The sequence below is a fragment of the Xenopus laevis genome, chromosome 6L, assembly GCF_017654675.1.
Source record: "Xenopus laevis strain J_2021 chromosome 6L, Xenopus_laevis_v10.1, whole genome shotgun sequence".
Classification (NCBI taxonomy): Eukaryota; Metazoa; Chordata; class Amphibia; order Anura; family Pipidae; genus Xenopus; species Xenopus laevis.
In genome coordinates, this window is record NC_054381.1 from 39438419 (window position 1) to 39510507 (window position 72089).

Sequence of the window (72089 nt, forward strand, 5' to 3'; positions counted from 1 at the left end):
TGAAGTTTGATGCTTTACATAAGGGGAACGTGAGTGCCTACATGGATTCTCTCCTCCGGCCCCAGGAAGTTCTAATCATTCTCTTGATTGTCATATCATGTTGGGGAAGATACAAAGAAATAACACTCATTTAAGTATTAGCTTTAATCACTGCAATGTCTCAAGAGATTAAATGAATTCTGAAAAAGGCAAATTGTTTCAAAGCATAAAGCAAGACAAAATACTTTGTAATTTCTTTTACTACATCTGCATTTGATTTCTAGGTTTTTGAACTTTTAAACTCAATATGATTCTCACTAAGAATCAAATACCCTTCTTTTAATGACCAACTATCACAATATAATTTGTAATAATAATGGCATTCATAAATTTGCCAAAGGCACAAAGTGATCTCATGCTAAGCAATTATATAATTTGCAAAATTTTTTGTAATTTTCTAAAAATGTTGTTTTCTGAGAAGAATGTCACTATGAGTCAAGCCAGAAATAGGTTTGTTGAGATTCCATATAGATATTAGTGTAGCAGAATCTCATATATGGACTCGATTTCTCTATTTCCTGGTTTTGATCTTAATGGGTACCTTTCATCTAAAATTTGTTCCCACACCAGAGGTTCAGGCTTATAGAGCCTGCATTAGAGTCCTGCAGTGTGTCAGGTACCTGCAGGTTGCAGATAAGATTTTTGGATGCATGTTGATGAGTTTGTGGGTTGGCAGGTCTGTGGGCCATGGATCGGGTTGCGGATATTAACTTTAACATGCTTTACTCCTTTACACTTTTTTGAAGATTTTTTTTCTGGCCACTTGAAATCACTTCCAGTTTGCAGTGACATCAATTCCTGTTTAAAGGTGGTTAGTGGGTCGTGGATCAGGTTGCAGAAAAGAAAGTTGCAGGTCAGGTAGCAGGGTCCAAGCAGGTGAAATGTGGGTTGTGGGGTCTGGGTTGGGTCCAGGTTTCAAAAATTGCAACCAAACAGGATTCTAGCCTGCACTCCTGATGGTGGAAACAATAGTACTTATTGAGTTAATATCGAGCATTCTGGCCCGGCACCCCCAGGGATCTTCCAGTGTGGGTGACCATTTTGGAGCACACCCATGCAAATTCCCAGTTTCCCAACTCACTCATTATGCATATGTGTGTGATGTAGAATCTGGGGAAGCACTGACCAATCTACGTCACATACATGTTCATAATTAATAAGTTGAGTATGCCCCAACATGGCCATTGGGAATTCACTCTAAGTGAAGGATCCAGGGCACTAGACAGGGGGCTTTTCTTAAAAAAAATACTATAGTTGTCCTCTATTGAGCTTATTTCTGGTAGGGGAACAGTTTTTAGGTGACACATGCCCTTTAAGTATTAACTATTAACTTGAGCAAGTGGAATATATATTTCCATATATATATAATATATATTTCCATAGTAAATGGGCAGAATTGCCAACAACATAATGAGATACTTTTACATATAAAGAGTATTAGTAAGAGTTTAGTGTATTAAAATGTTTTCCTTTTGATTTGAACATGAGAGTGAACACATTTCGTTCGAAGATTGAAAGGATTCTAGCTGTTTACCATATACTCCATGTTTATGACATAGAATGTGTGGCCAAGGCGACAATTATACACATCATTCCTATTTATAATTAATATGTCATGCTTGTTTTTTATTATGTTGAATATACCAAATTCCATATATGATGGAATCACAAAATGCTTAATATTAATTATCAAGTGAGTGCAAGGGGACTTCAAATAGAGGAACCAACAGTGGATCCAGCAAAAGCCTCATCGGTGTTAATGATCTACTTGAATTACTTTTAGGGCAGAAACACACGCTCAGATTCGGAGAGATTAGTCACCCAGCGACTAATCTCTCCAAACTGCCTTCAGAATGTAAATCGCCGGTGGGATGCTCTTCGTTTTCCAAAGTCGCCCGAAGTTGCCTCACGAGGAAACTTTGGGCAACTTCAGAAAATGAAGCGCTCCTACTGCCATGCTGCTGCCAATTTCGATTGTAGTCATTGGTAGGCAGTTCGGGGAGATTATTTGCCGCGAAGAATCACCGGGCAACTAAATCACCCAGAATATGAGCGTGTGTCTCTGCCCTTAATGGTATGCAAGTGTGTGATGAGGCACATTCTTGGTTTTTGGGTCACACCTCTGGAAGTTGAGAATCCATTGTTCTAAAAGAAGACATATACCTTGTAGAGTGAGAGGTGGACTATTCAGATGCATTTGGTGTGGAGGTCATACAATTATTTTTACAGATATGGAAATTGGTATTATGTCACCCACTAAGCAATGTTTTAGGCCTCATACACATCATTCAGTTGTGTTCTACAGGAATGGTGGCTCAGTGGTTTGCACTCTGCACTTTGCCTTGTGTCCCTGGAGTTTTGAGTTTTATTCTGACCCAAGCAATTTTTGCGAGGATTTCTCCCTGTGTCTGTTCTGGTTTTGTCTTGATGCACCAATTTCCTCCCACGTGTCAGACATATGGCTTTTTTGGTAAGGTATTAGCTGCATAAATTTGTGATGGAATCCATACAATAAAAACCTATCTTGCTTTTGGCCTTTTGGACTGTCAGCAATTCAGACTTACACAGGTGTGTCTGCTGTCTCCTCATTCATAACATCATGTTTCTGGATTTCTCATGGCCCGTTTTTCTTATTGGAATGTTGTACTTTTCATCTGGGGACCCTTCAGCACTGTTATCATAGTGGAATTAGATGGTCAGTTGGTAGTCATTTGGAGATATTTCACTCAGTAGATGAGGATTAAAAAGAGAGATGAAAGAGAAGAAGATGATTGTCAATTAAGTCAGTCCATTGCTTTGACATATATTTGTCAAAGTGATTTGAGCTTGAAGGCATTGAAAGCCTAACATTTCTTTTAAACAAGCTATTATAAAAGCAGAAACATCTGCTTTAAATTTTATCCAATTATGCTGATATTCTGTACATGAATTGAAAATCCTCGTATAGGAAAACAGAATGTATGTTAAAAGTGCTCTCCTTAAAGGGATACTGTCATGGGAAAAAAAAATTTTTCCAAAATGAATCAGTTAATAGTGCTGCTCCAGCAGAATTCTGCACTGAAATCCATTTCTCAAAAGAGCAAACAGATTTTTTTATATTCAATTTTGAAATCTGACATGGGGCTAGACATTTTGTCAATTTCCCAGCTGCCCCATGTCATGTGACTTGTGCTCTGATAAACTTCAATCACTCTTTACTGCTGTACTGCAAGTTGGAGTAATATCACCCCCTCCCTTTCCCCCCCCGCAGCCAAACAAAAGAACAATGGGAAGGTAACCAGATAACAGCTCACTAACACAAGATAACAGCTGCCTGGTAGATCTAAGAACAACACTCAATAGTAAAAACCCATGTCCCACTGGGACACATTCAGTTACATTGAGAAGGAAAAACAGCAGCCTGCCAGAAAGCATTTCTCTCCTGAAGTGCAGGCACAAGTCACATGACATCGGGCAGCTGGGAAATGGACAAAATGTCTAGCCCCATGTCAGATTTCAAAATTGAATATAAAAAAATCTGTTTGCTCTTTTGAGAAATGGATTTCAATGCAGAATTCTGCTGGAGCAGCACTATTAACTGATTCATTTTGAAAAAAAATTTTTTTCCCATGACAGTATCCCTTTAAGTCACTTCTATAAAAAATATTAAAGACTAATGGGGCAATGTAATATGTTTTGCTAATACGTTTGCATCCTTTTTTGGCTGACCTTTTTTGACCAAATGGATTTTGCGAACATTCGCAAAGCGTTTTTTTGTGACAATATATTTAACGAAACTCCAGAGCAGGTGTTAACGCTAAACCTTTTCTTAGCGATAGTACGCAGTGTGATATTCACCAGCGAATTATTTTACATTGTGAGCAGTGCTGAACATTCGCAAATACATCATTTTAAATAACGCTTGCAACTTTTAATTACATTCCTCCTTAAATATTACATTATATAATTTTGGTGCAAAGCTATCTTTTTCAACTATGCTACAAGAATGGGCATTTGATGCTGTTCAACTTCCAAAATCATTTGTCTTCACAGGTGAAAGAGAATAAAATTCAGTGTATGCAGATTCCCCTAGGACCCCAGTGACTTCTGTTCGCAATCTAGCCTTGGTTAGTCGTACCCTAGCTTTGAGACAGAGCCACCTTCTCAACTCTAAGAGCTGTTCTTTGTTTTTCTGTGCTGTAAAGCGATATCTCTATGGTCTTCCATCAGTAACTCCCTTTTACTCCAATATGTTCTGATGTCATACATTCCCAACTCTGTGATTCCTTTATTTTGGGTTCTGACTCTTTTTGAGTTCAGAATCCATGGAGCTCATGTCAAATAAATTCTTTCTTTTACCTCAAGTGATCTCTGGTAACTGAATTTCCACAACACAGGAAGCAACAACATTTTTATATTTGATCTAGGGATGTAGCGAACTGTTCGCCGGCGAACTTGTTCGCGCGAACTTCGACTGTTCGCGTCCGCCGAATGTTCGCGAACGTCGCGCGACGTTCGCATTTTGAGTTCGCGTTCGATTCGAATACAAATCGTTCGACCATTCGAATTCCTTCGACCGCTAAAAATCGAACGATTTCCATTCGTTCGAACGATTGTAAGCATTCGATCGAATGAAAAGCATAAAACGATTTTAGCGGGTGTTCGAAGTTCGCGAACTGTTCGCGAACGTTCGCATTTTTTGCCGGTGTTCGCGAACGGCGTTCGCGAACACCAAATCGGCAGTTCGCTACATCCCTAATTTGATCTACTATTCTGAACATTCAGCATTTGAGTCACAAGTCATGTGTTTAATAGCTAACAGGATATATATCTGTTACTTGTAGAAACATTGAAAATATGTTTCTGACTATGGTCACAAAAGGAACTTTTCAGCCCGACTTTTTTCATCAGTCTAAAAAAAAACCCTTTAATATCCTCCCATGACTCCCATTCTCTTGAATGTGATAGCACCGGAAGTGCAGGTGTGAATGCTTTTGTCCCAAAAAATACTAATCATGTGACATTAGCCTTAGTCTTCTGTAATAAGAAGGCTGTCTTACTATAATTAAATCAATTTCTCTCCGACACCTACAAAACCAGAGGGACAGTAGTTAGCAAAGCTTCGTTTTACTTTTATAGGTTTAAAATTTTGTAATTCAATTACAATTTTTTTTTTAACATTTTGCAAAGCCCATTAAAACTTGATTTTCTTGACAGTTATACCTGTATAATAGCAGCATCAGCACATCTGATGTAAAGAGCTGAAACCTGGAGATGGCAATGCTGGTGTATTACTGCTGACAGCTCTTTGTAAGAATATTGTCTGATTTTCAGTTCTACCTAATAAGGTCAGTATTTTGAAATACTTGCTGAGGTAGGAATTTTATGGGAGAATTAGAATTTAATTTCATGAAGTCTCTGTCTCAGCAAACCTAAGCAAACTCAGGGTGAGCGACCAAGTAAAGCTGCCACAGGAAATTTAGATATTTTTTAATTTAATCTAAAGTCTTTGGATTTGATGAATGGAGGGTCTCCCCATCCGTGACACTGGACTGCATATTGAAGTACAATGACTTTTTACAAAAGATCACATTGATTGGAAGAAAAGGGGGCATATCCATTCATTAATTTAATTACATCCCACTGCATAAGGGTGGGAAATGGGGGCACGATATGACAGCCCCTTAAATCATATTACCATGAATTCTCTGATACACAGCAGGAATGTATTTACCATAGAGGTCACAGAGACCAAGGGTATGACTGTTTCAGTACAATTTGTATTATTGTTTATTTTACATCTAATGTTAAATAAACATTCGGAGCAGGGCTGGAATTGGAGATTTATTTGCAAATGTTATTTAAAATATAACTGTATGTTTTGTACATATCCAAGAAAGAATTTGCAAATATTCAGCATTTCTTTAACACAAATGCAGTCTGAAGGTTTTTGCGGGGAAGAAAGAAAAGCATCAAGATACACTGAAATCAAGATATCAGAATATATCACATCTGCGATGTTAAAACTAAGGACACCACTGTGAGCCGTATGCTGCTTTGTTATTGCTGACAAACACTTGGATTAAATAACATAGCCTGCTGGCACAGCAATGCTCCTATGGCAAGGGTCAGCATTCCTTTATATACAAATGGTAGAATTTTTTATCAGTTTTTGATGCAATCAACACTTTTATATTTAGCACTGCATTATGTATGAACATTTCTGAGCACCAGCCTACCATACATGTAGGGGAATGCCAGATTTTGGGGGAGATTGTTAACCCTATTAGGTAAAGAAGAATGTTTCCATAGTTGCAAGGGAATCAAATGCATGGATGGGAATGAGATTTTTCCAAGGCATCCTGCTAAGAAGCTTGATAGTCGTGTCTAGTGGGCAGCCAAGAGTGGTGAGCAAGAAACCAAGCAATTAGAATGATATAGAAGGACTGACTATAACAATGAGGTAGGCAAAACCCCTTGCTATAAACTGCAATTCCTTAAAGGAACAGTTCAGTGCAAAAATAAAAACTGGATAAATAGATAGGCTGTGCATAAAAAAAATGTTTGTAATATAGTTAGTTAGCCAAAAATGTAATGTATAAAGGCTGGAGTGATTTGGTGTCTAACATAATAGCCAGAACACTACTTCCTGCTTTGCAGCTCTCTAACTCAGTTCTCTAACTTAGTCAGCGACTTGAAGGGGGGCCACATGGGACATAACTGTTCGGTGAGTTTGCAATTGATCCTCGGCATTCAGTTCAGATTCAAAAGCAACAGTTATGCCCCATGTGACCCCCTCTCAAGTCACTGATTGGTTACCAGGCAATAACAAATCAGTGGAAACCAAGAGAGCTGCAAAGCAGGAAGCAGTGTTCTGGCTATTATGTTAGACCTCCAGTCACACCAGCCTTTATACATTACATTTTTGGCTAACTAACTATATTGAAATCGTTTTTTATTTTACACAGCCTGTCTATTTACCCAGTTTTTATTTATTACTGAACAATTCCTTTTAAACTGTGATGCTTTGACACTGAAAGGGTTAACATAAACGGGACTTATCGCTTGTTTTTTTCAAAAAGATATTTAAAGTTGTTTGCATTTTTAACCCAACCTATAACTAATATATTAAATAATATCATATTAAGTAAAGTATGCTGTGTTATGCCAATATAAAGAGGCCCATTTATCAACATTCTCATTCTAGTGGCTTTAGAGGTTTTTGAAACACAAATATTTTTTCTAAAACCATGAACGCCATGTCATTTAACAAAAAATCCACATATGAAAAGCATGAAGAAAAAAAAACAACTGAACAATGCACTAAGAAATATGAATAAACAGGTATTTAGTTACTTATCTCCCTTTCCTTGGGTACATTAAAATTGGTGTCTTGGTTTGTCGTTCTATCAAAAATGTATGTCTAGCCATGGGGACCAGATAGAGCATTTTGTGCCTTCCATTTCATAGTAATGGATTTCGGGGCGTATGCAAACATAATGGAGATTAATGCTCTCTGCTACTGTTGGTACTAAGTTGATAACTTGATTCGGTAGCATTCAGTAGAACCTAGGGGTTCAAACTTAATTGGAATGTCCATCATATCAGAGATATATTTTGCTATTGCCCCTCAAAACCTTTGGATCTTAGTGCATGACCAGACCATATGAATGAAGTTTGCTGGGAAGCAGTGACGTCGGATACATTCATCTACCTGGGTTGGGGACTGTTTGGCTAGCACACTTGGGGTGAGGTATGCTCTGTGCAAAAACTTATATTGTACCATTCTATCTCTGAATGTCACTATATGGTCAAAGACTGAGTCAAGGACTTCCTTCTGTGCCTCTCCAAGTCAGGTATATAATTTTGCCATTTCTCAAAGAGTTTACCCAATGGAGTGTTCCCCGCTATTATCAGAAGGGCATAGAAACCTGAAAGGCTTTTGATATGTGTGCCAGCATGGTGTGCTTGGTTACCACTGTTGTCCCTTTAAATTGGGATTGTGCAGCATGTCTGAGCTGGATATATCGAAAAAACATTTTGTTGGGTAAGTTGTGTGTATTTTTTAGAGTTTGAAAATCCAGCAGCCTACCCTCAACCATTATACCTTGGACATACTTTATTCTGTAGTTGGCCCATACTTGTGGGTTTGGTATATTTTGCATGTGTGATAGTTTGGGGTTGCACCATATTGGAGTGAGACCGAGCAGTAGTTTACTGGTTTTGGAAAGAGACTATGAGCCGTGTTCCATGCCACACCACTTCCCTCATCAATGACGTTGCACATGCTGTGTATTTAAAAACCCGATAGAGGAGATTTTTAAGTTCCTCATACAACCCAATAGCTTGAGCTTCTAGGAGCGTGGCAGGATTGTCTAGTGTTGGGGTTGCTTGCGATCTTTAATTACATTCCCCCTTAAAAGCAAGAAACATAATATTTTTAACGAAGAGTACAAATATCTAATATGACCTGGCTGAGATACTGACATGAGTGGCAGAATAAATATTTCAAAGAACTTGATATTCTGCAGTTTGTTTGAAAAATAGAACAGTCTCTATTTTGCTATGTAGTTTGTGAAATTTGTACTGTACAATAAGAATGTTGTAATATCTTGTGCACATTGCCTTGAGTTTACACATTTTGCTGTACCTCTTACAAACTGGCAGCCACTGTGTGTTTAGTGAGAGACGGCCTTTCTGTTTGGAATCTACAAGTTATTCTCTTGCTATTTCACTCCATGTGCTTGTTTTCTGCTTTCTTGCCTGGTTTTCAGCGGCATCTTATTGCTCAGTATAAACCCTGATAAATGTCAGGGTTTGTTAATGGATATATTCAGTTATTTGAAACTTTATTATATATGTTAGTAGGCGCAAACCAAATTTTGGTCAGACATTTCACATTTCTTTTCTTCTTGTATTTAATGTTTAATGTGTATTCATGTGTACACAGTAGTATATAAAGGGCCATTGCCTTAACTTTGGGATTTGGACAAATCCTGAATCTTTCATGATGGATTTGGAAAAATACAGAACCGAATCCGAACCTTATTTTCCATATGCAAATGAGGCAGGGAAGGCTTAAAATAAACCACGCATGGAAAAAAAATCACAATTTTCTTTGTTGTATGATGAAAAGTCGCTTAATTTTAAGAATTTGGATTAAATTCCACTAGCCGAATCCTGACCAAATCCTAAACCAAATCCTGAATTTGGTGCATTCCTACTCTGCACTGCTGGTTCTGATTACATGTATCATTAAATGTTCATATACCTTTTCTCAGTATTAAAGACAAACTTTCTGCTCACAGTGGGTATTAATTTCTTTCTTTAAGCTGACTCACAATATTCCTATACATAATATAGTGAATAAAGTACACCCTCTTGTAAAATATAAGGATATTATAAGTTACCGAGGAGTTTCATGACCATATATAAACACGAGGCCGAAGGACGAGTGTTTTTATACAGGTCATGGAACTCCGAGGTAACTTATAATATCCTCATATTTTACAACTGGGGGTACTTTATTAATTATAATACACAAATTTTAGTGAGTCATGTGACAGAAATTACATCACTACTCACCGTTTATAACTGATGACATCACTAGTCACCGTTTATAAGGATATAATTTACAGGATATTCATGGCTTTTGTGTATTATATACAGTACATATATACAGAAATGTCATTCAGAACAGTTTCTCTCCCCCAGAACCAAATGTGCCTTTCTCTATCTTACAGGTACAATACCTTTTCCCAAATCAGTGGTTGCCCTAGAATCCCCCTCTCAGCCCTCTGTGACATTTTCCTAACCAATTGAGTAGTCCTATGCCATCATAACCCCTTGTACTAATTAGGTTTGTGCAATTGTGAAATAGCCTTAAATGATACGATGCATTTGGATAATGATACTCCTGACAAAGGCCACAGAGGGCAATAGGTATGGAGGTCAGCATCCCGCTCTGCGTTCCCCCAATGCATTGATTGTACATGATATGCAAGGATTTCAAGACGTTAAGGAAAAAACTCGCACCGCAGTGCGACAACAAGTAAAAAACCCGCGTTTAGCACATTTAGAGGGGTGGGCCTGGGTGCACATCCTGCTCCCGGGACCGGAGGCTGTTAGTTACATTACTGGTCCCAGTAGGGGGTCCGGAGGGGGGCCCTTGACAGCCTTGTCTGACCCTGATTGTAGATTTTAACAGCCTTGGATATTATGCTTCTTCAAGAAATCATCCAAAGCCTTCTTAAAGGCATTAATAGAATCAGCCATCACAACATCATCCGGTAGGGCATTCCACAACCTCACTGTAGAAACACCTACACTGCTTCAAGTGAAAGGATGCTAATGCCAGCGTAGGAGCTGATTCTCTGCCTTTATACTTCAGCAGGCTGATTTTCATCTCCATCTGGCATTTGCCTAAGTCTGTTAAGAATCATTTATGCATTAAATAAACCCAATAGGACTGCTTTGCCTCCAATATGGATTCATGCAGTTTAGTTACCATCAAGTACAAACTACTGTTTTATTATTACAGAGAAAAAGGAAATCTTTATTAAAAATGTGAATTGTATAAATAAAATAGAGTGTATGGGAGATGGACTTCCTGTAATTCAGAGCTTTCTTGATAACTGATTTCCAGATAAGGGAGCCAATCCCTGTTTTTTTTAACTTATTTTTTGTACCTGGATTGGAAATTGGAAATTCTGATCTTGGGCACATTATAATTACTTGGATTGTAAGCTCTTAGGTGGCAGGGATCACCTTTCTGCTGTCTCTTACTCTGTGGCGCTAAATCCTTGTATATTTATGCTTTATTTTATATTTATATTTGTAAGAGATGGTCTTTCTTTTAAATGTGTAGAATGCTTTTTCTTTCAAGAGATAGTGGACATCTAATGACATATTGCAGTGGTCATAATGTAGTGACTTTGAAAGCAGACATTTTACACAATTTAATAATCACATATTATTATACAGTATGTGTTTTTCGTTCTTTTATATGAGGCATGAGGTGCATGGCTTGAGGAGCACAGCCAGGCCTGGATTTGTGGAAAGGCCACCAAGGCCCGGGCCAAGGGTGGCAGGATTTTGCCCAACCACACCCACATTGGTTTAGAAACACTGGGGATTCGCAGGAGATACGATTGTTTTTTTAAATTTCCTGTGCGCCAATCTCCATTGCTCTGGTCCCGATGAAAATTTGAGTAAATAAAAGGGAGGGGGCAGGGGCAAATCCGGCCCTGAGCACAGCTGTCTACTGAGTTATTCAAGGTGCCCCTGTGAGTAACTATTTTAGAGGAAAGTGATTATATTTAAGTATTCCAAAGAAATCATAGTTGTATGGGCGAAATAGACCCTTTTAAATTTTAATATAATAATTCCATATCCTTCTACACACTTTGATTTTAGGTTGAATGGCTATTATTTTAATTCAGCATTATGTTAAAAGAATTATTTTCCCCGTTTTGCAAGCTTTTTTTCTGTTCAGTTCATTGCATTTGCCTATATCTGTTTAAATTGTTAAGATGCCTTTAAGATTTGCTAGGATCTATTTGTTTTGTGGGAAAGTTTCAAATGAGCGTGAACATTTGGATCGCAACCATTAAACTGGACTCAAGTTATAAGTAAATACAAGAGGTGGGACGATATCCAGCGTGTGAGCTCATAGCACCCGCCCTCTAGAGAATGTAATTTATGTGCCTACTGCCACTTTAAAGTTCCTCTTTTCCAGAAGCGTAGTCACACTTTCCCATGAAAATCCCCCGCTTGAGAAATATTTATTCAGTAGTAGGCAATCTGATATTTCTTGCAGGCCTGATGAAATGCAGTAAGCGTGTTATCCTCATGAAAACAAGGATATTGTGCGGTTATTTTACAAATATTATTCTACGAGAAGGAAAATATCTTCAAAGAATGTTGGAAATCATTTTTCCCAACCACAAAGGTCTCATGTGATTACTATGCATGCATAATTACACATCGATACGCACAGTAACAGCGAGCTTATTATAGATGCTGCTCTTCACATGCAGTGACCTGACATTTATCTTTTTTTCAATAAAAGAATAAAGTGATCCACTTCCCCTTTATTTAATAATGGTAGCTGCTAAATCCTATACACATGTATATTTTCTATACATTACACCTGGATTCTATTTCTCAGAGACTCCTAAAGCAGGATGATTTTTAATGTATATAATTCAGCCAGTGTTCAATGAAGCAATGCTGTCATTGTGTATAACCCAGTTTTCAATTGCACTTCATAATAGGTCCAAAAGAAATGAAAAATATTGTTCATAGTAGGGCGTCAGTGGCCAAATGTGTGCTGTAATTCCTATTCACCAAACTAGGCTCAAAAGAATAATACAATAAAAGTAGGCTGGCTGCTATGCAATTGCTCTTGTTTCCCATCCATTAAACAATGTTTAAAGGGGAACTATCGTGAAAATGTAATATTGGCTTCAGCCAGGGGCGCTCCATCAATGAGGCGAGTTGAGACACTGAACGCCGCTCCTGGTAACTAAGAGACAATTTTCCGTTTTTCAACCCGGACATTCGGCTCTTCTAGTGCAGAGAGCGCAACTAGCAACTGGACCGCCCATGACCCCCTCTGGCACGACGTGGACGCCCACGACCCCCTCCGGCACTAAAAAGTTAGTGGGCAAAATGTACAAATGGCTTCAGCATACTGAAGTAAGAAACTTTCTAAACACAATCAATTAAAAATTTTGTACCGTTTCTTTAATAATTAAGTTTATATTCACAATTCCTCACTCGGCATCTGTTTCTCCTCATTCTGTCTTCATTCAGGAGTTGGGAGTCAGATGAATGATCCAATATATCTTATGCGGAGGCTGCTTTTGCCTAAAAAGATCTACGAGAGCTCACTATACTATATCAGAAATCTGGTCTCTCTACATGCAGAATTTGTGCAAAAGGCAGTAATTTTGTTAGATTTTGTTTGTACTGAAATCAGTTATTTGAGTGAACTCTAATTCATCTGCTAGGAAAGGAAGCCCCCCTATAAGATATATTGGATCATTCATCTGACACCCAACTGCTGCATGAAGACAGAATGAAGAGAAACAGATGCTGAGAGAGGAATAGTGAACATAAACTTGATCATTTCAGAAACAATGCATAATTTTTTATTGATTTTGTATTTAGAAAGTTTCCTACTTCAGTATGAGGAAGCTTATATTAAATTTTCATTTTCATAATAGCAAACAGTCATTTAAAAAATTAAAAATGACAAAAATTCACCACTTCTGTTTTTTTAGGCAAATTATAATACGATTAATCCATTTTCGAAAAACAATTTTATTTTTTACACAAAATGCATCTGTTCTTTTTATATTGCATAAATAACAAAAAATATTTATCCGGCAGATCGAGAAATACAATGTGATCTGTATCAGTATTGCAACAATCCTTATCTTGTTTTACAAAATATACAGTACTTCATTCCCAACCTGAAGATATATATACAGTATTCTGACATTTATACAGTGTTTGGTTTCCTACAGCATTCTTAGCATATGATGTCTTTAGAATGAATGATATAACCTTTATAATCTCATTGCTTTGCTTACTGCAATAAAGGCTATACAGGTCTTTGTTATGTTAGCCTAACATGCTTTCTTTAAAAAATTATTTTGTGCATAATTTTAAAGTCCTTAAATGTTATCGGAATACGGAATAATGGCGTTTTTTTTTTATTAAGCAACACTTCCTGGAAGTTGTTAAGCTTAAAATGCTAAGAAGTTAAGTGGTATCTGTTGTTTGGTGATTCTAATGCTAGTGATCTATATTAAACATTGCTGTTGATATGGATGAAGATCTTTCTTTAAACTCTCCCGTTAAATGCAAGCTGTCCTCCACCATTGGTAATATTTTCCGTGTCCTGATGAAACAAACAGAAAAAGATTTCATATTAGAATTGTTAGAAGTACAGTACATAATAGTAAAGAAATTAAATTCTGGCAATAAATCATTATAGGGGACTGAAAAATAGTCTCCCCATTTATTGTTCAATCCCCTAAAGTTTGACCACTGAAGGGCCCTTAGTTTATGGGGGAAGTAATGCTCAGGGTTGCCACCTGTCTGGTTTTTACCCGGACAGCCCACTTTAGGAAGAGCTGTCTGGGTAAAAACTGCCTGCCCAGATTTCCAAATTAGGAAATCTGGACAGGACATTGAAGTTAATGGTATGGTGTTCAGCCAATTGCTGATCTCCATGTCACCAGTTCTACCTCTGATGTCATCGGCCCTGCCCCTACGTCACCCACCCGCGGTGTCACCCACCCCGTCCCCTGCCCAGAGTTGGGCAACCAAAAAGGTGGCAACCCTAGTAATGCTCCTCTTCCTGGGTCATAGCATGAACCCTAGAGTTAAGTCCCAAACGTACACCAATCTGGACGCGCTCAAACCCTATTAGCTAAAAGCCTGTTAACAATATGCAAGCTACACTGCTCGCTACCCTACCTACCCTGTGGCCGGGTGGGTCTGGGTACACTTGCCCCGAACCTGTCGCTTATACCGATACATTCAAATGCACTCACCGCTTCAGGTCTATGGTCCGGGTGCAGCGCCTGGAACCCGCACCTTGAGGAGACCTCAGAAATGATGCACTTCCAAATTGCACTCCAATGAACCCCAGACAGCAGTTATTTAGGGTTGTTCGGACAATAAAGATTTTTAATAATCACCGCTGTCTGAGGTTCCGCGGAGTGCGTGCCAATTTGGAAGTGCATCGGTTATGACCCCTAGAATTCCCTATTTAGCCACTAGGTGACAGTATGTGATAAGTCATAAGCTCTAAGTTTCTAGGGCTTCTTGCCAGAGACTGCAACAGACGGAAGGGAGTCAAAGGTGGAAATTCAGGTAAGTGCAGGATTTAGCTAGTGGTCCGCTATCTCTTGTCATAAGTCTCTCTAGGAGAGTTAGTTAGCTCAGGACTATTTAGCCGAGCAGTTTTGGGCTCCACTAAGAAGTATTAGAGGGACTTGGTTCCCAGTGGCATTTTCGCCCAGAGAGGGAGCCAGTGTTTAGGCCTTGGGAGCTAAATAGTTCTACCTGGGTTCCACTTTACATGTTCTATAGAGGGGATACTCTGCCCACAGTGCTGAGTATATACTGTCTGAGTAAAGATGCCACTTCAATTTACTATATAGCCTTACATCATAAATATATTGTGTTTCTTCATGATAACAATGAGCAGCATAAATGTACTTTTTTTTAATACAAGCACCTGTAAATGCTTTGTGATGAATGAAACATGAGAGTTTTTTCAATTTTTTACCCTTTGGCACTGATTATGAAAAGGGGTGAAGCATGGGAGGAAGAGGGTAGTGGAAGCGGAGTAAGAAAGAAAAGAGTCTTCACACCAAAGGATGTGTTTGTTTAAACAATACGTACAAAATGACTTAGTGGACTATGGGGAAAATTCACTATGCGCCGAAGCACCTAACGCTAGCGTCAATTCGCTAGCGTTGGGCATTTTCGTTACTTCGCAAATTCACTAACGAATGCTGGCGTAAATTCGCTAGTGTTACTTCGCACCCTTATGCCTGGCGAATTTGCGCAACAGATGTAACGACGCAAATTCACTAACGCTCACATTGTTCTGAACGCTACCTTTTACGCTAGACTTCCTTCGCCACCTCAGGCCAGGCAAAGTGCAATAGAGTAGATAGGGATTGCTTCAAAAAAAGTTAAAATTTTTTCTAAGTCCCAAAAAACGCTGGCATTTTTTCTATATTATGGGTGATAGGCTGAAAAAGATCGAAAATTTTTTGGGGGCTCCCCTCCTTCCCCCTACATTTCCTAACTCATGGCAACTCAACTATACAGTGGGCACATGTGTAGGGCAAATTAAAATTTTATTTGATGTTTTGAAGGTTTCCCAGGCATTTGTAGTGCTGCTACATATTCCTCCATTGAAATTTGAATCTGGCGCCGTATGCAAATTAACCATCGGTAGCGTAACTTCGTTTCACTTAGCGAATCAACGCTAGCGCAACTTCGCAACCTTACGCTACCCCTGAGCGCAACTTCGGATTTTAGTGAACTTGCGGAGCACTGACAAAACTACACCTGGCGAAGTGCGGCGAAGTTACGCCTGGCGCAACTACGAATCTTAGTGAATGTCCCACTTTATGTTTGCCATTTTTTATTCATCAAGTAATATCCCCATGAGACGGAATTCTTGTAGTGAGTAATCAGACGAATGAACATGATGGATTTACTCTTGTTAGCATACATGCTCCACCATGTCATAGACTATATGGGGAAGGTATCCAGTTACCACCTGTTCAACATACCCAAAGTGTATTATTAGGTCATTTCCTTCCTGCACAAAAAGCCCTTGAAAAAAAAGTTCTTCCTTTCTGGTTATCAGCTGGTTTATAAATCAGTTGCTTTTCATTTTTTATTATATGTGGTTTTCTTTTTATTCAGTTTACAATTTCAGCAATCTGGTTGCAAGATTCCAAATTATCCTAGCAACCATGGGGGAATATTTATCAAAGTGTGAAGTTAGAGATCGCCAGAGTCCACTAGAGTGAAATTCCTCCTCTCTCCATTCATTTCTATGGGATTTGGAAAGGCAATTAATCAATTAATTTAAGGGTGAGATCGAATGCATTGTTATTGTGTACAAACATTGTTTAACATTTAAACAAAGTTTAGTTTTGGTGGAGGAGGGGTTCTTTTTCTTTCTTTACAAATTAATTTAAACTTATCTGAAATTTTCAGACCTCTAATTCATTAAAAAGATAATTTTTAATAAGGTTTAATCTCGAGTATCTTATTTTCCTAAATATGAAGTTAGAGATTGCCACAGTCCTCTAGAGTGAAATTCCTCCACTCTCCATTCATTTCTATGGGATTTTGAAAGGCGTATTTATCAAAGGATGAACATTCACTTTCACCCACTGTGGCAATCTTTAACTTCACTCTTTCATAAATATAACCCCATGAATTTATTTGAATGAGGGACTGGACTCCTGAATAGAAAGATGCGTAATAAAAAGTAGCACTAACGATAAATTCATAGCCTTACGGAGCATTTTATTTTAGATTGGGTCAGTGGCCCCCCATTTTAAAGCTGGAAATAGTCAGAAGAAGAAGGAAAATAATTAAAAAATGTAAAAAGAAATAATAAAGACAAATTGAAGTTGCTTAGAATGGGCCATTCTGTAACATATTAAAAGTTGACTTAAAGGTGAACCAACCCTTCAAGAAGTTCTGTATAGTCTAATAATCCAAGTAATTAAAATGCAAACTTTACAAATTACATATTTGATTATCAATTCAGTATCATGCCATCTCTCAAACACCAAATTGGTTCTCTTTATCTCTATCTCTCTAGGTCTGTCCAGGTTTCTGGATTATGAATAATTTTTCACTATCCCAGTACATAAGTACTTTCAGTTGTGTGTTTCCCTTACCTATTAGCGATTTCTCTCTCTATCCCCTGGCACCCTCCCTCTGGTGACTGAGATTTGTTTGTGTATTAAGCAGTTGCTTGTGTAGTTGTCTGAAATCCCTCTGAGTTTTCTATTTGTTCTGCCTTTAACTTTCCCTCTGCTTGTCCCAGGGCCCTTTCTGTCTCTCTCCCCTAGCTACTGTATGTTTGTATTGCCGTCATACTTTGTCCTCATGTCTTTTTCCACTGAGTGAAGTGTGTTATTTTTCTGTCTGCCATGATTTAGTTTCATTTGGTTTGTCCCTTTCTGAATACGTCTGGTGGTGCTGTAACTGATGGTGGGGGAGTTGCCGACAGTTCTTTACTGATGCCTCCCGCAGTCCTTTGACAATAGCTCGATTGGTTCTTATTTAAAAGACTTGCAATTACACGATTCAAAATTGTTAGCATTTAAAAACCTAATGAAAACATTTAAAAGTGACATAAGTAGCAGTTGTTTGTTTTGGAATTGCTCAGTCTTTGGCAGCTTTCATTTGACCCCAAGCCTTACCTTTTCTGTCATTTCATGAGAGTGATGAAGTGAATGTTCCCTTTCCAAAAACATTCTCCTTTGTTCATAGCTGGCCAAGCGGCATGTTAGCCATGTGGAAATGGTACAGCCACTGATTCCTATGCACGCGAGCGACATGGATGCAAGGTACAGGGAATAAAGGGATGATGATCTCTTGTTTAGGGCACGTAGAAACTGAATATTTAATATCCCTCCAATCAGGCCACAGATACAGCAGGCTGAAAACAGAATCATCTGAAAAATCAAAACAAAAAGAGGCGTCATATTCTCTTATTCCCTTCTCATAATGGGGTAAATTTATCAAAGAGTGAAGTTCCGCCACTAGAGTGAAATTCCGCAGCTCTCAATTCATTTCTATGGGATTTTGAAAGGCGGATTTATCAATGGGTGAAAGTGAAAGTTCACCCTTTGATAAATACGCCTATAAAAATCCCATAGAAATGAATGGAGAGTGGCGGAATTTCACTCTAGAGGCGGAACTTCACTATTAACTTCACTCTTTGATAAATAACCCCTAAGAGTCACCTAAAACCCATTTTCTGTTCTATGCAGAATATATTCTAGTTTTGTTGCTGACTTATGCAGCAGAGTAAAATAGCACTAGCCCTTTTTAAAACTTGGTGACCACCTATGACTTTTTGTAAAAAGAAACAAGGCTCCTGATACAAAAATTCATTTAAAAATACAGCTATACAAGGAATCTTAAAGGCTAAAACTGTGTCTGTACAGTAAACTATATCAAAGATAGAGAGCTTATACCCCCCAAACAAAAACCTTTTGCGGTATCAGGTGCTATACTGTAGGACCCACGCCTGCTTTAAAGGTCAAACTCTCGATGAAGAAAAGGTCAAATTTGGAACGTTTCCTTGTTTACACTGCACACAATGCAATTCTGCCATAAAGGGTTCTTCTTTCTTCAAATTTCCCAGGGGCAGATGCATGCGCAGTAGAATGAAATAGGCAACTTTTTGTAAAAGGTTGGGTTTCTTACGCTACTGCGCATGCGCAGCCGTGAGAAAAAAGAAGACAATCACTCAGTGGTGCTCGCTGGAAGCAGTGCAGTTTTCCCCTAATCAGTGCACCCCAAAAGTAAAAAGACCTTTTCGTCTCCTTTAACTAAAAACATAGGTTAGAAATGTTGTACCAGCCCAAGGCAACTACAACCCTTTAACAGTGTGCTTGCAAAGATTCTCTAGTAGCTTCCCTTTTCTTTTCTGCTGATTCACTGCACATGCTCTGTGCTGCTGTCACTTACTGAGCTTAGGGACTGACTCAATATACAGTACACATAGAATAGAAATGTTACAATATAAGGCTGATTAAAAATTAATACAGATAATTACTACATGGCAGCACAGAAACAAGTACAAATAGCATCAGAATTTAATAAACAGCCCAGTAAAATACGCTTATATTACAGACAAACTTCATTTTCTGCTTGATCATTTGCGACGACCCCTAAGCTTAGCTTCTCAACAGCTGCATGTGGGTGTCGCTGACACTTTCCAAGAGGGTGACCCCCTGTGACAAGATTGAAGTCCTGGATCATTGCTGCTATTGAGAAGCTAAAACTTTAGGCTGGTGCAATACGTTCTGTATATAAAATATGGCATTTTAGCCACATTAATTTTTAGGGTTTAGTTCTCCTTTAAGCCTCTTTTTAATCAAACTGCAGATTCTTTGAACACTTACAATGAGTCCAGATTTCTTCTTGGCGCAAAAGATTCCACACACTCCACAAATAAGAAACTGCAAAAAAGCATAAAAAGGAAGCAGTTAGCCAGAATAATACACAACCAACACATCAATAATATTATGTCACTTATTCGTAAATAAATATAGTGAATAATATACCCCCTATTGTAAAATTCAAGGATAATATAGTCACTGAGGAGTTTCATGACCATATGATGGTAGTAGAAGGTCACAGGCTCACTGCTTTTCTACAGGTCATGGAACTCGGAGGGAACATGTGATATCCTTATTCTACAACAGGTGGTACATGTATTTATTTTATAATACACACATTTCAAGTCATGTGACAGAAATATACTAGTGAAATATAAATATATGATCATGACATCACTAAGCACTATTTATAAGGATATAATTTACCGGGTTTTCATGGCTTTTTGTGCTAAAGGCTGAGTGCTTTTTTACAGGTCATGGAACGGCAAGTTTCTTTTTACATCACAATACTTTACAACAAGGTTTACGCAAGTTTCAGTTAGTCATGTGATATGAAATCACTGAGTACTGATTTTAACTAATGATATCACTATGCACTGTATGATCTGTTATATAGTGAATAAAGTACCCCCTCTTGTAAAATATAAGGATATTATAAGTTGCCAATGACTTCCATGAGTTCCATGTGACAGAAATGACATCACTAAGCTCCGAGCACCGATTATAAGCATATAATTTACAGGATATTCATGGCCCTTGTGTATTATAATGAATTATGTACCACCTACTGTAATTTGTAAAGATATATGAAGCCACCTAGGAGTTACATGACCTGTATAAAAACATTCGGCCTGTGATCTTGTGCTTTAATATGGTCAGATAACACCCCTGTGACTTATATCTTTATATTTTACAGTAGGGGTACATTAGCCACTATATACCATAAATATCCTTATACCCTTATAAATGGAGCTGATCAGTTATAATCGATGCATAGTCATTTAGGTCACGTGACTCACTGAAACTTGTGTATTATAATAAAGTACCCCCTGTTGTAAAATATGAGGAGTTCCTCAGTGACTTAAATGGGGGCATAGATATAAAGTGAACATGCTCATAAAATTCTTACCCCAGATGCATTACTTTCAGCAAATAAGAACACTAGTTTTTTGATGACGATAGCAAAGTCTGTCTGTGACAAATATAAATTCTATTTAGCTTAACTCTACAAACAGTAGCTATGCAAATAGTATGAGTAAATAAAATAAAGATACATTTACCCATGAAGTGTTTATTTAAAATGTATTATTATGGGGCAGATTTATCAAGGGTTAAATAGTTTCAAAATTCACACATTCCAATTTTAATTCCCTATTCGAATGTAAATTCTAATGTGAGATTTATCACACCTTGACCATGGAAACAGTCCTAATTCGAATATTCGCCACCTAAAACCTGCTGAGTTCATATACAATGAGAATACAGATGAGACAGCGCACACTCTTACAGAATCCTAGACAGATAACGTCCGGTGCACAGTGTCAGGAGTACGGCTTCTCCCCTCAATCAGTGAAAATAGAAACACATTGGCACACGAGGCGATTTAATGCAGGGTTCTCCCCTTGCGCAAGGGGAGAACCCTGCATTAAATCGCCTCGTGTGCCAATGTGTTTCTATTTTCACGAGTTCATATACAAGGCAGAGGTCCGTTGAGCCATTTGGAAATGTTAATAGCCTTCCTGACATTCAGGGTTTTTTTTCGGGAGAAAAACTACATACGCACAAAATTGAATACGAATACATCCATATTTTTTTCTTAAATAACCTCCCAGTTGAATTGTGAGTATATTCAAATTAAAAAAAAAATTCACATGAATTTGAAATTCGACTTTTGATAAATGGGCTTCAGCATGTCACTCAAAACACTTTTAGAGGCACATTTATCAAGGGTCGAATTTGAAACTCATGTGAGTTTTTTAAAACGCTCATAAACTCCCATAAATTCAAAATTTGAGCAATCGAAATTTATTAATAAAATATAATTTTCTCAGCTCGGACAAATTAAATCGATCCAAAAACTCGCATCGAATTTGAATAGAATTAGAAAAAACTTGAATGTCAGGAAGGCTGCAAACATTACCAAATTGATCCCTGGACCTCTCCCACTGACTTATACAGCAATTTGGCAGGTTTAAGGTGGCGAAAAGTCAAATTTTAGTTCTTAAAGGGCCAGAGTATGATAAATCTTGAAATTCAAATTAAAACTCAAATCGAGTTTGGATAAGTCACAATTGAAATTTGAGAGTTTTGACCAAAAAAAAAAAATTTGAAAATTTGAATTAGAATTGTACGTCAACCCCTAATAAATCTGCCCCTTATTGTCCACAAAGCAAATAAACAATTGAACCCAAATCTCACCCACACCTTAGAGTTGTGATTTGTAAAGCTGCAAGCTTTTCCCAGGCAAGAATATTCATTTTTGTATGGAAGGCAAACTCATTGTTTTATTCTTCTCTTATTAGACTGATATTTGAATATCCAGCAGAATTTTTTCAGTTACTCTGCATTTATTTTTGGCTCTTGATATACATTAGCAGTGACTCAGGCAGCTTCCTTTAGTGTATATGTCCTTTCAGCAATAAATTCTATTGCAAATCTCTGTAATTGTGGATCGTTTCTGCATTATTTAAATTGGCTCTTTTATTAACACCTGTGATATTATTAATTTATTCGTTTCTGCTATTAAACAAAAGATGAATATTATAATGCTGTAGGTGAAAAATGGTCTCACTCTGTTAAAGCATGGGTCTTGCAATGATTTTGCCCATGTTTTAGGATGCTGCTTTGGCCCATGTTTCACGATGCAGTGTAATTTATCTTTTTTTGAGCTACCTTTACTCTATATTCACTGGCTATTACTGTGCTGCTTTCCTTTATTTTTCCTTTATTTTCTTAAGGAACATGGGGGGAGGGGCAATGGTTGTCACAGTTATGGAAGCTGTGCATCTTTGTAACTGTTTTGTTGAAATGTACAGTACACCTGTCAGACAGTACCGAATAATTTTCCTCCACTTTAGAACAGGTATGGGACCTGTTATGGAGAATGCTCGGGACCTGGGGTTTTCCGCATAATGGATATTTCTGTAATTCCTTCATACCTTAAAGTGGACCTGTCACCCAGACACAAAAATCTGTATAATAAAAGTCCTTTTCAAATTAAACATAAAATCCAATTTCAATTTTTTATTAAAGCATTCATAGCTGTTGTAAGCTCATTTAAAAATCTCAGCTGTCAATCAAATATTGCCTGCCACTCCTCTATGCCCTGGGCATAGAGGCGGGGCAGACAATTACTTTCACTTTCCATTCAGCACTTCCTAGATTTCACTGCTCTCCACATATTCCCCCGTTCTCTTAACCATTTAATTGTGTAGCCAGGACATGGGGATGGACATCAGTCACCCCATTCTGGTGCACAAACAAGATTCTGAGATGATACAAGACTTGCCTTAATAACAGTGTCCACAAAATGGCTCCTGCCTGCTTGCTATAATTTTGAAATCCCAGACTGAAGGAAGCAAGATTCAAATAATTTATATAGTGTAATTAAAGTTCATTTTGCTTGACCAATGTGATAAAATAGGATTCTGAATAATTTTTTTGGGTGACGGGTCCCCTTTAAGTCTACTAGAAAATCATGTAAACATTAAATAAACCCAATAGGCTGGTTTTGCTTGGATCAAGTACAAGGTACTGTTTTATTACACAGAAAAAGAGGATTATTTATATAAAAAGGAATCTATGGGGGATGGTCTTTCCATAATTCTGAGCTTTCAGGATAACTGGTTTCCAGATAACGGGTCCTATGCCTTTAGCAAAAGTCACAGCAGAGTTCTGTACTGGTATCTCTTTGGCTGCCTCTGCTGAGCATGACAATGTATAGAATATGTCAAATTTAAGGCCATTGGTATATGATAATCAGATATTATTATTTGGGTCAGAGCCTTCACTTTGGTTTTTTTTTTGGGATGTGATGATGATTTCAATTAACTGAATAGGTTCTTGGCCTTCCTCATGAAATATTTATCACTTTCTCCTGAGCATCTGACCAGTGTATATTTTATAAAACAATCTGCAGTGTATAGTTGGATAGCTAAAGTACAGAGAGCTAATTACCAGTGACTTTATAAACTAAGCACCAGGGTATCGTCATGACGCAGGATGGAGGTGATAAAGTAGCTGAGCACAGGATTTTTGCATAATTAGAGCACCCCCCATGAAGGTATGGGATCTGTTATCCAAAAATCCATTATCCAGATTACTCCAAATTATGGCAAGGCCATCTCCAATAGACTTCATTTTAATCAAATAATCCATGTTTTTTAAAGTTATTTACTTTTAATCTTTAGTAATGAAACAGTAGCTTGATTCCCACTAAGATATAATTCATATGTATTGGAGGTACACAAATCCTATTGGGTTTTATAATGTTTCAATTATTTTTTAATAAACTCGAGATATGGAAATCAAAATCGCAGAAAGACCGCTTATCTTGAAAACCCCAGACTCAGCGCAGTCTGGATAACAAGTCCCATTATTGTGTGCTATAGTGATTTAATTCTGAACCACAGAGAGTAACTCCTGTATCAACAATGTGTGCCGCTCACTGTCATTCTTAGATGACAATCACAACACAGAAGCCACACACTCCTTTAGCTAAAGACAGGAATTAGCTCCTCTAAACTGAAGTCTCATGATGTTGGCACCTAAAAAAAATCTTTCCAGAACTGTTTCTACAGTTCTAAATAAAAAAAAAGCAGGAATAATGCTGATAATTTCCATCGGTCTTAAGTACAGGTATGAGATCTGTTATCCAGACTGCTTGGGACCTGGCGTTTTTCAGATAACAGATCTCTTTGTAGTTTGGATCTTCATACCTTAAGTCTACTAGAAAGTCATGTAAACATTAAAAAAACCCAATAGGCTGGTTTTGTTTCCAATAAGGATTGATTATACAGAATCTCTGGATCAAGTACAAGGTACTGTTTAATTATTACAGAGAAAAAGGAAATCATTTCTAATAATTTGGATTATCTGGATAAAGTGGAGTCTGTGAGACATGTCCTTCCGTAATTTGGAGCTTTCTGTATAATGTTTTAAGATTAAGGAATGCAAGTCAGAGTCACATTAAAGTTTTAATAAATGTGCTACTATGTCTCATGAGCATGCATGCTTCTGTCCTTTTTGTACTAGTACAGGTATAGGATCAGTTATCCAAAAAACCCATTATCCAGAAAGTTCTGAATTACGGAAAGGCCATCTTTCATAAACTCCATTTTATCCATTTAAACAATACCATGTACTTGATCCAGATTTAATTAGTCCTTATTGGCAGCAAAACCAGCCTAATATGTTTATTTAATGTTTGATTTTCTAGTAGACTTAAAGTATGAAGATCCAAATTATGGAAAGATCTGTTATCTGAAAAAAAACCCAGGTCCCACTCCCCATTCTGTATAACAGATCCCATTCCTGTAGAAAATTCCTATGTTCTATACAATACTATTCATTTACTGTGGATCATATAGCATAGATAGATATCATGGAACCTCAGGCTGGAATCCAAAACAGTTCAAGGCACACAAAACTGGGATACATTTTTTTTAATTATTTCCTATTTCTTTTAATTATTTCTATTAATTATTTCCTATTTATTATTTTCAATTGGGCTCCTATAATGCCCTGTCTGCCCTATTTTAAAATCACCCTGTCATATTGTAATTACAACATCTTGGAGTAAACATTGTTATTACAAAAACAATCTTTCTTTCTTTCTCTTTCTTTTTCTTTCTTCCTTCAGAAAGTCGCGAAGAAGAGTTTCAGTAAATGCAATTACCCTTTAAAAAAAAAAGATGTTTTCTCCATCCTTTGACTATCTGCTGAGTGCACATCAGCAGGAATCAATGAATTGTTTACATATTGATGAATCACTGGCAAATGTGCTTCAGCATTGATTTGTTTGGAGTGCATGCTTACAAATGTTTTAAGTGCTTTCAGTAAACAGAAACCTACCTGTAACTAATAAGATCAGAAAATCCATTTTAAGTACAATGCCATCACATCATGTGTGTACAGTACTTCTTTAGGGAGAGTGTGGAGTAGTTTATTCTAACAGGTCTTCTCGGTCACAAGGATACACTGTAATATAGAGGTGGATTTGATTGCCCCATTAAAATACTAATGGCCTCATTCTAATAGAGCACTTGCTTTATGGAGCAGTGAATAAAAATGTCGCATTCCTATAATTATGTGTGATATTAGTCTTGATAGTGGGGACTCAGCAGAATTTTATATGATTAGGGAATCCATGAAAGACGACTGCATTAAGTAAAACATATCTAGAGGATATTCCTGTAGGTGCATAAAGGAGGCAACATATGATCTAAAAATGGTGCACCTTTTTTATGCTGTAGAAAGTAAGTACATTCCATTCTTTAAAATAAATATTAACTGTGTAAATAAATAATTGATTATTGTTAAAGAGTGGAGCCATAGGGTATTTTTATTCATAAGACATGTGCTGACAAATGCAACAGGTATTGAACTCATTATGAAAATGCTCGGATAAGGGGTCTTTCTATAATATGGATCTCCATACCATAAGTCTACTAAAACATCATTTAATATCAATTAAACACAATAGCTTGTTTCACCCCTAATAAGGATTAATTATATGTTAGGATCAAGTACAAGGTACTCTTTTATCATTACAGAGAAAAAGGTAATCATTTAAAAAAAATTAAATTTATTTGATTAAAATGGAGTCAATGGGAGATGGCACTTCGGAGTTTTCTGGATAATGGCTTTCCCGATAAAAGATCCCATACCAGTGCTACAGTTGCAAGGCTGCAGTGAATAGTCCCTAACTAAAACATGACATATAGTGGCAGATTCATTATGCATCTGTATTTTAATGAGCTGTAACAGCTCAGTGAAAACAATAACGGTGATGTCCCAGTTACCAAGCTCTAAATCGTTAATTTTCAGGGATTAATGATTTAACAGGTGTTAGAGCTCAGCGACCCTGTAGAACAGAATAGTGTTCGGCACAAGCAGTCAGACGCATTCAGAATTGACACTTTGTTAAATACTTTCTTAGTTTAGTAACAGGGAACAAGGGAATCCTTTAGGTTTCCACAGTTAAAAGCTTTGTAAATCTGACCCTTAAAGTTTTTTCTCCAACAGAATTCCAGCATTACCCACTACTTAAAATTGGCAGTTGTTAGTAAGGCACAATGTCACCTGTGTCAAAATAGGTGTCCGTGTTTATGTACAAGGTTGTAATGTACCTTTGCTTTATGTCGCTTTATTTTCTGAATTCTACCCAGAACATAACATCTTATTCACTGTAATTAGGGATGCACCTAATCCAAGATTCGGTTTGGTATTTGGCCATTTTCCGCAGGATTTGGATTTGGCCAAATCTTTGTGCCTGGTCGAGCCGAATCCAATTCCTTTAAATCATGTGACTTTTTGTCACAAAACAAGGAAATAAAACATGTTTTTTCTTTTTCCTTCCCCCTCACTGATTTGCATATGCAAATAAGGGTTCAGATTCGATTCAGTATTCGGTCCAATCTTTCACAAAGGATTCGGGGGTTCGCTGAATCCAAAATAGTGTATTTGGTACATCCGTAAACCCCTGTAAGTCAATGGAATATGGTATCAATGTGGCCCTCTTACCTCATCCTGCCCCTTGTCCTGTGCCCAGTGAATTTGAGGGAATTATACAGAATGGGGAACAGGGTAAATGAAGTGTTATTCCTCCTGAACCCTAGTCCATGGTGTGGGGGCTTGAATGTTATTATTGCCTCTAATGCACCAAACCCCTACTAGCCAGTAGGTCAGGCACTGAACCCCTTGCCGTTCTTTCCTGGCATACATTTAAACAGAGCTAAACGAACAAAATTAGAAATAGCTAATAATTTACAAGTTGTGGAATGTTTAGACAATCATTTGACCCCAGAATCATCATTTTACAGCAATGATGTATAAAGAGTTCTCTATAAGCACAACTTCCTCTCTGTGCTGCATTTGTTTTTTAAGTGTATTCAGTGAAGAAGTGAATGAGGTGGATATTGAGAATAAAATAAACATTTCTATCCTCCTGCACAGATTTTGAAATCCAGAAGGAGGAATTCAGTTATTGAGCTGATATTGAGCCTAACTCTCTATTGCCCATGTTGTTAACCCTTGATGTACCACTGCCTTATGTGTGGGAGAACCCTTGAGTGAAGCACACCAGACAGAGAGCTGCAGTTCAATCATGTTATCTTTATTTGTTGCGGCCCTCGGTAGAACAGCAGCACATTCACAGGGCTCAATCTCCCAGCCTTTTACATAACATTGCCCATAACTGCACACTGCCAGGGGATACATGCTCACAGGGAACCCTCCTCGGCCCTGGTCGGCTCTATCCAGATCTAGCCTTTCCTCTTATGCCCTGGCTGGTGGGATTCCCACTGGGAACACTTTTCCCACTCTCTTCTAGTTGGGGGCCATAGCTGCTAATGCTAGTTACCATGCTCTCTTACACTCCTTAGAGCATATTATTACACCACTAGGCCTCATACTACCTAGGCTCAGTACCTCTTCCAGGAGATGACTCTACTGCTGCAGTGCCCTCTGCTCATCTTGCTTCCCATGAGCATCTCTAAAATCACTTCCAGAAACCTTCCCCCTTATAACTTCCTATTCTCCACCCACTAGGGACTTTCCCTTACATTTGTTACCCTCTAGCTCCTCCTAGTGGTCAACCTAAATATATGTATTAAAGGAAAACTATACCCCCAAAATGAATACTTAAGCAACAGATAGTTTATATCAAATTGAATGACATATTAAAGAATCTTACCAAACTGGAATATACATTTACATAAATATTGCCCTTTTACATCTCTTGCCTTGAACCACCATTTCGTGACTCTATCTGTGCTGCCTCAGAGATCACCTGACCAGAAATACTACAACACTAACTGTAACAGGAAGATGTGTTGAAGCAAAAGGCAGAACGCTGTCTGTTAATTGGCTCATGTGACCTTACATGTGGTTTGTATGTGTACACAGTGAATCTTACGATCTCAGGGGGCGGCCCTTATTTTTTAAAATGGCAATTTTCTATTTATGATTACCCAATGGCACATACTACTAAAAAAGTATATTATTATGATAATGGTTAATTTACATGAAGCAGGGTTTTACACATGAGCTGTTTTACTCAGTATCTTTTAATAGAGACCTACATTGTTTGGGGGGTATAGTTTTCCTTTAACCATTACTTACATATTTATATTAAACCTTCACCATTTTACCCTATTACATTTCACTTGAAAACCAGACACGTCCTTGGGTCTGCCAAGTAAACTATTACTCTACATCTTCACATATTTACATGTCCCTTTCTTTCGGTTGTTTCAAAATAGCCCTGGAATGTATTTAAAGTTAATTGGAGTTTTTAGTGAGTTTTATGTTTTTACTATTATTTATAGAGCACTAACATATTGTAGAGAGCTTTCCAGAGAATGAATGCTTTATCTTTCCCATCTGTCAATGTCAGGCTCCTTTCCATACAGACACACACAAGCATACAGCAATTTCATTAAAAGTCGTTGAACCTACCAGCATGTTTGTGATCTGTGGTCAGAACTGAAACACCCCTAGGAAGCCCATACAAACACAGGAAGAATATACAAACTGTCCATGTTGTATATTGTGCTGAGAAGCCACGCAGCCTCCTTGTGCTTCCACTAATGACATCATGCACGCGACTATATTTTAATGATTGTTTTTTTCCCTTATAATTGGTGTATTTGTTGCTTCATTAAGCTTTACACCAGAGTTTGTCACTGGGGATCTGAATTGGATCCATGCACAGCATTATAGGAGAACCTATACAGAATGTTTACGTGCACAACAGCTTAAACATCTCTTCCCAGGATGCAACTGGATCTACATGTGACATTGTTGTACCTTGATTTAATGGGCATACATATTTTAAGCAATCTTGCTTCAATAATTTATCATCAGTGACTAGGTCACCTGCTGCCAGAAAATATATTGAGCTATGCATGCTATTTCTGGTACATGGTATAGATTCCAGAGGCATGCTACTACGATATATAAGAAGTAAACACACAGGAAGAAATAAAGGAAAATAGAGAGCATGAATACCTTTCTAATGGTTAGAGATGCTAAAAGTAGATCTGTGTGCATTAGCTGAGGTTCAGTGAGATAACCAAGCAATCAGCTTACAGTGCTCTTCAAAATATAGATTGAATGGGCATTTAACAGTTTAAATGGCATATGGTTTGTTTTTACTCCATTACAATCTGAGTTCACAAACTCTGTATAATGAGCTCCTCTCTTAAAGGAACAGTAACACCAAAAAAATGAAATTTAAAGTAATGAAAATATCATGTACTGTTGCCCTGCACTGGTAAAACTGATCTGTTTGCTTCAGAACACTACTACAGTTCATATAAACAAGCTGCTGTGTAGCAATGGCGGAAATTGAAAAAAGGCTAAATGGCACAGGTTAAATAGTGGATAACAGATAACACCGTTATGTACTACAGATCTTATCTGCTATCTGCTGTGTAACTTGAGCCTTTTCTTCCTTGAATGGCTGCCCCATTGTTACACAGCAGCGTATTTACTGTATATAAACAATAGTAGTGTTTCTGAAGCAAACATAGTATTGATGGTTCAATTTATTCTCCAGGCGCAAATTTGTGGCTAATTTCCACGTTTCACAGCCACTGAATAAATTCGCGAAATTGCAGCTAAAATTCGCGGGAAATTTCGTGGCGAAGCAAAGCAGGAAAAAATCGCCCATCACTAAAACACAGTACTTTTGCCAGTGCAGAAAAAATCGCCGATGACGATTTTCATAATTTTTTTGTGAAATCATTGGAAATGCCCGTTTTTTTTCGTGAAAACATTCGAATTGCTCTATTTTTTAGTGACAACATTTGAATTGCTCTATTTTTTCGTGAAAACATTAGAATTTCAAGAATCTTTCGCCGCTTCGCGAATTTTTGGGAAAATTCATAAATTTTTCAGCGAAACGGGAGAGATTCGCCCATCACTATTGATATTTATTTATGCTGGAAAAACAGGATTATTTTGTCTAAGAGTGAGAAAAAAATATTTTTGGCCATGCTCATTCTAATGTAAAAGAGGCCTTCCAAATTCATTGACTCTCCGCTGAATAGCCAGCGTTTTTGCTTCTTTTTTTTTTAGCCCTTTGACCTTATGCAGTCTTTCTTGAGTCTAAATTTCAGTATTTTACTCAGATTTGAATCATTCATGTTGTTTTCTGCAGTGTTCACAAAAAAGAAAAGGAAACTGAAAAGGAGATTAAGATATAGGGTACTGTCATTTATAATTTCAGATGGGGATGCATATCGGGAAACACTAATCAAGCTATTGAAATGCTCTATAACATTCCCATTCCTGTGCTAATCTATATAGTTTTAGGTGTGTGTGTGTTTGTGTTCATCATCCTTAACTATGACTATAGTTGCATTTCTTGTTAGGCCATGCAACTTGAAATAGTTAAACCTGCGAGGACACATCACTGCGTGACTCTCATGTTAATGCTGCATGTAGCAAATATCTTTAAAAAATGTTGGTTTTAACCAGAATTGCTAAGGGTAATTTTCACATGTGGAATCCAACAGATGCAAGAAGCATTTGCCTGAGCGGGGAGGGTACACCAAGAGGAGGGCCCTTGAGTTCAGCCCCGATGGGCCCCAGACACCTCAGTCCGACTCTGCACTGTATGTGTCATGTGCATGCAGGGCAGCCATCAGGGGGGGACAGGGGGGAGAGTTGTAGGGGGCCCGAGGGTAAGGGGGGCCCGGCCACGCCACACTTACTTGATTAGCCGGGCCCCCCATCTTTCTGAGAGCTGCTGACTTTGGGAAATCATGGACGTTTAAGGGGCCCTGGCCACCAATTTTCTTATAATGTGTGTGTGGGGGGGGGCTGGCCACCAATTTTGGGCAACAATTTTTTTTCTCATATGTGGGGTCCTAGCCACCAATATTTTTTAATGGGGGGGCCAGGGCCACAAATGTTTTTTATGGGGGGCCCTGATCACCAATATCTTTTTATTTTTTATTAAAATGTGGGAACCCTACTGTGTGGTGGGGGCGGATCTGTGGGGTGGGGAGGGCGGATCTGTAGGTGGGGCTTTCAGTGAGCGCAGTGAGCGCTGTCTTAAATGTTGACACTTAAGTAAGGGATTCGAAGTAAAACTCGTTTGAATATTTCGAATATTCGATAAAAGAAAGTACTGTCAAAGTCAATACCTCGCCAAATTAAACCTGCCGAAGTGCTATGTTAGCCTATGGGGACCTTCTACAACCATTTTCTAAGTCTTCACACATCGAAGTAAAATCGTTCGATTGTACGCTAAAATTGTTCTAATCGTTCGATTCGAGTGATTTAATCGTTTGATTTTACTTCAATCATTCAATTACCAAATTCGGTGAAAAATCCTTCGACTTCGATATTCGAAGTTGAAGTATTTTAGTTCGATGGTCGAATTTCGAAGTATTTTTTACCTCGAAATTCGACCCTTGATAAATCTGCCCCTTAGCGGCAGATTTATCAAGGGTCGAATTTCAAAGTTAAAAAACTTCGAAATTCAACCATCAAATAGGCCAAATTCGATAGTTGAACTTTTCTTTTTTAATTTTTTTGGCCGTTTTCAGTTCAAGTAAAATTGTTCGAACGTTCGTTGAAATCGTTCGAATCGAACGATTCGAACGATTTGATTGATTGAACGATTCAAACGATTTAATCGATCGATCAAATGATTTTCAAAAAAAATACTTCGACTTTTTTTGGCTATGGGTTCTAGGAGGCCCCCATAGGCTAACATAGCAAATCGGCAGGATTAGATGGCAAAGTATCGAAGTCGAAGTATTTTAAAGAGACCGTACTTCGATTTTTGAATGGTCGAATATTCAAAGTATTTTCAATTCAAATCAAAGTCGAATTTGGCCTATTCGATGGTCGAAGTACCCAAAAAATACTTCTAAATTCGAAGTTTTTCATTCGAAAATTCACTTCGACCCTTAGTAAATGTGTCCCTTACTGATCCACTGTATTCATCCTTAGACAAGCAGCGGAGGCCTCCTGCATATTTCCTCCAGCTAAAGCATTATTTATGCTTCTTGCATACAGAATATATATATATTTCTATAGACATTAACAATAACACCTTTCCTTGTAATCTGGCAACTTCCTTTAACAGCAAAAACTAGATTGCAGTTCTCACAAATTGCCCCATGTACAGTATCATTGGACCAACGAATTACCAGAAAGTAATGGGCTATTGTAGGCCAAAGCCTTAACATAATGACCTTTTGTTTACATCTTAAAACACTGTATTTATTTTGGTTGTCTCCAAAACAGTTTGAAGAGACACTGAAGCAATGTCATCATTGTAGTCCATATTTAAAAGGCAACAGTTACATATAACATACAAAGGACCCCTTTAAAACTTAAGGGCAATAGGCAAATTTTAACACCAAACCATCATCACCACCCTGACTGGACTCACTGATGGGTGCCACATTCTGCCACTTTATTTAAGCACAACCATCAGGTTTTAAGCAGACATAAGACACAAAAACCTAACACATTCACCTGAAAAACTGAAGGCATTAGGTGAAATGTACCTGTGCTCAGAATATGAAACCCAAATAAACAACAGAGTTTAAACAGCACAGATACCTTAAACTACAGAGGTACCATAACATTCTGCTGAACAATGCATTCATAAAAAACAAACATCCTTCCTACAGTATAACATACAGTAAATAAGGCAAAATAACAAATATGCTCAATTTAACACCTCATGCATTTTAAGATAAGTTTCTGATCATATACTTTGTTAAATAATGTGCAATTGGCAATGTGTTTGTTTCTCCAGGGAAGCCAAGACCATACCTCTGTTTTTTTTCTCACCCCTCTTTCCATTTTTTCCCCCATTTTCCTTCTTTTTAGGTCTTTCCCTAGTTATTTATTCTGCAAGTGACACCAATGTAAAAAACAGTTTAAAAAAAAAGTTTCAAGTAAAAAAATGTGAGATCTTGAAATATAATGCTAACACTTTACTAGGCCACTGCACTAAACAGTTCCTGGGTCCTCCAAGCAGCCAGTTCCAGGGGCGCAAGGCAGGATAATTACCTGATTACTGATTATCACAACCATCACCGATAAGAATGTTGCAGTGTCACATATGAGAGTGTAGCCAGACTAAATTCTGTAGACTCAGCTTCCCCAAGATCATTGCCGCATATCAGGAGATAATGCTGCTTAATGTTCAGCTCTATTGATCCCCTGGAGCACAATAGCTATTGAAGTGATGGCTCAGCTGAGATTTTGAGCTCTGGCATTCAGTAGAAACATTGCTGCACACCAGAGGATTGTAGTGGATAATGTTCAGCTTTGTTGATCCTTTGCAACATCATTTGACAAATGTTAAACAGAAAAGTGCTCAAACCCCCAGACATGGATCTAAACTCTCCCCAAAGGCACTCTGGATAATGTAAGTTATGTCTTCCTCATCTGTTTACCTCTTTCAATTCTCTGAAGTGCCAGAAATTGGAATGGGGCCCATTATTGTTATTGTAAGCAAAAGACATATGATGGTTAGGTGTATATGACATGGTTTTCCATACAGCTGTGAAGCCACGTGATGGGCGAATTTATTCGCCAGACGTGAATTCAGACCGAATTTGGCCGTTTCGCCATATAGACATGGCGTCAATAAATGGACACCCATTGACTTTAATGGGCACCAGCGTGGTGCCCATTTTGATGCCAGCGAATTGTCAAAATCGCAGTTTAGCAAATTTTTCACCAGAAATGTGTGAAATTCGTGCCAAATCGAATCAAAACAAATTCGCCCATCACTAATGATAAGGAAGTACATTGGACATGCATATTAAGGTAAATTGACATTTATGTCTTCATGTAGCTGAGCCGAAACGTTGAATAAACTACACTTACTGTTTTTCATTTAAGACCTCTGCATGCGGACTGTTTGTTGCTTTGATATTATTGATGTAAATGTCCCAGCACCTAGGCATCCATTTTGTGTTCTGTGTGCAATGAAGTAGTATATATATATATATATATATATATATATATATATATATAATACACAAAAGCCATGATTATCTTGTAAATTATATCCTTATAAACGGTGAGTTCTGATGTCATCAGTTATAAACGGTGAGTTCTGATGTCATTTCTGTCACATGACTCTGAAATTTGTGTATTATAATAAATAAAGTACCAACATTTGCAAAATATGAGGATATTATAAGTTACCTCGGAGTTCCATGACCTGTATAAAAACACTCGGCCTTCAGCCTCGTGTTTTTATATGGTCATGAAACTCCTCGGTAACTTATAATATCCTTATAATTTACAAGAGGGGGTACTTTATTCACTATATATATATATATATATATATATATATATATATATATATATATATATATATAATATTGTATATATATATACAATGGCTCAAGAGAGGCTAGCACTCACAGGACTTATGGAGAAAAAAGGTTTTATTTAAGCAAAAAAATAAACTAACGTTTCGGCTAGGTCCCTAGCCTTTCTCAACAGCATGTGTGTGTGTGTGTGTGTGTGTGTGTGTGTGTGTGTGTGTGTGTGTGTGTGTGTGTGTGTGTGTGTGTGTGTGTATATACATATATATATATATATATACATACATACAGCACTCCGTCTTAAATAACAACCCAGGTGCAAGGTGAAATATACATACAGTATATAGAAAAATACCAGCAACGCCGGGATTTAGTGTTTATTGTATGCATACAATGGGGACAAAATGGGAACAATGGGGACAAAAACATCACGTAAGTTATGCATACAATAACACATTTTTGCTAAAGAAAATCCCGGTGTTGCTGGTCTCTTTCTATATATATTTATTCACTTAGCTAGGACTGACGCAGTGACACTGCCATGATGGGGCGCATCAGTTTATGCATACTTTGTACAAACTTTATAACTAAAAGTTACCTTTAAGTTGTGCAAAGATATGTTTTCCCTGGGGGCTGTATATTGGAGTGCTGGGGTTAAGTTGCATAGTATGTATTACAAGCCACACCTATGTGCACCCAATAAAAAGGGGTGAGCTGCATTCTAGTGTGTGTATATATATATATATATATATATATATATATATATATATCTCCATGTTATTAGTAGTTTAATGACTTAAGTCACTAGTCACTTGAGCTGAGGCTCACCAGACCAAACATGATCAAAACAATTTATGATATTTATGTTCGGTAAAGGAACAGAACAGTAACAACAAAAAATTAAAGTGTTTTAAAGTAATGAAAATATATTATACTTTGCACTGGTAAAAGCTGTCTGTTTGCTTCAGAAATCTACAATAGTTTATATAAACAAGCTGCTGTGTAGCCATGGAGGCAGCCATTCCAAGCTGAAAAAAGAGAAAAGGCACAGGATACACAGCAGATAACAAATAAGCTCTATAGTATACAATGGGATTCTTCAGAATGTATCTGTTATCTACTGTATATCCTGTGCTTGAATGGCTGCCCCCATGGCTACACAGCAGCTTGTTTATATAAACTATAGTAGTGTTTCTGAAGCAAGCACATCCGTTTTACCAGATCAGGGCAACAGTACCTTATATTGTTATTCATTTAAAAAACTTTCATTTATTTTGTGTTACTGTTCCTTTAAAACCTCCCCATAAAAACATTTCCTATGGTAGAGGTGAAATGGGGTCACCTTAGATATACTGTAACAATAACTGCTCATAGCTAAAAGTGTATACACTAGTGATGGGCGAATTTGGGGCATTTCGGCGAAACTGCAAAAAATTCACTAAACCGTGCCGGCGTCTAATTTTTGACGCCGGCGTCCGTTTTTTGGACGCCGGCGAAAATGCGACGCCGTTCGAATAAATGCTCCCATCACTAGTATACACTATATTACATACCAAGTCATACTGTATATTTGTCACAAAAATACAAAGTTAGCCATCTTATATACCTGCCCTGAATACCATCAGCTGTGTTGCTGCAAGTGCTAAGTACACAGTGTATATTGGGTGCAACTTGCTCCCCATTTACACATATATTAGTTTTCTTTTGTTATTGTGTTTTATCAGGTGCATTAAAGTATCTTACACATATTCACACATACCTCTGCCTGGTATCAATGTCTTTGGGGGAGGCAGGCAAGAACTGCATAAGGATATGATTTTTAGGGTGACAATATCAAATATGTCTTCATCTTGTCTAAGTTTTTTACATTCAAACTTGCATGCAAAATACATTTAAAGGAAATAATTCCATTCAAGACATGCATGTAGCTGTTTGCATAGTATTATACAGCAACCAATATGGAGTCACATGGAAACACTTACTCCAACAATCAGTTTTGGGATCCTTTATGCATTTGTTATTTTTAACATACCATACCATGAGTAGGTTTAGGCTACTGAATTAGGAATTCTTGTGACAATGATACCAGTTTTGCATCCATTATCCATTTGTAGATATTATACAATAAAGGCATATAGAAATATATCAAAAGATATTTCAGGTTGGATTGTGGTTTAGATAGCTATGCGTAAAACTAAATTTATATTATTGATCAGAATGGACTAATTCCTGATGGGTCTGTGGTCTGTGCTTACGGCAGTGATATTTCCCAAATAGTGGCTGAGAACTATATCATCCATCACCCTCACTGACAGACTAATGGAGATAAGGTGGAGGTCATGGTATGTATATACGGTGTACTCATCATGTACTCATCATGCACATACTGATATAGATTTCAGCTGTTAATAATATCATTTGCCCTGTGTACTAATTAACATTTTCCTCCATGGAGCCCAGTGCAAGTGCACCACCCAGCACCTGCTCTGCTTTATTTATTTTTCACCTTATGATGGCACAAAAAAGAGATACAGGTATGGGATCCTTTATTTGGAAATCCAGCAAGCTCCAAGTTACAGGAAGGTCATCTCCCATAAGCTCCATTTTAATCAAATCAGTCTCATTTTTAAAAATGATTCAATTTTTCTCTGTAATAAAAAAGGAATGGGACCTGTTATCCAGAATGCTAGGGACCTGGGTTTTCAAGATAACAGGTCTTTCCGTAATTTGGATCTTCATACCTTTAGTCTACTAGGAAATCAAGTAAACGTTAAATAAACCCAATAGGCTGGTTTTGCCTCCAATAAAAATTAATCATATCTTAGTTTGGATCAAGTACTATGTACTGTTTTATTATTACAGAGAAAAAGCAAATTATTTAAAAAATATTGGATTATTTGGATCAAATGAAGTCTATGGGAGACTGCCTTTCCGTAATTTGTTGCTTTCTGGATAATGGGTTTCCGGATAACACAACCTGTACCTGGTATTTGATCCAAACTAAAATATAATTAACCTTACTGGATATACGACAATCATATTGGGTTTGATCAAAGTTTAAATAATTTCTTAATACAGATCCAAATTACAGAAAGATCCCTTATCCAGAAAACCCCAGGTCCCCAGCATTATGGATAACAGGTCCCATACCTGTACATATAGGCTCAGTCATTAAGTTAATCATCTTTTTTTTTTTTTTAAACATTTCATTACCTTATCACAACTAAGCACAAGGATAATATACCATAGGTACATGTGAGTGGAAGATCAAACCCCACACATCCCAAGGACTTTATTTAGAAGGGGGAATATTTATAAAGTACTTTTCTCTTTTTCATTACAGTATTGAACAGTTGTCTATATTAACATCATGCTAAGTATTGTTATTCTGTGTTGAGTACAACAATCACGTTTTCTATTTGATACACTTTGCATGCTGGGATACTAGGATATTAAGTGACATTTCAAGGTCACAAAAAGTTTCCACAAGGTTTTGAACCAGCTTCCCAGAGGCCAATTACTTTTAGGCTAGCTCTAATACTGAATGTTTCTAACTTGTAGTCTTTGCAGTTTATCCTTATAATCATGTGCTGATTTTACTCCAAATATCAGCAGAGACTCATATATACCAATAGCAGATGTAAATAAAGGAAAAACCTCCTTTATTGAAAAAACATGGTACAAAAACTCTTACATTTTGTGCTTTAGTGTTTTTTTGTACCATGCAATAAAGGACACTTTTATTAATACCTGCTCTTGGGGGACTGTTGTATACTATTTTATTGGGGTGTGAATTACCTTCTCAAGCTGGAGGTCTGATGTAAATGCACCCAAATCCCATGTTTTTAAGGGTCTACACCAGTGATCCCCAACCAGTATCTCTTGAGCAACATGTTGCTCTCCAACCCCTTGCATGTTGCTCCCAGTGGCCTCAAAGCAGGTGATTATTTTTGAATTCCAGGCTTGGAGACAAGTTTTGGTTGCATAAAAAACAGATGTACTGCCAAACAGAGCCTCAATGTAGGTTGACAATCCACATAGGGGCTACCAAATGGCCAATCACAGCACTTATTTGGCACCCCAAGAACATTTTTCATGCATGTGTTGCTCCCCAACTCCTTTTACTTCTGAATGTTGCTCACAGGTTAAAAAGGTTGGGGATCCCTGTCTACACATATTTTAAAAGAGAAGGACAGTTATAATCCCTTACTTATTTGATCCCCTGGGCCAGTGTACCTGTTAGCAGAAAACACCAGTCTGGGTTACTTCTGAGTGAGCACAACATCTCAATCTTCTTTCTTCACGCCGATGTGCATGTGCAGTAGAGTGAAAAGCTGAACTTTAAGCAAACATTTGGCTAATTCACTCTACTGTGCATACATTGTTTTGGGGCCACAGAAGCATGAAGAAGCAGAGATGATCATTCCATGGTGCTCATACATAGGCAGGATAAGGTATGCTATTATAATCACTGAGGGTGGTACCTAACATTTAGCACCCCCCTTCCCAGTGATTTTGCCTTTCCTTCCTTTTTTAAGTTTCAAACTGCTTAAAAAAGTGTTGGCATGACCAAAGTTTTACCAAGTATTTGTTTTCACTGAAAGAATGGATTTTAGAGACCCCTTGTCCAATGGCAAAGCCATTTGTAAACTGCTGAGTATGAAAAAGAGATGCTTAGTTTTTAGGTCATTAAACTTTAGGAGACTCCAGGCAAGTTGTTGACTCTCCCTGCTCCACTGACACCAGATCTATATTGTAATCTCTACAGGGCAGGGAGTTACTGCACTGCAAAAAAGTCTATGTTCAAAAGTAAATAGATATTAATGGCCAATAATAGTGTGCAAACTACCTGTAGATGTTTTTGATTGACAATTATGACAAAGCCAGATCAAGCCAACAAGCTCATTTATCCAATACTGTATAGAATATCATTAGCCCTGATATATACCTTGCAAAATCCATATCAAAAAATTAATTTCAGTGTTCAGTATTCCATAAGCAAAGGGCACATTATTTCAAAGCATTTTTGGTGTCTTGCTAATGACTAGTCTAGCTCATGGCACATAAGGAAATTATTTTGCAGACCTGAGCACTATCATGGCACTAATGCACTTATGTAAACCATAGAAACATTCCGTGATATATCTGGTGTCACTCTAGAATACTTAACGGTACCATTGTAGGTATTTTTATTGTTAATAACATCAAACCAGCTTATTCATTGGGCACATGACTGTATATATACTATATATATCTCTTTCTCCATATAAAGTATATTGGATCATATTCACTTGCTGTATGTTCATCATGGTTACCCATTGCAATGCAATATAATAACTGTGTGGATAATATATAGAATTGCACCATATAGTATACAGCTCTGCATACACACGTTGCATTATTTAATAATGATATACATGCATACTTCCCACCAATTCTAATCTACTCCAGTATTTCATTTATGATAACATTCTACAAGGCTTTGCTAACAAGAGGAGATCTCATGATAAACTACCATGCAATTCTATTACAAATAAAGCATTTTTTGAGCATGAAATCTACTGAGTACCCGCCATGCCACAGTGTTTAGCATGTTTAATATATTTAGCATTTCAGGCTTGGTGCCAGAGCTATTTATGGTAGTTCAGCCACAAACAGTGGAGCTGTGTTTGCATTCTCATTTAGGCTGCAATATTATGAGCCAACCATACAGAGAGCATTTAATATTGGGATCCGTGTATCAGCAGGTTCATTTTAGAAATGACATGAAATCACATTGATTTAGTTAAACCCTGAACTCCTGCTGAACTAATCACTGAAAGGCCTGCCTGCGTTACAGCATTTAATGAACATGTCACTTCCAATGTCTCTGATAATATATGTCTGTAGTGACATGATGAATGATAAGCAAACCAATGAAACAAATGGGAAGCTTCCTCTATTGAAAATCATTCAGTAATCCCTTGATATGCATCATCAGCCCTTTTTCTTTCCTAAGCATTAGCTGCGTGGGATACTCTGTTGACTCAGAATGAGATCAGGGAGCACAATATAGCTACGCTGCCCAAGATTTCATTCGGGGGCAAAAAGCAGTCTGTAGGGACTACACAGACACTCCGCACAGACTAACATTCCTGCCACACAGACTCACAGAGCCCTCGCCTTGATGCAAGACTTGCCTAAGTCTGTCAGGTTGCTGCTAGACAGTAAATAATTAAATAGAGTGAAATGGCTAACGTACACACGCCCCGCTCCATACCGGAGAAGAGTCTCCCAGCTGCGGCTTCTGCTCCATTCTGACTTTGAAGAAAGTAACAGCTCCCACGGCCACACTGGACAAGCCCAGTCCTATCTCCAGCACAGACAGCACCAAGAGACTTCCAATGATCTGCCTGCTGGTACACATGCTGCTCTGGTCATCATTCCTTCCAGGTTAGCCAGGGAAAACCATTAACCTTTCTTTTATTTCTCTGCCGTCTTCAGCTTAGGCTCTTTCCAAAACTTTTCCTGCAGCCGAGCATTTCCACATTTCACTTAAAATGAAGGCGACACTTTGCAAATCAGCTCCCGGAGCAGTAATGTAAGTGAGGAAAGGACAAATGGGTTTAGCAGGAGAGGTGTAGGCAGGAGGTTCCCCTTGCAAAGATGTGGCTGCGCTGTCTAAGGTGCTGAACGGTTCCAAATCGCTGGCTTGCTTTGCTTTCACTTAGGCAGCCTTATTTCAATTGCCTTTGACGTGCTCAAGATAGTAACCTGATGAGATGTGTTCCAGACTGCATATGCACGAGCACAGAGCAACGCTGGGTCCTAAAGGCACCTATCAAGGACTTTTATACTGGCTACAACTGCACTTAAATGCACACGCAGCCTATTCCCAGTTGCTTAATGCTGAGTACACCGTCTTAAATCATTTTCCATTACATTACATCCCCTGGAGCCCAACTACTAAATATGCTCTTTTATATATAATCTTCCTCTGTGATCATATATTAAACACTTAAGTGGGTCAAAACATTTTATGGAATAATTCTCAGGCCACTTTTCCCACTAACAGGTACTAAATCCTGTATTTCTTCTTCATGTTTCTTTTTAGTGCAGTTTATTGCCCAAACCAGCCTTGAATGTCACTGGTTCCTTTATTTGTGCATTTCTTAGTCCAGTATTGAAAGTTTCCTGACAATAAACCCTATTGTAGCCCTTCTTTGAGCTTCAATATTTCAGCCTTTTAGGACTTTTTTTCTTAATATGCATGCCGAAAGGCTGGCACTGACTTTGAAGACAGACATTTGCCCTGGGCATCCAGCCTCTAATGAAGGTATGTAAAGTGTTAATCTTAAAAAAAAAAAATGAAGGTATGAAAGTGTTAGTATTCATAAAATATTCTTCATAGTTTTTACATGTTGCAACCCCAGTCCAGTAGTTAAGCCATTAAGAAAGATTTCTGGTGATTAAGTTTATATCAAGAACAAGAATTTGTTTTATTAGTACTAAAAAAAAAAAACAAGTTTAACATTTATTTTAACATTAATTGGTTAAACCGGACAACCTCTGGATATGTTGGGGGCCCTAAAATGAATGTGCTGCGGGGCCCAGTAACATCTGGTTACGCCACTGACTCCATGTTTCTGACATTGCTACTAATAATAATAAATAATAAAATAAAAATAATTGATTCCACAGGTGTGAATCTATCCATGTTTCTTTCATAATCTTACTGTAAGCACACCTTGGTCACCAACTTGCTTTGCCTCGTCTATGTTCTCACATCACTGGTCTAGGTAGTCCTCCCTTTTACAACTAAACAATTTACTGTTTTTTTACCTACAGTTTTTCCATATGTTATTTCTTCTTACCAGGGAATCCACTTGCAGTTTACATCACCATATAAGCTTAACCTTGTACTCCTGCTTCATACATTGTTCCTACCTTGTTTTTATATCACAGTACACTATAGGGTGGCGTTAACGTTCATTTTATTTGGATACTATGTTAAAGGGTGGTTCACCTTTGAGTTAACTTTTAGTATGTTATAGAATGGCCACTTCTAAGCAACTTTCCAATTGAACTTCATTATGTAGTTTTTTTATTTGCTTTCCAGATTTCAAAAGGGGGTCACTGGCCCCATCTATGGAACAAATGCTCTATTAGGTTACAAATATATTGTTATTATCATCTTTCAACTCAGGCCCTCTTCTCATATTCAATTAGAGCATGGTTGCTAGGGTAATTTGAGCCCCTATTTTGCAAACCGGAGAGCTGCTGAATAAAAATCAAAATAACTCATAAACCACAATTAATAAAAAATAAAAACCTATTGGAAAATGTCTCAGAATATCACTCTCTCCATCATACTAGAAGTTAAATCAAAGTTGAACAACCCCTTTAAGATAATAATGGTATTATTCATTTATTGAAAAAATGGAACGTAGGTGTTTCTCTGAATCCAAAGATTGCTTTGCTGGGTTATTTAAAGGAGAAGGAAAGCTACCAAAGCAGTTAATTGCCAATATATTAGCCACAATAGTGCAAGCTATAACACTAAATTTATTCTGTAGAATCGTTTACAATACCTGAGCGCTATAAGCTTTTTCTGTTTGTTAGAAATAGCAGCTGCCATATTAGTTTGATATGACTTTCTGCCTGAGTCTCCTTTCCTTCTCCTTTAAAGATAATGGTTCATGACCACATAAAGGAGCAGATTTATTAAGGTTCGAATGGTAAATTCGAAATTTCAAGGTGGATTTTTGGTCAAAACTCACATATTCGCGTTGGGAAAAATTCAAATTCGAGATTTATCATATCTCGAGCCTGGGAACAACTTGAATTTGAAAGTACGCCACCTAAAACCTGCCAAGTTTACTGTATGTGGTCTAAGTCAATGGCAGAGGTCCAGTGACCCATTTGAAGATGTTAATAGACTTCCTGACATTCAAGTTTTTTTGGAGAAAAAAAATCGAATCAAGTCCTTTCGAGTTTTCAGGTCGGTAATATTCGTTAGAGTTTTAGATGTTTGAGTTTTTTTCTTAAATAATATACCATTCGAGTTTCAAGGTCATTCGAGTTCATTCGAGGTGAAAAAACCTCAACCTTTGATAAATATGCCCCAAAGTGTATAGTTGCTCATATAATTGTTGCTGCATACTTCTAGGCCGGATTTCCATTTATATGCATTTGATTAGTCATGTAACAAATAAGGCCAAGCAGGATGTTATGTATGAGAAGATATTGTATATGATATATATCAGCTCTAGGATAAATATTATTTATTAACCCCTAGGTGGCAGTGTGTTCTGGAGGTATATAGGTATATTCGACTTTCATTATGTTATACTTTATTCTTCTCTGAGGTGGGGGCTTCCTGGGCACCACAATGCCCTTTTGTGTCTTTTTTGGACTTTTACATACAGCATTCACCCTGTAACCAATTGTATACATTTCTATGCTACAGTGTGCTAGTTTAACTTTTTTGCCCATCTGTTCTTGGGCATTGTTTTTCTATATAGTCTAGTTTCTATACTTATATATACTCAGAACTATATATATATATGTAGGGATGTGAAAATCTTAGACACCCTTACACTTTACAGACAGGCACATCCCTAGTAATATGGACACCTCAGTGGGTCCTTATGGGGACCTTGTGCTTATGTAACCCCTGTAGTTCACACAGTGTACACCAGATGGCACTGTGCCAGAGTATAAAAGGTTTAGGAACCATGTGTTTTGGGTCCATTGCTTTAGCCCAACCAAGCAGGCTGGAAGGGAATGGGTAGTGTTGACCCTAGGCGCCTTGGCCCTAGTAATTAGACAGCTATACTCGATTATAGATCGCTCTAGGAGTGATAGAGAGGTTATTTAGTTGAGCAGCTCAAGGCTCCGCCGAGGAGATTAGAGTGATTAAGATCCCAGGGTATTACTGACCCAGAGTAAGGAACCAAGTGTTGAGATAGGGATGTCAGGAGTTCCCCTAGTCTGCCACTGGAAGATATCCTGAAAACTGGGCAATACCCATCACATGCTGTCAACTTACTCTCTGCTGTATATTCCCTAGCCTGTGGGGACTCAGCCTATACGTGCTGTGAGTATATGCTTCCTTTATGCTGCTGTGTATGTTCTATGCTCCATTGTGGATCAAGGTGCTAAATGATCTATGTGCTATTGTTCAATAAACACAGTTCTTGGTTCAAACATTAAAGAACTACTGGCGCCCATCATTGTGCTATCGCACCCAGTTACAGTTACACTATACCCTTGCCTCCACCGCGTTGCGAGGGCTTACCCCTGAGAAAGAGAGCTCATCTGTGGTCTCAGCCCAAAAAGGAAAGTAGCTAAAACTGCCCTAGCACAAGTCAGTTTACTATACAGGTAGCGCTACACATATATATATACATATATATATATATATATATATATATATATATATATATATATATATATATATATATAATTACTAAATGGATTTTAGTACTACTAATTACTAAAAGGGATTTGAGTCAGATATATATATATATATATATATATATATATATATATATATATATATATATATATAATCCATATTATTCTTTTAATGGCCAGGACTTTGTCACTTGTGCTGAGGCTCACCAGACTGAGTAATGTATATAATGTGGGTAATTGGATGCCATAATGTCTTTTCTGCTTGATTTAAATTATGAATAATTTAGGAGTGGATTTTTTTCTTTAAAATTAATTCTTTATGAAGCAAGCCCACGTTTGCATTATGTGCTCAATCTGACCAGTTTTGGCATTATAATGCTAAAAAGCTTGTTGAATAATAGAAGGGTTTCACCTTTTTGTTTTGCTCTGTACAGAACACACTGAACATCTGGCCATTTTCCAAATATTGTATAGTATTATATAGTAATATAGTAAAATAGAATACTGAACAAGAACTTTGCACTTTCAATATGTTATAACAATCCAGTTTCACAATACCCCAAACTGTGTCTACTTTTATTTTTGGCACACTTGCATGGATTATGACACCTAGGGTTAATAACACAACAATAAATTTTATTTTGAAAAATTTTAACAATAAAGCTAATCACATTTACAACATATACATTCATTGAATCAATATTTCTATCCCATGGGTCAATAAGTAATCACTAAAAAATAGCTAAAAATGCTAATAAATCACTAGTCATTCGTTTACATTAAAATAGTATTTGTAGGACTTTAAATCCAACTTGAATTAGAAACAAATAATGCTTAAAGGGGTTGTACAACTTTAAAATAACTTTTCATAGCAGCCAAAAAATGGTTGTTGGTACTGTAAGTTTTTATTAGTTATGTTTCTGATTCGAACCGATATCTGGTTACTTGGGTAAATTGGACCCTAGCAACAAGATGCTGCTGAAATTCTACAGCTACTGAACAAAAATATAAATAATTCAAAAACCACAAAAAGAGCAGTTGCAAAGCTTTTAGACTATGCATGTTTTTGCCATACTAAAAATTAAGTAGAAGGTGAACCACCCCCTTAATCTTTATATATCACTGTAAAAATCTATATTTAGTTACATACGGACCACTTATACTGAGGGTATCTGAAACCATTGGCAATATAGGACATAGACACAGAGAAGCTCTACAAATCCTCCACCTTCAAATACTAGAGACAATGAGAGCACCTATATCAAAAGGCTAAGCAATGACAGCATAAAAATGTTTAAGAAACTGGGAAATGAGTTAAGAATATACCTTGTAAGTTATGTGTGTTCCCAGGTTACACAGGAAGCAGCCAATGGGAGATGCTTATTAAGAACATCTCAAGGAATTTGCTCATTAAGGCCACTGAATAGGACAGTAGTACAGGGCTTTATTTATAGAGCAAAAGAATGAGAACTTCAATTTCAGTTTTAATTCATTTCTAGAGAACTTGGGCTAAAATAGAATTGAAAAAAACATTGATATTGAATATAATTGGCATTAAAAGGGATGATTCAACTTTAAGGGGCCCATTTACTTAGCTCAAGTGAAGGAATAGAGGAAAAAACTTAGAATTTCGAATGTTTTTTTGGCTACTTCGACCATCAAATGGGCTACTTCGACTACGACTTAAAATCGAACTAAAAATCATTCAACCATTCGATAGTCGAAGTACTGTCTCTTTAAGAAAAAACTTCGACCCCCTAGTTCGCCTCCTAAAAGCTACCGAAGTCAATGTTAGCCTATGGGGAAGGTACCCATAGGCTTCCTAAGCATTTTTTGGTCGAACAAAAATTGCTTGATCGATGGATTAAAATCCTTCTAATCGAACGATTCAAAGGATTTAATCGTTCGGTCGAACGAATATCGCTAAATCCTTCGACTTCGATATTCGATGTAACCTCGACAGTCGAATATCAAGGGTTAATTAACCCTCGATATTTGACATTAAAGGGGACCTGTCACCCTAAGAAATAATTTCAAATTCTTTTCTGTCATGTTAGTTGAGCAAAATAAACTTTACTTACACTGTATTTATTATTTAAATGTTGTTTCCTTCTGTTTTAGAATTATACAATCACAGCAAGCAGGCCATTTTGTGGACACGGTTATTAAGGGAAATTGTGTATCACCCCAAAATCTTGTGTATGAACCAGAATGGAGGACCTAATGTCCATGTGCAGTGCCCTACACAATTATAGAGCCTGAGGAGGGAAGGGGGAATGTGAGGAGAGCAGTGACATCTAGGAAGTGCTGAATGGAAAGTGAAAGTAACTGACTGCCCCTCCTCAATGCCACGGGCATAGAGGCGGGGCAGGTAATATTTGATTGACAGTTTAGATATTTAAACACCTTAATAACAGGTATGGATTTTTTAATGAAAAAATGTTTTGGGGTTCCATATTTAATTTGGAAAGGACTTTCATTATGCAGTTTTTTATGTTTAGGTGACAGGTCCACTTTAAGTAAATCTGCCCCCTAAGTTAACTTTTTGTATGTTATAGAATGTCCAAGTCTAATCAACTTTTCAATTGGTCTTAAATCTTTTTTTTTACAGTTTTTGAATTATTTGCTTCTGACTCTTTGCAGCTTTCAAACAGGGGTCATTGATCCCATCTACAAAACAAATGCTCTGTACGGCTACACATATAATTTTTTCTTGGATTATCATTGCTATTGCTGCTTTGTATTACTCGTCTTTCTATTCAGACCATCTCCTATTCATATTCCTGTCTCTTATTCAAATCACTGCATGGTTGTTAGGTTAATTTGGACCCTAGCTACCAGCTGAAACTGCAAACTGAAGAGCTGCTGAATAAAAAGCTAAATAATTCAAAACCCACAAATAATAAAAAATGAAAACCAATTGCAAATTGTCTCAGCATATCACTCTATACATCATACTAAAAGCTAAATCAAAGGCGAATAACCCTTTTAAACCAGTATAGCCATAATGTGGTTGAACTTGTTGACATAGGAAATAATATGATTAAAAAATAACTTTTTTATTATTTTATTATTTATTTTCATTACAACTACATTGTCCTTGGGCTGGAATTTTTTTTAAGTTTAGCAAGAAATTATAATACCATCAAAGGAAAATGGTTATACAAAGTGATATGTTTATGTCTTTGGAGGTTTATAAATAATGGCACAGTCTCAAAATCCAGGTCACCTCTAGTCTTCTCATAATTACTGCCCATCCTCACTGGACTTAATCAGATATGAGATATGGAAAGGGGAACATTTTGGTCCTATGCACAGACTGATTGACTTTCTATTTAGTAGCCAGACAGTGGCCAGATCATCAGCCAGGGGTGCAATTTGCAGGGGGGCAAATGCCAGACTTCCGGACTGTGATTACCCATTTCTTTGGAAACACTGTTAGTAAATACTAGTTCATGAGATTTTTGTATATTGTGCCTAGTTAAGTCCTAGCATCACAGCTAGTACCTGCAGATAATAATTTACTAATTAATCTAAATTTAGCAGTACAGTTACCCAAAGCAGATTTTTTTATTTTCTTCTAATTTCTGTTAGACTATTCTATTGCTGCTTAGCACTATTTTAGTAAATGAGACCCCTTACCACCCAATCTCTAAGCAGTTTTGGGAATTGTGTCATTTATTGCACACACAAGCAGGAGTGCTTTAAACAGCATTGTCTGGAAGATAAAGTAGAATGCTAACGGTGCTCCAGGGACATGCACCCTAAGCAATAGCTGAAGTTTGCTGATCAGTTGTCTGACATTACAAAAAAATCTATCAGAGTTGCCTGAGTCAATCAGACAAGGAGGCAGCATCTCCGCGGGGTGCATTATGGAACTGTCTGACAAGCATGCACATTCTGATACTTTAATTGAGAGGCTTAAAATTTTCATATAGTTATTGTGCAAATATCTGCTATTTGTTGGAGCTTCTTTCTCGTCTTGAATAAAAGATACAGCTTTGCTAAAAACAATTTACTTTTGCTCCGTTTGTATTCTCTGTGACATGCAGTGCACAGGGGTGGATTAATGCACAGGGTCCCCTAGGCTATAACTTAGGGGCTCAGTGTGATCAGGGGCCCATTTCTATTTTATTTTATTTTAATATTTATTTGTGCCACTGGGTTTGGTCAGGCGCACCCATTGGAAGAAGAAGGAGTGTTCCCAGATGATTGCAGATCCATTGACGTCACTGCACCCACTGAACCAACCCTACTTAGAGAGCTTGGGGGCATACAAGCCTGGATCTGCAAGCATCTGGACCCAACAGTAACCTAGGAAGGGGGCCTGTGGATGTAGCCTAGGGGCCCCACATCTCACTATTCTGCCACTGGCAGTGCAGCACAATACAAAGCCATTATCTCACATGAAAATTTCTGCCACTTCAGAGACACAAACTTTGATTTTGCGAAAATGGTAAAAAAAAAAAAAGCAAAGTAATTAAAAAAAAGTCTTTATTTCTGGAGAACAATCTGAAAACAATTGAACTGGAAAAAGTGCTTGGAAGGTGAATAATCCCTTTAAAAGCACACACAGTTGTTTACTATCACGTCGCCACAGCTAAATTAATCATATTGTCTGTTAATTGTCTGTAACAACCCCTTAAACTAGTTACTATTTACCCATGTCAATTTACCCACATTGATATTACATATGTGCGGTACATTCTGCTTTCAAAATGCAGCAGTGCTAAGCACACAGTCACATGGGAGCTGGCAGTAACATGAGCATGTGTCTTGTCACTTTTGGCTGGACAGATGCCTGCAACAGCCTGGAAGTGTATGCTACAAATTCTAGTATTATTTATAGAATCATTACTATACAGGCAAAGGTGCTGTTTACATACAGTGGAGTTAAATATAGAAATCAATCAGATCTCTGCTTTAAATTTTTAGTTTATCATAAGTTGATCAGAACTGATTGCTTGTTTATGTATTTAAGTTAAACAAAAAGTCACGTTGTATGAGTAGAGTTCACGGAAATATAAAGTCACCTTGTAGGTCTATGGCTCATGATCATATATTTCTTATTGTACAGTATATTACAGTAGGGGATATGTTACTGTATGGATATAGATAGATATATAGATGATAGATAGATAGATAGATAGATAGATAGATAGATAGATAGATAGATAGATAGATAGATAGATAGCTATGCACACAAATGCTGTAACACCTGGGAATATATCAAATGAAGTACATTAGGTTTATGTGTTGAATAAACTTAAACTTCAAGTAGACAAAAGGATAAACACAGGAATGGGTTTCTCTTTGAAGTTGTTCCCTGTGTTAAAGAAAAGGCTTGAACATGAAAGCACTAGTGTATACATTATGACATAGCAAGGTCACTCTTACATCATTCTAATGGAGAATTCTTTTGGCTGAAGCCCCCTTAAATACTTAACATCCCCCCCCCAGTGGTTGAAGTGGCTCAAATCACACCCACCTATTTTAGCTAGATTCATTTACACATCAACCTTCTTTTTAAGTAATATGTACATTTATGAATATAATACTCAGCTCCACATGCTCCAAATGCAAACTTAAATGAAGATTCTGTGTGTGACAATGGCCCTCAAGCCTAGGAGTGGTTCCTCCCCTGCGCTCAGGCCCGGACTGGCAATCTGTGGGTTCTGGCAAATGCCAGAGGGGCTGCTATAAGGTCCCATAGAAAGTCACTATTTAGTGGGCTGGTGGGGGCTGATTGTGCCTCTGTGTACCTGAAATGGCAGGACCTATTTTAATTCTCAGTCCGGACCTGCCTGCGCTCCAGCTCTCATGCTCTCAAATTCTCAAATCAAGGGTAGGACAGAAAACCATCATTATAGCAATAACTACAGCAGTCAGCCGCTTGGCATATCCTCTAATTACTGAACATGACTGAATAATTGGCAGAATCTGATTCTGTGCTAAAACACTGCTGAGGCACATTCATCTCCAAACAGGCCATTAACTAATTTGTTATGCCCTTTGTGAGGCGCATTTTCATGTCCAATATAGCACCTCTTGCATTGCGGGATTCCCCAATTCTGATCCAAGATAAACTGGAGTCCTTAACCCCTGAAATGCCAGTTCACGAGCAGCTCCATGCACACTGTCACTTCACTGTATAAGCCAATGGCATGCTAGTAAAGTACAGGTATGGGACCTGTTATGCAGAATGCTCAGGACATGGGTTTAATGGCTCTTTCTGTAATTTGGATCTTCATACCTTAAGTCTACTAGAAAATCATGTAAGCATTAAACAAATCCAATAAGCTGGTTTAATAAGGATACATTATTTCTTAGATTGGATCAAGTACAAGGTACTGTTTTATTACTACAGAGAAAAAGGAAATCATTTTTAAAAATTTGGATAAAATGGAGCCTATGGGAGACGGCCATCCTGTAGGTTGGAGGTTTCTGGATAACGGGTTTCCAGATAACGGATCCCAAACCTGTACATCAAATGCCATAATGACTTTAAAGGAGCAGGTTTATTAGCATATTATATATATATGTGTATTTAAATATATATATATTTTTTTAATATATACTTTATTCTTTTATTCGTCTTCGGGTCCTGGTGCAACAACCTTATCATGACACAATAGCTAGGAATGCCAGGGATGCACAGACATTCTGAGCCAAACTAAGGAAAGCCCCAGGTAGCATCACAATCCCCATGCTTTAAAAAAAAAAATGCTTAGGTTATGCCAAGGCACAGAATCCCATTTCTCCCATTGTTATTCCAGAGAGTCGAAAAGCGCATTTTTTACACTTCATCAAGATAGTGACCTGTGATACTGACATTGTTTCCATAAGCAGGCTACTTTATATAACGTTTGTACTTGAATCATAATAAGCTGTCAGGAAGTAAGGGCAACAGATGTGCTGTAAAAGTGGTTTCCCAGCTGGAGAACTCTTGATCTGACAGCTGGCAGGGAATGTAGAAGTGAATTGTTGGCTGATAATACAACAAACAAAATCCCAGTCGTGCATTCATTGCTACAGAATCCCAAGGGGCCTTGTCATTATATTCTGCTTGTGTCAAGGAAATTCACCTGAAAATTGTAAGCAGTCGGATGTGATAAAACCCTGTCATTTTTCACTGTAGCGCTTAGGAAATGCATGCTCTATGGATACGATATAACAGCTGACATGTGTTTGATCTTTTCTGTCAATAACATTATGTTAAGACTCAGCAGGAGGGTCTGTGCCCACTCTGGATGCTATGGCATCATCCTGGCAAATAAAGTAGAAAATAGACTAGTAAACTTCAAACACTAAAAACCAATAAGCAACTTTGCAGTTAGGCTTAATTTTTTTTTTTTATTATTCGTGTTTTATTTTGACTTCTCCCCCACAAAATTTGACATTGCACCAGACACTCATAGGCAGTAATTACAATTCAAGTTTGTGTTTTCCAAATTTTAATTTCTGATATTTGTCAAATAAAAAGAATATTCTAATGAAAACAATTGGCTTCCAATGTCCGTCGAGATTTTATAGAAGTCAGTATGGATTGTGTCAGTGGGGGCGTACCTGAAGAATTCATATTGAGGATTTTACAGTTACTGTCTGATTTTCTCCTTAATGGAACACTGCCATTTTCCTACATGTTTTTTATTCTTTGAGCCAAATGAGGCAAACAAGACAACTGAATTTTAAACTTGCTATATCCAACAACAACAAAGAGTAGATTACAAAATTAGATATAGTTATATAGTTATGTTGTGTTGAAAACAGTCCATCAATTAGGCCTAGTCTTTGGCACAAATAGAACACCATTCTTCACCATTTTTGGAGTGCTGCAGTATGATTGTCTATGAATTGGAGACTAATACTAATGTTAATAACATTGGAGATATCTGGGGGTATATTCACTAACCGGCGAAAATTCGCCAGCGCTGGCTTTACGCACATCGCAACACTTCACCAGGCAAAAATTCGCCTGGACAACGCTAATTCACGAAGATCCGAAGTTGCGCACAGGGTACCGAACGCTGGCGAAATTACGCTCAGCTCAGACAAGGCCAGGGAACCGTAATAAAATGATATAAATTTGTTATAATGTCCTACACATGTGCCCACTGTATAGTTTAGGTGCCATATGTTAGCAAATGTAGGGGGGAAGAGGGTACCCCCAAAAAAATGTACGTTCTTTTTCAGTCTATCACCCTTTAGAAAAAAATGCCAGCGTTTTTTGGGACAGAATCCCAAGGGGCCTTGTCATTATATTCTGCTTGTGTCAAGGAAATTCACCTGAAAATTGTAAGCAGTCGGATGTGATAAAACCCTGTCATTTTTCACTGTAGCGCTTAGGAAATGCATGCTCTATGGATACGATATAACAGCTGACATGTGTTTGATCTTTTCTGTCATATGTTAGCAAATGTAGGGGGGAAGAGGGTACCCCCAAAAAAATGTACGTTCTTTTTCAGTCTATCACCCTTTAGAAAAAAATGCCAGCGTTTTTTGGGACTTAGAAAAATATTCAACTTTTTTTTGAGGAACTCCTATCTTCTCTATTATACTTCGCCTGGTCTGAGGTGGCGAAGGCAAGTCTGGCGATAGAGGTAACAGTCAGTAAAATAAAAAACTTAGTGAATTTGCGTAGTAACGCTCTTTCACCAGACCGATAATTCACCTGGCGTAAGAGTGCGAAGTTGCGCCATAGTCTATCTCCTTTGCGAAATTACTACTGTTAGTAAATCAGCGAAGTGCCAAAATTACGTCACGCTGGCGAATTTTCGTCCTTTAGTAAATTTCCCTCTTGGAGAGATTTCTGGATATAGTGCCCATGGCAACCAATCAGCAATTATATTTACACAGCCACCTATAAGTTAAAAAACAAAAGCAACGATCTGATTGGTTGCTATGGGCAATATCTCCAGTAATTTCTCCAGATATTTATCTCTAATGTTAGCAAACATTCCCCTAAGAGGCCTATTTATAAAAGGTTGGATTTTAGTGGTTTTAGAGGTTTTTGAAAAAAAGACTAAACTCACTTTCTCTAAAACTCAGAATATCATGATACTTACAGTATTAAAAGATCCGAATAAAAATAGTATGAAAGGAAAATAATGCCTAAAATATGAATACCTGTAAAAATTTAACTTTTTCTGACAACTTCTAGGGGAAAAAAACCTCCAAAACGAACTCAAACATAATGTAGCCTATTAACATCAAAAGGTTCAAGGGACCTGCCATTGACTCCTACATGACCTCTAATACATTAGATGGTGTATTTTTGGATTCAAGCTATTTCCAGGGACAGGGTATATAATAAATCTCGAAAAATGTTAGTTTTTTTAACCCCGAAAATGTGATTTTGACGAAAACAATAAACTTGAAAACTCGAATTTTCGTGGAAAACACAACTCGATCTTTAATAAATAACCTTAATTTTCCTTAATTTAATTTAATTTTCCTAATTTGCAAAGTATTTGACATTATACTTTTCTGCTGAGCCATGAAAATCGAAATAAGCCTACAGCTGCCAACGTAATTTATTCCTGCGCTCACATGAGGTGTGAAGTGTCCACATTCACTGCATACAATGAAGAATTACATTAGAGAGTTGGAAGGTTAGTTGATTCTAATACAAAACTGCGGTAGTATTTCAGGGCAAATGAGCTGTGTCTTCAGCTTACTCTATATCTAAACTCAATAGAGATGTCTTTCAACCAAAACAATTGGAACAATTTATAGGCAGCTTAATTGTCCCTAGCAGCTTTATACTTTATACTGTTTGTACAGGTGTAATGAGCTCAGCAGATCATCAAAATGTAAATAAGTGCACACACACTGCTACAAACATATGGCAATTTAGTGTATTTTTAAAACCTTGATTTAATCCTCAAATCATTCTTAATCAGGCCACTATTTAAAAGAGAGATTTTAAGGATCATTTATAAAAAGAACAGTGTGCAAAATGCTTATTTGTATTCCCCTACAATGCAGCTTTTTTTTCCCAGATTGCCATTGCGTCTCTTAATTGCACCCACCTCAATAGTGCCTGATGTGTCAAATAGAATGTAATTGTGCATTTGCTCAAAATTGTGCAAGTTGTGAAAAGTTTCAGAGTGGGAATTGCATACGTTCTGACTCTCAAGGGCCAATTTACTAAAATTCAGATTTCCTTTTTTTTTTTTTACAAATAGTATTTTTCTCTAAAAATTCAAATCTCAAATTCAAAATTTGAGATTTATTAAATGCAAAAACCACAAAAAAACTCTAATACTAAGGGGCATGTTTTTAAAACCTTGATTTTTTCTGGCTGAGTTTTTTAGGTGGAAAACTACAATTTTCTAGTTTTTTTTTAAGAGATTTATCATACCCCAAAGCTGTTAAAAATCCAAATCTGAAAACATGCCATCTCAAACCTGTCGGGGTCATGTACAAGTCAATGGCAGATATCCCTGAAGTTGTTCCTTGATATTGGGATCTGTGCTTGATATTACAAAAAAATCGTGAAAAAAAATGTTTTTGTCGATAATCCAAAGAAAGTTAGGTTTTTGACAACGAACATTTGATAAAATCGAGGGTCAATACAAATCAATGTTTAATTTTGTCCGATTTTGTCTACAAACATTATTGATAAATGAGTTCAGTTCGAATACAAGGGAGTTTGGTCAGTATTGTTTAGACAAAAATAATCAGATCAATTTGAGTTTTAGTAAATAAGCCCCTATACTGCGCCAAGTGAAAGTAGTCAACGTCCCGTAGAAGTCAATGGGAGCTGTGCTAATTGAATTGGACCTTTTTTTTAACCATTCCGACTTTTAGAGGTTTTCTGATATTTTTCACTAGTAATTGCCCCAAAAAAACTCACATTTTTAGAGGTATTATAGATAATTGATTTTTTCCAGAGTTTGTTTGCATTCGTACTATTTTTATTTAGACAATTTAATAACATTTATGGCAATTGTGATTTTAAAGGAATAAAGTATATTTGTGGTTTCTGGCTCTAATACCCTTTAAAATTAGGCTGATCAGGTGAACTGGTGCTTAGTACCACTATATAGATGTGTTTGGAGGCAATACATGAGGCTTTGAATCGTCACATAACACAATTGTCCATATAGAAGAGACTAAGAAATCATGAAAAATTCATCATCAGGTTAGGAACTAAATGCTTTGCCATATGATGAAGGGTGAGTGATGTAGTCAGCTATTACTGTTTGCTCACTACAGGAACCCTTAATGACTGGACATAGTAGATCATTAGTTTGTATTGATTGGTAATTACCTGCCCCTATAAAGGGATCAGTGGTTCTATTCCATGCAAACGAAAAGTTCTACCATAACAGCAGGAGAAGGGTGGAGCAGGTGAACTGAAGAAACAAATCACATATATTTGGGAGTATAATTTGTTTTACACTACAAGGCATTTTTATCTCTGCATTTCCTTAAAACCAACCTTAGAGTCATCAAAATCCTGATGAGCTTTGTTACAGCCCAGCACAAGCTGCATATGTCAACACGGGTCATATTTTGTTGGCCTTTTGCTGAACTGGTTCCATAAAGAAAGATGGTTTTCAGCATTTCTTATGTGTAAAGTATAGGATGGAAAGGATCACTATTTTACTAGTAATGAAATACAAAAGTATAAGCATCAGCAAAAATGTTTTATTGGTAAGTAAAAGGTAAGTAAAAAGCCACGGATAAAAAGCTGGGATTGGCTGGCATGCGCTTAGATGGATTAATTGTACCGTACAGGGAAGTTACTAAACTGCCAAATAAAATCACTCAAAAGCCAAAAAACAAAGGATATGAAAGGAAAACACATTAAAACCTTAAAATATTCTGTTTTATCAAGCCGTTGAAGTTTATGACGCAAGTTTAAGGTAAGGTAAGCTAAACAATGAACTACTTAGTGAACCTCAATTTTACATTCCTTGGTTTTAAGTTTTCCCTTATTTGTACATTTTTTTTGTGGTTCCATAAATATATTATGCATAATGTATTTCCCTATTTTTACACTTGGATTTGACACCGTTTTTTTTTTGATCTCCAGAAAAACATAAACACCAACAGAGGAAAACTGTCATCTACATTTTGTATAATGTACTACAGTAGAACCCCCATTTTATGAGCAGTGCTGAAAAGCTCGGACCTGGAAAAGATCCTGAATATGGAATATTTTTCAAGTGAGGGAGATCCCTCCAGTGATCCTTTGCTTTACCCCTGTATTATAAGTAAAATCAAACTCACACTCTGACTCTTTGTAACAGCTGCCAAACAGTCATTCATTTATTCAAGGGTCTTTGTAAATCAGTCAAGAGCATAGAATTCCTTGTAAAACCTGTTAAGCATCTATTTAAACGCCATGTGGGTCTAATTTCTTACACAATAACAGTACAAATTCAGTAGCATAAGTCAAGTTCTTTGGAACTTAATTGTAATCCCAAAAAAAACATCTTTAGATACACATTTAACCATCATGAACATTGTAGTTCCTAATCGCAGCAAGGGTCTAACATTATCAGAGGGGGGGAATTAGAAGAAATGTCCTGCTTTAAATTGGGCTGGTGTTGATGTGGGAGGACCTTTTGCTATACATTCATCAGCAACATCTTTTTTGGAGTTAAAGGTAGTGATGGGCGAATTTATTCGCCAGGCTTGAATTTGCAGTGAATTTACGCGATTCGCCACCAGCGAACAAATTTGCGAAAATTTGCCCAAAAAAATTCGCCGGCGTCAAAAAAGGGCGCTGGTGTCAAAAACGAGACGCCGGTGCCGTTTCGCAAATTTTTCGCCACTTCTTGGGAAAATCTAAACTTTTCCGGTGAAGCAAAACGGCGCAAATTCGCCCATCACTAGTTAAAGGGTTAGTTTACCTTCAGGTTTACTTTTAATATGTTATAGAATGGCAAAATCCAAGTAACTTTTCTATTGGTCTTCATTCATTATTTTTTATAGTTTGTTAGTTATTGTTTATAGTTCTTTATTTTTTTTTCCTTTTTCTTCTGACTCTTTCCAGCTTTCAAATAGGGGGTCACTGACCCCATCTGAAATACAAATGCAATGTAAGGCTACAAAAATACTGTTACTACTACTTTTAATTTATCATCTTTCTATTCAGGGCCTCTCCTTTTCATATTCTAGTCTCTTATTCAAGTCAGTACATTGTTGCTAAATTTATTTGGACCTTAGCAAAGATTGCCTTAATTGCAATCTGGAGAGATGAATAAAAAGCCTAATAATTAATAAAACACAAATAATAAAAAAATGAAAAACAATTGCAAATTGTCTCCGAATATCTCTCTCTCTACTAAAAGTTAATTTAAAGGCGAACAACCCTTTTAAGGAAGCCCAAAACATTTTAGGTATTGTGTTCCTTAAATAAAGCAACTATCTGTTTTGGTGATACTCTAGCTTTGCAGCCTTTAGGAAATATGCAAGGATCAGTACAGTGGTATCAATGGGGATTCTCTCTTCTCTAGAATCTTGCTGTCTAATACTAGGCAAGTATGGGCACTACAGAAAGGAAACCTGCATGGTTCTTACTAAGCAAAAATCTATAGTCTGTGGAATGCTGAGCTTTAAGGTTTTACCTAGTAATCGTCAACAACAGGTTAAATTTTCAGCATAATTGAATGTGATAGCCCCTAGGTTATCAAAGTCTGCAGTGTTGTGAGCAGCTGTGGGGCAGCATAATCCAGGGTGTGTTTAGGCACATGTAGAACCAACAGATGTTTCAATGTTTACATATTTTATATGCTATAAACATATACTAATATATATAGAGATGCCAATTCCATTTATTAAACCTCAATTTTTTCTGGTCGAGTTTTTAAAGGGGAAAAGTTGAATTTTTAGAGAAAAAAAAACTTATTATAGATTTATTATACCGTACCTAAAAATCTGCTAAAAATCACAATCCGAAAATACTCTCATATCAAACCTGTCGAGGTCATGTTGAAGTCAATGGCAGATCCCTGAAGATGTTTCTTGAAATTGTGATCCACGCTGGTTTTCGTCCGATAATCCAGTAAATTGAGATTTCCCTGTGACAATTCAGTAGTCGAGTTTTCGTAGCATCGATTGTATAATTCGCATTGACGCACAAATTTGTCACAACATTTTTCAGAGAAGAATTATTAATGAATGAGTTAAATTCGTGGATGGGAGTTGGATTGACTTTGTTTTAATAAAAAATGGAGATAAACTCGAATTTTAGTAAATACCCCCCTGATTATAAAGATAGAAAACACACAAGCGCACACATAACAATCTGACACAATATAACAAGCAGAAAGTAAGTGTGAGGCAAGGTACCGCACATTTTTTTCCTTTATTTTCTAAAGGATGAAGATCTTGGAGATGTATATTTAGAGCATGTTTATACAGCTTTTCATACCAATGGGTTCACCCTGGTAGTGTTGAACACTAAGTAGAGGGCTGGTGAAGGTCTGGGTTACATTGTTATATGGTGAACGGCATGCTGCCACATATAAATAAAAAAACACCTATGCGGGATGCAGAAACAACCTTATCTGCTGCAGAAACCCTTGACATATATACAGCAGTATTTCGTTCACCATGTCATAACAAAAAAAACATGCCTTTTGTTCAAAAATCAATGGTTTATTATTGCTGTTTAGCTTACTTTCTTAATAAATTTACTATCTATATACTTTGCCTCAAAACTCAAATACAAAGTGCTAAAATGGATGCAAAACAGAGCACTCGTTCACACTATTCATAAAGTACTGATGCCCATACATAATTCTAGCAATTGCATCTGTTAATCATGCTCTGATGAACTGTGAGCATGGATCCCTGTAATAATCACTTGCCATGACCTGGTCATAACTCTACTGCCCCCCTAGAGCAGTGATCCCCAACCAGTGGCTCAGGAGCAACATGTTTCTCACCAACCCTAAGATGTTGCTCCCAGTGGTCTCAAGGCAGGTGCTTACTGTATTTGTCAATTCCTGGCTTGGATGTAAGTTTTAGTTTCATAAAAGCCATCTGCACTACCAAACAGAACCTCCTGTAGGTCACAAGTCCACATAAGGGCTACCAATAGCCAATTACAGCCCTTATTTTTCCCCCGAGGAAATTTTTCTTTGCTTATGTTTTTAAATTTGAATGTGGCACACGGATAAAAAGGATAAAAAAAAGTTGCCCTAGAGGGCCATGTTACACCAAGAAAAGCAGGCACTAAAGTAGTTACGGTTGCAGCATACATTGGCATGCTTACAGTGACTTTGTCTTCACTATGAAAGTACAATTCATAAAAGAGAGCTCTAATTTGTTCCTCTGCTAGCCTGTTGCTCAAGTTGCACCACATGTCTATTCCCATAGCACTTGTGTTTGTAAATAAGCCCTGTTATTTTTTCTTAACTTTATTGATAAATTTTATGAATCACACACATGTTCTCGGCGGGGATTCCATAATTTCCAGTCCATGACAATACATCATTAGTATGTGATTGTTTAGGAAAAAGTCTGTTGAGCCTATTAAAGCAGCCCATTTTGGGAATCCCTGTCAAGTCTAGTATGGTTCTAGCTCCAGGGTGCATTGGTGCTTAGCAACAGTGAGTCTTTAATAAATGCCTTTAATAAATGCAACATACACTTTTTTTTCTCTTCTGGCTTTGTCTGTAAAATACCCCTTGGGTCTACAGGTAGTCTCCACAAAATACAAAAAAGAATGACTTTCCAGGTTTGCCAGAATGAAAACAGAAAAAGCTCAATTGCTGATTTATGTGCTAAATTTCACAACCTGTACAAACAACTCATACACAATCATCATTGCAGCCAAAGATGGGAGCTATGGTTGGTCTTCTAGTGATAACAATGAAACCAATTCTATCAACAGTATATCCAACATTAGCTTTACAGCTTCTTGATAAACAGGACTGGCCAGGCCAGTGAACACAGAGATGTCAGGAAATGTTCTTGCTACATGTGCCATTGATCTGACTTATTGAACCCTACTGGCATGTACAAGACCTATTGCGTTTTAGCACTAACACTGCCTTGAGATATTTATGTGGAGCAAATGCAGATCTATTGAGGGTCACTGTCTGCAATGGCAACAGATCTTCCTGCTGCCAGATGGGCTGGGAACACGACTTTGTTGATGAGAAAACAAATTTGCAATTGTTTTTTATCCAGCAGCTCTCCAGTTTGCAGTTTAAGCAATTCGGTCGCTAGAGTCCAAATTAACCTTAGCAACCATGCATTGATTTGACTAAGAGACTGGAATGTGAATAGGAGAGGGCCTGAATAGAAAGATGAGTAAGAAAAAGTAGCATTATAAATACATTTGTAGCCTTACAGAGCATTTGTTTTTAGATGGGGTCAGTGACCCCCTCCCCATTTGAAAGCTGGGTAGAGTCAAAAGAAGGTGGCAAATAATTCAAAAACTATAAAAAACAAATAATGAAGACCAATTGAAGAGTTGCTTAGAAGTGGCCATTCTATAACATACGAAAAGTTAACGTAAAGGTAAACTACTCCTTTAAGGCTTTTATCTTAAGCAGAACAGCAAATTCAGCTTTGGCATTGCCTTCTTATCACCTCCACATGTCATTTAACTATAATGCAATGCACCCACTGGTATTACTATGGGCAAAGGTATGGCCTATGGCTCTTTTGGAGAGCGACCTGGGTTTCACGTTCTTCCTTTTGAATAGCGAACACCAGAAGAAAATCAAACAAGGGGTCCACTCCTGGTGTTCTTCTGGAGGGCAAGGGGCTACCAAGATGCACAAGCCAGGTATTGATAGGGTTCACTATCTTAAAGGCTCTTCACTCAGGATTTATTTATTACAACAGCCCACTGGGTGCCTTCGATATGTTTTCCCATCGTACCGACTGTACCTTCTGTGAAGTTAAAATCATTAAAGTGAAAAGATGCAGAAAATGATGAGTTGTTTGAGAAAAAGAATTTGCAGTTTTTTAAAAATGTTTCTTTCTTGTATTTGATTGTGGTGATGTTTTATCTGACATCCAGTTTATATCAGCTGCTGATTCTATTATCATTTACTACCACATAATGTTTATTTGTGATGGCTTAATACTTTCTAAATGCTACTTGAAGCTACTTATTGATCTGGGAAATATGCCACTCCAGTCATTTGCTCAACATACATTTTCTTTCCTGTCGATGATGCAGAAGATCCTTATTAATGTGGTCATCAATGGAGACTCCTGGTAAATCGCTGTTCACGTTCAAAATGTAAAAATAATAGAGAAACGCTGTTAGTACTGAGAAAGCACATAGTGCTGCCATCATGCATTGCCCCTAAAACTCACACTATGGGGCAAATTCACCTAAGGGCAAGGTGGGCGTCGCTAGCGAAAATACGGCAGAAATCTAATCTGCAGTGATATTGCCAAATCACTAAGGCGTAGAGGACAATTTGCCAGGTGCATTTTAACTCGTTACTCCATAAATTAACTAAAGTGCGAATTTTACTGAACGTTACCTCTTTCGCTAGAGTTTCCTTCGCCAGCTTAGACCTCGTGAACTGATAAGACGAAGCTACATCCTCCCCAATCTTATGTCAGTGACATCATATCCTGTATGCTAAAAAGTCATAAAAATTATATAAAAAAAACACCGGTGTTTTTTCATATTTTAAAGCGGAATTGTCTTTAAAATTTTTTGCTTTAACCTTTTTACCATTTGAGGGGCATGCCACATTTGTTTTAGAGTGGGCTCTTGTCTAGGGCATTAAAGGATCTCTTTTGTCATTATTTTGCTTCCTTGAACATTTTTAATAATAAGTGGCCACTTCAAGCAATTTCCCCAACATCTCTAATAAAGACGTATATACCTATACTGTATGTACCCGCCCTATTCAAATTGACCTAAGCGTAAGTTTACTAACGAAGGCAGAAATGAACGTTACAGAAAGTACGCTATGAAATGCCTTCAGTGATGACTTAATGGTAGCGAAACTTTGCTAGTGTTTGGCTGCAGCGATGCAACTTCGCATTTTAGCGGCACAAAGTGTAGCGGAGCCTTTATAGTTGAAAATTCACCATTTAGTAAATTTGCCCCTATAAGTCTTGTTGTTTAGATGAATCATTGCCTGGTTTAATAAGCAAATTGGCTTCTTAGTAGTGATGGGCGAATTTGCGCCGTTTCGCTGAAAAATTTGCGAAATTCGAGAAATCGTTTTTTACGCCGGTGTCCGTTTTTTCCGACGCCAGCGAAAAAAAATTTCCAACGGCGGTGAATTTTCGCTGGCGTTTCGCGAATTTTTTCGCTGGCGGCGAATTGCGCAAATTCGCCACAAATTTGCCGCGAATTCGCGCTTCGCCCATCACTACTTCTTAGCAGTAAAAGAATAGGGGTCTATGGCACACAGTGGGCCTCACTAGTCAGTATTTATGAAATGGAAGGCAGGTGCAAAGATCAAAGCACAGGCAACAATCTGCCACATTTTTGCAATTTGCACCCTGCCTTCCAGCCTAAATCAGTTGCTACAGGTTTCTGCACTCTGCTCCAATAGCACTGTATTCATCAGGGTCGGGAGAGTAGAGGCAGTGGCAGTTGCAGGCCACAATGGGGTCCTGTACATGGTCTGTGCTCACCTACGCTGCACTCTGAAATGCACACCGCATTTGTTATCCAGCACGAGATGCAGGAGCAGTCAGACCCTGGACAGAAGTGCTCTTTGCATGAACACACAGGGGCTTGCTCTTGAGCCCCACTTGAATGCTCTTGTGTTCTACGGCAATAACCTTAAAGGAACAATAACATCAAAAATTTAAAGTGATTTAAAGTAATAAAAACTATAATGCAGTGTTGCCCTGCACTGGTAAAACTGCAGTGTTTGCTTCAGGAACACTATTGTTGAAATAAACAAGCTGCTGTGTAGCAATGGGGGCAGCTATTCAAAGGAGAAAAGGCTCAGGTTATACAGCAGATAGCAGATCAGCTCTGTAGAACATAATGTTATCTGTTATCCACTATTTAACCTGTGCCATATAACCTTTTTTCAATTTCCGCCATTGCTACACAGCAGCTTGTTTATAGTAGTGTTTCTGAAGCAAACAGATCCGTTTTACCAGTGCAGGTCAACAGTACCTGATATTTTCATAACTTTAAAACACTTTCATATTTTGGTGTTACTGTTCCTTTAAATACCAGCGCTTGCCTGAAAATAGTAAGATTCCTCTTTGCATTGTTCTTAATCGTCAGGAGGCACTGTCACATGATCCCCATTGAGCACAAAGAGATTTCTGGCAATTTTCAGGAAAAAACCCAGAGAATCACCCCATGTGCAACAGGACTAATACCTGTCTTGGGCATTGTTTTACTCAACCTGTGAGCATGTCTGAGGCTGTTACACTCCACAGAGAAACTAAATATTGTTTTCTTTTATTCAGATGAGAAGCAGAGTCAAAATGTTTAGGAGTATTAATTAGGGGAATAATGTACAGGAATGGGATCCGTTATCTGGAAACCCATTATCCAGAAAGCTCTGAATTATGGAAAGGTTGTCTCCCATACACTCCATTTTATACAATTAATCCAAATTTGTAAAAAATTATTTATTTTTTTCTCTGTAATAATAAAACAGAATGTTGTACTTGATCCAAACTAAGATATATTCTATCCTTAATGGAAGCAAAACCAACCTATTGAGGTTATTTCATGTTTATATGATTTTCTAGTAGACTTAAGATATGAAGATCCAAATTACGGAAAGATCCCTTATCTGGGAAAACCCCAGGTAAAGAGAATACTGGATAACAGGTTCCATACCGGTACCTTATAGATGGAAGTGCACTAGGCACATGATTCATTTCAATGGGTGCCTCATCCCGGGAGCTGACCAATATCCATAGTATGTAGATATCAATTGGCATCAGCATATCAGCATTCAACTTTGTTTCCTACAATTTTATCTGTGAGTGGATGGGGGACACCTACATGCCTGCCCCTTCCCTCGTAAATTCAGAGCTGCAGAACGCAGTTTATTCATATCCTTCAGAGAGTACTGGGGAGTAAATTATATTCACCAATTGATAAATATCCCCCTTAATGTGAATTTCGAACAACATAATTTAGAGCATCGTTATCACTGCTAACCCAGCCCTGTCACAATTACATTCCAAAAAAGAACATGTGTTTATAGATCCCAACACTTCCTTTTTGCTATTTGTGATTTCCTAGCCTTCCCTCACTAACCTTTACAATACGTATTATAGGTTTCTTGTTTTCAGAGAGCTTGCCACTTATTGTACTGCCAAATGTTTCCATTACACAAAACGAGATATGGATTTGAAAAGCCCATGTTTGTTCTTCTGACAGCCTGGTAACTGCCTTATCTGTGGGAAATGGCTGTACAGATAATCATCTGTTAATGGGGTGTTGAGGGTTTTTTTTTCAGGACTGGTAACGTGATATTTGCTTCTCACCTTGCAGTGTGGCAGCAGGTCAGGGATAATGCCATGTATATGTTTCCTGTATTTTCTGGTTCCACTTTATCTACACCAATCCGTATTCCACTTGAACACAAATGCTTGACATGAAAGTTGACGAAAAGAAAAGCGACAGTAGGTAGGAGACTGTTCTCTCTGCATCGTTTCTTCTCACGTGCACCAGGCAGTGTAATGACTGATTAATTATTGCTGCCCTGGGTGTTCGGAGAATTCACACATTTCAGGAAGCAGCGACACTTGAGCAAGGAAAAGATAATTGTTACAGTATGCACAGAATGGAAGAAGAAGATGCAAACATGGAAAGAGCTTGAATCTATTTTTGGATGGGCTGTTAACGATTCTCTTGTTGACCTTATGTCCCTGTAATTCTAGAAATAGCAACCCTGCAGAGGAAAGCGTAGAACAATTCCGCAATGCACGTTTATGGACAGGCCAAACCAATCAATGGCCAGTAATCTGTCAACAAAAGCAAAATATTCCCTACCTTCTTAAGAGTTCATATATTAAACTGGGAAAAACAAACAAAGGCAACAACAGACAGAAAGTGCTAAGTGTTGTGCTTATAATGCACCTTATTTCCCCATTTTTTAAAACAAAAATCTTTGTGCCTCCTGGAGGCAACTTTATATTTCAGCCCACTGCCATTTATATATAGGTTGTTTCCAGTGCAAACTCTATTGACTCAATTTGCTTTGTATACTTATTTGCATACCTTCCATTATGTAGCATTTTTTAAACAGCGATGACCCAATTCCTCATTGGCAATGGGACATATTTTCTATTTCTGAAATCTCTAGAAGTTCCCCTGGTATCCCTGTTACTTTGGAGATGCAGGTATGGGAGCCATTTTCCAGAATGTTCTAGACCTGAAGTTTTCCAGATAATGGATCTTTCTGTAATTTGGATCTTCATACCTTAAGCCTACTAGAAAACCATTTAAACATTAAATAAACCCAATAGGCGGTTTTGCTTCCAATAATTACATCTTAGTTTGGATCAAGAATGTACTGTTTTATTATTACAGAAAAAAAGGAAATTATTTTTAAATATTTAGATGATTTGGAGTCTATGGGAGCTTGCCTTTCCATAATTAGCAGCTTTCTGGATAACAGATCCCATACCTGTATTTGGAAAGGTGGGTCAGATGTTGTAAGTGAGACCTTTAGGGTAAGGCCACACGAGGAGATTCGGGGAGATTTTGTCACCTGGCGACTAATCGCCTCGTCTTTTGAGCGCTGAGGCAGTTCGGGTAGATAGTCGCTCAAAAGACGAGGCGATTAGTCGCCAGGCGACAAAATCTCCCCGAATCTCCTCGTGTGGACTAGTACTTAGTGCATTACTGTTGGATTAATGATGTAGATTTTGCTAATCCTGTCTGGAAATCTCTGGTACAGACAAACAAACAAATTAAGTTTACACTGAAAACAATTAGCTTTAAATTCAATATCATTGAGCCATAATACTTACAACCCCACTAAGGGGGTCTTCTTCCTTTTACATGCACAGTTCCCTGAGAGTGCACTATTGAACTGTAAGTAATGCCATATTTAAATAGTGTTTGTGAACAAAATGGAACAAGTAGAGGCTAAAGGTGGCCATACACGGGCTGATAAAAGCAGACCAAATCGGCAGCTTATTGGCCATGTGTGGGACCCTCAGACGGGCTTCCCCGATTGATATCTGGCTGAGAGTCAGCAGGGGTAAAAATCCTGTTGGATCGGAGGCTGCATCTGTTCGGTGATACGGTCCCGCGATCTGACCGCCCATTATGATCCGATCATTGGGCCCTAGGGCCCATGATCGGATCAGCCCGATATCGCCCACCTTAAGGCATATCTGGAAGAGATTAGGGAGAGATCTGTTTGTTTGACGAAAATGCCAAACGAGTGGATCTCTATGTGTATGGCCACCTTAAGTAGTGATTTACTAGATGTTATATGGAAGGGTGCAGATACTAAATCCTCAAATGGTCTGTGACCAGGGGGTACAGAATTTTATGGGATGACCACGCAGACTAACCAGGCTCCACTAACGCAGCTAGTAGGTGCTTTATTAGTTTCCACTCTCTGTAGGCACTAACCTATGGTGCTTAGGAAAACTGGGGAATCCTGTGCTTGAAAATGACCACCATGGCATGTAATATAGCACCAGTATAAATTTAAATTTGTTGCTATGGGCCATCGCACTGGTTAAAAGTTTTACATAGAATTTATGAACAATGGTATGTGTCCCCTTTAATACAGACTTATGAATTGTATTAGTGTTTTACATATAAGCTAATGTCTACACCGTATGCTAAACACACAGAGCACTTTTGTTTAAGTCTGCCAATGATTATACCCAGTAATATTTCTGATTGGCCTCAATTAAAATCTTAGATTCCAGCTCTTACAGGGATAAATTGTTAAGTGTCTGACAGTGATGGATTGATTTTCTCAGTAATCCATTTTTGTATGTCATAGCTCAGGGATGCAATGTATCACTGGAAACAAATATTTTCCCACCAGCTTTTGCCACAGCGCTTCATTGCATTATGACATTGATTGGGTACCGGTCGTCGCTTACAGGTTTATTGATCCAATTGCAATGTAACCATTAGAGAAAGCGACAGTATATCAGATATTAACTCTGCCTACCTGAAATAAGAACTTGTCATTCAGCAGGTCATTTTTGGGCTTTTCTCATTGTTTAGAATCATTTCAGCTTTATATGATTTCAGCTTTACTGTGCAATGACAACACATACAAATGACAAGTTATTTCTTTTACTTTATCAATTAAATTGGCCTACCACAATTTGGATATAGCTGCACAGTATACTATGTCCCTGCAAATAATCCAATACGTAAATAACAAATCCATCTTTATTTTAGAACTATTTTGATCACGTTGTCTCTTTTCCATAAGTGAAACCTGTTCTTTCCAAAATGATTGTGCCGCAGAGTTTGCAACCTCTTATTGCAGCCCATTGTTTCCTGACCTGGTATTCCCAAATAATATTACTCTCTCCTTATTTAAAAGCGACTCTTTCAGATCAAATTTATGTCATATTTTATATCTCATTCTCCTCCTTCATCTAATCCTGAAGAATCATGAAGAAGATTGGCTTGGAATACCCACACAATTGCCTTTACTACTTTTGTTAAACAAAAACTATATCCATGAACATTGCAGGTCGCTATAAAAATAAATCACATAAAACAGCCTACATGTAAAACTGTACTTCATTTAAATAAATGTACTTTTATATTAGCATGTTAATAAACCTAAATAGAAATCTGCCATTTTATATCAGCCAATGAATGGATAGAGCTCTCTATTAGTCTTAAACATCTTCATGTTACAGCTAGAACTGCATTATTTCCTGTCACAGTTAGAACTGCATTCAGCGTTGGACTGGCCCGGCGGGAAAAAACCCAGTGGGCCCCGACCCTCATTGGCCCCCGCCGGGCCAGACCCCTTCTCCCGAAGACCCATCTGTACAAAAAATAAAAAATTTTGGTGCCGCGCAGCTCCATCAGCGCATGTTCATCGAGTGGCGCTGTCAGCCCATGCGCGCAGTGCATTTCGCGCATGAGTGCCTTCACGCGTGCGTGCCGAGAGGCGTGTCGGAGTAGGGGGGCGGGGCCCTGGACAGCAGTCCCGGTGGGCCCCAGGCCCCCCATCTGACCCTGACTGCATTATTTCCTGTCACAGTTAGAACTGTATTATTTCCTGTCACAGTTAGAACTGTATTATTTCCTGTCACATTTAGAACTGTATTATTTCCTGTCACAGATAGAACTACATTATTTCCTGTCACAGATAGAACTGTATTATTTCCTGTCACAGTTAGAACTGCAGTATTTCCTGTCACATTTAGAACTGTATTATTTCCTGTCACAGATTCCCTTCCACAACAAAACTGCATCTTAGCCCTAAGCAGATATGCTGTATAGAATATAATGGTGTTTCTGTAGAAACAAGTCAAATCAACTGGACTTGCTGTGGTTTTTCTTTGCAGATGTTTTACCAGTTATCCAACTGGCTTTCTCAATTCAGAATAACTTGTAAATAAGATTTTTTTTTTTTCCGGAAATATATACTCTGGAATGTTGCTCCAATCAGCATAATCTGTTTATCATAAAAAAATGTTTTATTTACAAGTTATTCTGAATTGAGAAAGCCAGTTGGATGACTGGTAAAACATCTTCAAGGAAAAACCACAGCAAGTCCAGTTGATTTTCTACAGATATACCATGACCTGGATGAATGAGAATCTTCACAAACATATAATGGTGTTCTATAGAGTTAAAATGTTATCTGTTATTTAAACTGTGCCATTTAACCCCATTTCAATCACCTCCACAGAAGCTTCTGCAAGGTGCGAAAATTCAAATATTTAAAGGTGCCAGTAGCCAGTTTTACTTGCCCAATGTTGGTAGATAAGTAGGTAGATTCTATAGTTCCTGGGTGTGCTTTATCTGTTTTGTCTGTTCTCCAACCTTGTCTGTCCCTGACCTTCGATAGTTTGCTGCCGGTCCTGAACTTGTTCCTGACCAGTCTTTCGGATCCTGATTCTGTACTGCATTACTGTTGGTTTTGACCCTGGCCTGTGACCTCGTCCTGATTCTGTACTGCTCTGCCTGATTGGTATCGACTTCTGCCTGACTCAACTATGCTTCCTGGTCCCCGTCCTTCCTGTATACATTATGGTTCACTTGTCTGCCCAGGACTCCCCCCTTGGTCCTCTTTTTATAAGACCTGGAGGCATCCGAGTACCGAAGTGAAAGGAGGCGTTTATAGGCAGAAGCTTGAGCTGAGACTGGGACCTTGGTGTTTGTTCTGGGTTTTGGGATACCATATATTACAGTTCCTTTAAACAGTATATCCTTGTAAGAACCATTATTATTATTACTATTATTTGGCTATAAATTGTAGTTTTTCTGGAATTTAGACCAAGATCTCTAACTGTTTCCTAGCTAATGTCTTATAGATGGCCCCTTAGATTTAAACTAACAAAAACTGAACATGGTCTGGGGTTGTCGATGGTTATGAGTACTAATAAACTGCAATCCTGTCAATATCTGTTGCTTACAAGTGAAGGTTTTGCTTTTAAGACTTGACTTAAACTGTCTGCATTACAATCTGCATGGCTACCAAATTAATGTATAATTGGTGCATTTTTCAAAGATAACTAGTAATATCATCAATGAAAAACTACTGGGCGGGTTAAGGAACATTGATATAGTTATTGTAGCTTATCAACATTGTTATAGTAACTTTATTTTCTTGGCTGAAAATATTCAAAAACATAAATATTTTATTTCTGACGAGAATAAGATTCATGAAAAATGCACCTATCATGTTAGTAAGAAAGCTTAAATTTAAACATAAGATAAAAGCATTTCCCATTTCATGGTGTTTATGCTGCCTCTGTAAATTTTTATTTAGTATCAATTATGAGGTATTAAAAATGACTTAACCATCAAATATGAGCATGCATGAATATATAACTCTAGTTGTCGGAAATAGTTTTCCTACTAAGCCACCAACTGAATTGCTGGGAAATTGTATGTTTATGGTAATCAGTCTGCCACATTCCAAGAATATATCTGGGTACTTTACCAGTGTGGCTTTGTAATAAACTTGTTGGAGGTTATAAAAGCTAATCAATTTCACTATAGATCTGGCTGAATAAGCCAGAAATTTTATTCTGAAATCCAAAACTAACAAAAGAGATCCTAAAAATGAATCAACCGTATTTCAACTATGGAGATAAAATATACCTCCTTCTCTATCAGTTATTTCTACTGCCACATTCCCATGACTTCTTATGAGGAAAATGAATTAACAAGCTAGCTATTCACTTCAATATAGTATGGACCTACATTATATTGTCACAAACCTTGTGAATATTGTAATATTATACTACTGTAGTGTTTTCGGTAAAAACGGAGGCAATTAAAACAGCCAGAAAGGCATCTCATTGTTTCCCATTATTGTCAGCGGGGAGCATGCTA

General features: G+C 37.6%; 1 protein-coding gene across 2 annotated transcripts; it reads right to left on the reverse strand.

Annotated features, from left to right (window-relative positions):
- Positions 1-13334: 13334 nt before the first annotated feature.
- tmem196.L (transmembrane protein 196 L homeolog) lies at positions 13335-42061 on the reverse strand. 2 transcript variants are annotated; one of them, XM_041565961.1, is made up of 4 exons: positions 41490-42061; positions 19716-19772; positions 18003-18257; positions 13335-13927 (listed from the first exon to the last, which is right to left on the reverse strand). In XM_041565961.1, the coding sequence occupies exons 1-4, from the start codon at positions 41652-41654 to the stop codon at positions 13871-13873; spliced, it is 534 nt and encodes a 177-aa protein (XP_041421895.1). In that variant the 5' UTR covers positions 41655-42061; the 3' UTR covers positions 13335-13870. The 2 variants fall into 2 exon arrangements, with proteins under 2 accessions (XP_041421895.1, XP_018122863.1); XM_018267374.2 differs by having other exon boundaries at positions 41508-42058.
- Positions 42062-72089: the final 30028 nt, after the last annotated feature.

Bases quoted from the DNA above. Each gene is read 5' to 3' on its own strand.
- tmem196.L (XM_041565961.1), bottom strand. From the start codon at position 41,654: ATGTGTACCAGCAGGCAGATCATTGGAAGTCTCTTGGTGCTGTCTGTG. The intron at 19,773-41,489 runs GTACGTTAGCCA...GCTTTTTTGCAG, and splicing joins CGGTATGGAGCGGGGCGTGT to TTTCTTATTTGTGGAGTGTG. The intron at 13,928-18,002 runs GTAAGGCTTGGG...TTGTTTCATCAG, and splicing joins CTCATGAAATGACAGAAAAG to GACACGGAAAATATTACCAA.